Source organism: Urocitellus parryii, chromosome 1, assembly GCF_045843805.1.
Source record: "Urocitellus parryii isolate mUroPar1 chromosome 1, mUroPar1.hap1, whole genome shotgun sequence".
Classification (NCBI taxonomy): domain Eukaryota; kingdom Metazoa; phylum Chordata; class Mammalia; order Rodentia; family Sciuridae; genus Urocitellus; species Urocitellus parryii.
Window position 1 is genome coordinate 121,739,713 of NC_135531.1, and position 72,089 is coordinate 121,811,801.

At 38.6% G+C, this 72,089-nt stretch overlaps 2 protein-coding genes, 1 non-coding gene and 1 pseudogene across 4 annotated transcripts in view; 3 read left to right on the forward strand and 1 right to left on the reverse strand.

Annotated features, from left to right (window-relative positions):
* Positions 1-4,598: 4,598 nt before the first annotated feature.
* On the forward strand, positions 4,599-5,358 carry Ticam2 (TIR domain containing adaptor molecule 2). The gene has a single exon (XM_026415475.2). It carries the CDS (start codon positions 4,651-4,653, stop codon positions 5,356-5,358), a length of 708 nt encoding a protein of 235 aa, XP_026271260.2. The 5' UTR covers positions 4,599-4,650.
* Positions 5,359-8,510: 3,152 nt separating this feature from the next.
* LOC113201659 (small nucleolar RNA SNORA67) lies at positions 8,511-8,620 on the forward strand. The gene has a single exon (XR_003303180.1). It is a non-coding gene; the product is annotated as a small nucleolar RNA SNORA67 (small nucleolar RNA).
* Positions 8,621-13,744: 5,124 nt separating this feature from the next.
* Positions 13,745-16,956, reverse strand: LOC113201650 (small ribosomal subunit protein uS5 pseudogene; annotated as a pseudogene).
* A 33,725-nt stretch (positions 16,957-50,681) lies between these two features.
* The window catches only part of Fem1c (fem-1 homolog C), a 24,867-nt gene continuing 3,459 nt past the window's right edge, over positions 50,682-72,089 (forward strand). Inside the window, exons 1-3 of one of the 2 annotated variants that reach the window (XM_026415482.2) lie at positions 50,682-50,997; positions 51,870-52,596; positions 71,901-72,089. The exon at positions 71,901-72,089 is cut by the window's right edge and continues 3,459 nt beyond it. In XM_026415482.2, coding sequence (XP_026271267.1) covers positions 52,053-52,596; positions 71,901-72,089 — 733 coding nt within the window. In that variant the 5' untranslated portion in view covers positions 50,682-50,997; positions 51,870-52,052. Of the gene's footprint in view, positions 50,998-51,066; positions 51,198-51,869; positions 52,597-71,900 lie in introns of those variants that run through there. The other variant, XM_026415483.1, reaches the window with a different exon arrangement.

Consider the following 72,089-nt stretch of genomic DNA (forward strand, 5'->3'; position numbering starts at 1 on the left):
CCACACCTTTTCATGTAGTATATGAATGCACATGTATATGTATACTTTAGGTACTTTTATGTTGTATAACAAACATATTTCTTAGTTTAGTATTTGTCTTTCCCACCAAACTTTAACACTATAAGAGCAAGATATTTTTTATGTTCACTGAACTTCAATTTCTAGAACTTTGTAGATGATGAGTGAGTATTTGTTGAGTGTTCAGACAGTGTCTTCTCAGTATTACCTATCAAGCTACATGCTGTTCTCTCAGTCCTAAGAAAAATGGTATACCTCTTTAGAACTTTGCTTGCATTTTCCAACCTCAGCATATTTCAAATTATAAAACCCCATTCAACAGAGCTGATACAATGGAACTAAGTCTCCATGAGAGAGCCGGTCAGAATTTTTGAATTCAGGAGAACCACAGTAGAACATGACTCTATAATTAAAGTAGACTCTTAAAAATAAAGGACAAAATGTTTTTCAAAAAGATCATACAAAGATTAGATACCTGAGATTGGAGGTAGAGCTTAGCATGTGAGGCTTCTAATTCAATCCCCAGCACCAAAAAAAAGAAGAGGGAAATAAGTGGAGTGATAAATCTGCCTCCTAAACAGATCTAAAGAAATGCTATCTTACAGATAAGTTTGCATTCTCTGGATTTTGATTCAAATGGAGTTATAAAATACGGATCTGAAATTCATCCATGTCATTGTATATTTCAATAGTTCATTCCTTTTTATTGCTAAGTAGTATTCCATGATAAGGATATACCACATTTTTTTCTTCATTCACTTCTTTAAGAACATTTTTCTTGTCTTCTTTACTTTCTGTAAACTGGCAATTGTAGCTAAAGAAATGATTAGAGTCAGGTTCAACTTTTTTGGCATATCAGATTTCATCAGGAGGCACATAATGTATCAACAACACTAAAACTGATCATTTAAGTAAAGGTGGGGATCCTTGTGTCTTTTGATCTTTTTGTTACATTCATTGAATTCTTTGTTTCAGGTGCACTGGTTTTCTTTATATTGGTTATTTTTATCCCCATAGCTATATCTGTGTTCAGACTTCTTTATTTTCATGGTCTTTTTTCTTTTCATACTTTGTTATTTTTCTCAGTCCTTTTTGCCATGTTTAACTGATTTGGCTTTGAGTTGTGTTTATTTCATTCTTTTCTGTTTCTATTTTTTCCTAATAGTATTGGGGTCCTTGATGTGTCTAGTCTTTCTTTTCATCTCATTCTGTCACCTCATCTCTGATACCTTTGTTTCATTGATTACATGTTCTCTTTAGTGTCTCCTAGAGCAATGTCACTCAAAATATTTGTTCTTGACAACATAAGAAGTATGCACTAGAATGAAAACCATGTTTCTTCCTTCACTGAGAGTATCTTGCTATGAAAAAAGCACAGGCTGAACTAAGTGGTTTGCTTACTGATATAGTTGACTTAAATCTAGGCACAGTCTCCTTTTCTTGTTATAGACTGATAACAATCCAAAGCCTAGCAGCTTGTCCATGGACAACATTTTGAGTAACACTGTCATAGAACAAAAATATTTGTTTGGTTACTTTTTCTTTAGCTTCTTTGTTATGTATTTAATAACAAAGCTGCTAACATTTAGAGATCACTTACTATGTGCCATGTGCCATTTTAAGCCGTTTTGCTCTTCATAAAAACCCTAAATTTAGGTAGTGTAATTATCATAATTTTACATATGATGAGATCAAAGCACAAAGATATAGAGTAGCTTGTACAATAAGATACATAGTTGTTTCATAGCAGGGCTGGGATTTACACACAGGCTGTCAGATTCTGGGCTGCATTGCTTTAATAGAAAAGGAATTTTGAATTTGTCTTCTATATGTTATTTAATTGCCTGCAATCTTTTTGCATGCTTGCCATAGCACATTTGCTGTCTTGTTCTTTCACTCCTGTTATCCCTATTTTGTTTTTGTTTTGGTACCAGGGATTGAACCCAGGGGTGCTTAATCACTGAGCATATCCCCAGCCTCTTTTATCTTTTATTTTGAGACAGGGTCTGGCTAAGTTGCTCAGGGTCTCGCTAAGTGGCTGAGGCTGGCCTTGAACTTGCAATCCTCCTGCCTCAGTTTCCCAGGTCACTGGAATTACAGGCACACACCACTGCGCCAGGCAAGCCCTCTTTTTTTTTAATTTGTTTTATTTTATTATTTTTTTTTTATTCGCTACACATGACATTACAATGATCTTGGTAATTCATACATTTAATTCATTGGGGTATAATTTCTCATTTTTCTAATTGTACAGATTGCAGAATCACACTGGTCATAGAGTCACCTGTATACATACAGCAATCATAATGTCTATTCTATTCTGCTGCCCTTTTTATTAATGAAGTTGCTGGCTCAGAGCTGGGACAGTCTGGTCCTCTCCTTTCTCCCAGCCCTAGGAACCACAGTGATGAGTCCTACCATCTCCCCACCTCAGTCATAGGAGTCACGGTGCTGGTGGCAAACATGGATCTCTAGCAAAGAGCTTTACACTTCTCTTCCTGATGGCTGTCTCCTTATTCCCTCTCTCCAAATTAGAAGGTTACAGCATTTTTCAGAAGTTGTCACTTTCTTCTCTGGTCTGACTAGGCAGCTGAGAGTGCTTTCAAGTTGGCACAACACATTATAAATCTCTGAAGTCTTTTTTTTTCTTTTTATGCTGACTAGAATTTAAGAAAAATAAGACAAATTCATGATTCTCATTGTTTAATTTATTTCAAATCATTTTGTGATCTGGCTTGCATACAAGTTTATATTAGAAGTGTTACATATTTCTTGATGAAGAGCACCGCTTTGCACTGGCTAGTGATAGGCAAAGTCATTTTAATTGGCACTACACTAGTAAATAGATGCCTCAATTGGTTTAACAAATGTGTTCATATGCGGAGGAAGCTTCTTTTGCAGGTTTGCATGGTAGAACCTTTTTCATAATGCAGTAACAGAAGTCACCAGTAAATCCTAACCAATGGAGAGAGCCCAAATTAATTTGGTTTTATTATTTGAGATGTATGGCTGTCATATTTTAGAGTTATTATGTCTTAGAATACCTCTTTGTAACTGGAACTGTATACCAAAGAACCACATCCTAAAGTACAGATGTAGTGATTGACAGGCAGTGGCCAGCAATTTTCATTCCTTTATTAGACAGAGGCAGCAGCAAACACTTTTACTCTTTATATACATTAAAATGAAATGCTGTATGTTTTTTTTCTTAAATGTTTTCTTAACATAACAGTTTCACTACTTCTGTTGAATAGTTTCTTCTCAATCTGAATGATTTTAGGTATATGTAGTTGTGTTACTTAAGTCATTCTGAATATAATTATACTTCCTTTTTGAACTCTGGACTTTGCCCATAGATAGCTAATAAAAATGTTCTGGAATATAGCCTGTGGCTCATATTATAAAATATGAAACCTGTACTCATTCTAAACTTTCTATCTTTTGATAGAAGAACTGCTTATGGGGAGCAGGAATCACTAGTAACCTTGCCAATTTTCTGTAGAGTTATTTAAACAACACTTCACATTGGGGTATTTTTCTTTCACAACTAATCTAATTTTTCCACTCAGAATTTAGAATTTTTGATTATAAAGTAATGAATTTAGACTACATTGGTCTTTTTTTTTTTAAAAGAGAGAGTGAAAGAGGAGAGAGAGAGAGAGAGAGAGAATTTTTAATATTTATTTTTTAGTTCTCGGCGGACACAACATCTTTGTTGGCATGTGGTGCTGAGGATCGAACCCAGGCCGCACGCATACCAGGCGAGTACGCTACCGCTTGAGCCACATCCCCAGCCCCTACAAATGTCTTTGTTGATTCACTAAAGAAAATTACAAGTCTTGGTTTCTAGATTTTGTTTCCACATTGAGATGTTAACTGTAGGTGAATAAATAAATTTTCTTCAGTATTTCTAGGATTAGATGGAAAAATATGTTCCTTACTTTTCACACCTCCGAATTATAATTTCTCTACCAGCTTTGCTACCACAATAAGGCCTGACTCCAGACATTAAAAAAAAAAAAAGTGAAAAGTGGACACTGTTTCATATTTTCTCTTTGGGCTGAATCACTAAAGTTGCTGATATCCATCTTTAAGATATTTGCATCTTATTTGGTATTTGTGCTTATTTTTAGACAAAAATAAATTCTTATTTAATACTTGAATATTCTGGTTTTTAAAATATTTTCCTGCTTCTAGTCTATATAATAGTTTGTTGGAGAAATTGAATTTAGACCCCATATTGGTAGGACTAGTATGTTAGCTTTTCATTAAAATACCAAAGAATTTTACTTTAACCTAGAAGTTAATATAATGCTAATATAATGTCATTTAAATTTTGCAAATGTTTCTTGCTATATTAAATTGAACCCTCTGTTTAGCTCACCATGGATTCCCTCTGGGAAGCCTTGTAAAGTTGTTAGAAGACTAGTAGTTTAATTTTCCAATTACCTGTTTGTCATTTCTTTCTGACTATTGTAGCCTTTTTGAGATTTGGGGGTTGAACTAAAGTTTTCATTTTTAATCTTGTAATTAAATTCACAATAATCTTCTGCTTTGTTGTTTCTTCTTTTAGATTGCAAAGAAATGCTGAGAAATAAATAAAACTTTCCTCTTCTACCTTGGACATTTATCATGGGTATCGGGAAGTCTAAAGTAGGGATCTGCCCTTTTTCTCTCTCTTGGGGTAAAAGCCACAGTGTGGATACAAGTCAAGATCATTGTGAGTCAGACCCCAAGAAATTGGAAGTTATCTCCTTGGGCGATGTTGTGGAGCAGAACAATACCACAGAGGAGCAAATAGATGGGCAGGAAGGAGCTGAGGCAAGGGAAGAAATTCCTGAAGAAGAAGCAGAAGAAGAGGTGTTCCTTAAATTTGTGATACTGCATGCAGAAGATGACACAGATGAAGCCCTCCGGGTCCAGAGTCTGCTACAAAATGACTTTGGTATCAAGCCTGGAATCATCTTTGCTGAGATGCCATGTGGCCGACCACATTTACAGAATTTAGATGATGCTGTCAATGGGTCTGCGTGGACAATTCTATTATTGACTGAGAACTTTTTAAGAGATACCTGGTGTAATTTTCAGTTCTATACATCCCTAATGAATTCGGTGAACAGGCAGCACAAATACAACTCTGTCATACCTATGCGGCCCCTGAATAGTCCCCTTCCCCGGGAAAGGACTCCCTTTGCTCTGCAAACCATCAACGCTTTAGAGGAAGAAAGTCGTGGCTTTTCTACACAAGTAGAAAGAATTTTTCAGGAGTCTGTATATAAGACACAACAAACTATATGGAGAGAGACAAGGAATTTGGCACAAAGACAATTTATTGCCTGAGATGAAACACAGAACACATGGCGGGCTCCTGTTTTGTTGCAAGCCAAATGATTAATCTTCTCTTGAGAAAGCAATTTCTGAGAAATGTTTTAATAAAAGAGCCTGCTCTTACAGAAACCTGTGGAGCACAAGAAACATACATTTCTGCTGGATAATCTGTAGAATTGTGGTACTCTTTGATGTTTCAGTGAACTCAAGAACCTTCCTCTCATGGTTTTCCTTGTTCACAGATATGACAAAAGATATTCTCATTTCATATTCCTTGAATCGAGCCTTGAACAAAAGCACATATGACAGATATTTTCAAAATGTGACACCACTTCAGTCTCTGAATTTTGTTCTCAAAAGACACATAAAAGAAAATGACCACCCTCCTTTTGAGGCACTTGTGAATGTTTCAAGAAGGCATTCCAGGAACAGAGACCCAGAAATACGGGTTGCCAGAATAGAACATTTAGAATGTTGAGTGCTGATGAATGTGAAATCAGAAATAGATGTGAGAATGGGAGGGTTTTTAAAAAGAATACAGTCAAACGTGTTTTCCTTTCTGCTGGAATTTGCATATTTGGAGGCAATTCCCACCACTGATTAACAGTCCTTTTGACAGTGTGGTCTTTAGAGACTCCATGGAATGGTGGTAGGACTCCATAGTGTGGCAGTTAGGGACTCTGTGAAGACGTGCCTGCCCCAGACTCTCCATGTTAGTCACCATCTGTAACCAGGGTTTTATTTTCAGAGCTTCTGAAAAGCATATGATTGTGTGTGATTAGCAAGATATTCTCATTTAAAATCAATAACCGCTCTTATAATAGTCTTTTAGAAGTTTTCTTCACCTACAGTGTTCTACTCTGTGACCTGACTGTGTGTGTGTGTGTGTGTGTGTATGTGTGTGTGTGTGTGTGTTGCTGATTATTTTTAAAGGCTTGAGGGAGAAGTAGAAATGTGTTTTGTCACTTCTGCTTGTAGTACCTCATGCTCATACAAGCCAAAGAGACCCCAAACAGACCTATCCCTTTCCCTCACAGCCCTTCTGCCCATCTGAGATTGTGGGAGTGCCACCAAGTACAGATGGGGGATGAAATGAGAAAAGCATTCATGGCGGGCAGGAGACATGATTCTGGCCCAATCTCTGCCACTAAGGATGGATGTGACAGGGAACAAGTTACTTACTCTCCTTTAGCCGTGAAATCAAAGTTGGATTGGTGGCCTCTAAAGGCTTTTATCCCCTCCTCAGTTGTGAAAAACTAGGCCGCAAAAAAAGGGAATAAGCAGAGCTTGTGTTGTAGCTCAGTAGTTGAGTGCTTGCCTCACATGTGTGAGGCACTGGGTTCGATCCTCAGCACCACATACATACATACATACATACATACATACATACATAAAGCAAAGATATTTAAAAGGAAAAAAAAGGAAACAAAGCACAGAGAATTTCACAAGGTATTATATCATAGTTGCAGAAGGCTTTGTATATGCCTACAATAAAGGGTCTGTTTATATTTTTAGCATTTTAATGCTATCCATTAAACTTTCATAGTCACATATTTCTCAAGTGTTTTTTTTTTTTTTTTGCTGAGGGCCATTGCCAAGTAGGAATGACACATTGAAATTTCCTTGCCAGCGTACCCCATGCTGCTTAGAGGACATTCAATGGGACATTGCATGTATGCTTTAGTAAGGTGACCTTGCTCAAAGACCAGGGCGGATCCGGGTTTAGAGCTGATCAGGTTTGATCAGGTTTGAGGAAGTTTCCCGCTCCTTGAGTTTAAGGCGTTCCCGGTTTAAGACAATAGGGGTTTTAGGGAAGTTGGAGGTTGAAGATTATTGCTGCTGGGATTAGGGTGTTCCTGCTGCTTGTTCCCGTTGAGTTCTCATGAGATTAAAATGGGATTTGGAAAAAGCCTCGTGGAGTAGGTGAATTGTGCGGGAGATTTTAGATTGCCCCTGAACCTGTGTGGAGGCGGTGTGAGTTCGGGAATAAAGAATTGCTGTTTGAATCTACAAGGCTGTGTGGTGCCTCCTGATCTTGTGCCCAGCCAAGACTGCGGCATTTTTTAAAATACTTCTTTTAGAATATTTATTTTTTAGTTAGAAGTGGATACAATATCTTTTATTTTTGTGTGGTGCTGAGGATTGAACCCAGTGCCTTATGCATGCTGGGCGAACACTCTATCTCTGATACACAACCCCAGCCCTGGAAATACATTTTATAGGGCCCCTTGAGCAAAGGCATTCTTTGTCTAATTTTTCTTTCACCTTATTCCCAGTTTTCTGTATCCCCTGCTAGTACTGGGCTTACTCACATCTTCTTGCAGTTCACCTCTTCCTAGCCACAGTCCAAACTGTGAGTAAATCAGAACTCCTGTTCTATTAGTGCATATTAAAGGACGAGATTATTTTCATTGTGTGGTGACATGTTCTCAGCCTTAATGTCTCTTTTTGTTACAGTAGCTTACTACTCACTTTTCTTTTTCAGTTTTTTAATAAGTATTAACTTTTTTTTTGCAATAATGCTTCCTGTATCTCAAATTTCACATCATAATAAAACATTAACCACCCACCCTTTATGCCTGCTGAACTGGAATTGATTCTGGATAGTATTTTTTAAATAAATGTTTTTATCCTTTATCCTTGACTGAACTTGATTATTTCTAGCTCCAATAAAGACTGTGGAAAAGTGTTTTGAAGAGAAGCATCAATCTTTACTCCTCCAGAGAGCACCAGGCACAATGTCTCAGCCAATTTGGAGTTCAGTATTTTGTTAGAGTGAAGCAAAATGTTAATGCTAAATAACTGTATGTGCTGAAATTAAATTGAGCTGGACATAGTGATATGCACCTGTAATCTCAGCGCTCAGGAGGAACACAAGTTTGAGGCCAGCTTCAGCAACTTAGTGAGTTCCTGTCTCAAAATAAATAAAGAGTTGAGGATGCAGCTCAGTGGTAGAGCACTCTAGGTTCAATCCCCAGCACTTAAGAAAAAAAAAATGTAGCTACTGAGAAGACTGAAGCAAGAATATCATGAGTTTGAGGCCAGCCTTAGCAATTTATCTAGACTTTCTCAAAATAAAAAAGGCTGGGGATATAAGTGGAAGAACACTACTAGCTTCAATACCCTATGAAAGAAGGAGGAAAAGAGAGAAAAAATTAACAATTATAAAAAGAGAATATCAAGTAGCAACTTGGAAGAAGAGCTGGCATGCCTAAGGTCTTTGGGAAATAGAGGATATTTGATTTCTTTTGCCTTCCTTTGCCTACATGCATATTTAATTCCCTCTGGATAGATCATATCCTTAATTCACAGCTGAATTTGCCATCTTTTGACATAGAAAAATTAAAAAATAAAAAGAGAATATCAAAATAGCTAAACCAAGGCTAAAAAGAGGTAAAGGCGTGTGCTTCTTCATGTTTGTGTATCCATGTGTACATGCATAGATATAAATAAACACACATGCAGAAATTCTAGGGAGCTTTCATTTTGAGCACTCTGTAACTGTGGCCCATCCTGGAGCTTCACCAGAATATTCTTAGTGCTGCTTAATTGTACACTTAAAAAATGATTAAAATGGTAAATTAATCCATGAAACACAACTAAAGGCATCTGCATCTGACCATCCTTCCCCTGGACTGCCTTCAAAGCTGACACTGCTAGGCTCTGTTTTCCTGCTTCTCTAGTTTATGCCACCAGCTTCCTCCACACCACACCCACATTAAAGCTCACACACCTATTGCCCATCATGGGGCATCTAATGGTAATTGTAAGTTGTGTTTATGTATTAGTTTGGAAAACCCAATGCCACATGGCCTAAACCATAGATATAGTTACCAAACTTAACAAGATTTTGACAATTAACACATTAAGTTTTAGTTGGGGGGCTGGGGATGTGGCTCAAGCGGTAGCGCGCTCGCCTGGCATGCGTGTGGCCCGGGTTCGATCCTCAGCACTACATTCAAACAAAGACGTTGTGTCCGCCGAAAACTAAAAAATAAATATTAAAAAAATAATTCTCTCTGACTCTCTCTTTAAAAAAAAAAGTTTTAGTTGGGGTAAATAGTATTTGAAAATATCATTAAGTAATAACTCAGAGCATGAAAAGTACTTGATTAAAACTTCCAACAGGTTAACTTGTGAAAAATAAAAATAAAGACTGTGGGTCTCCCTCCTTTGCCAGTGTGTTGGCTCTCACAACTGTTTATTCCCACATCTGTCCTCCTTCACAACTCCCTTCCCATCTGGCATGAGCAAGAATGGTTCTGGGGAAATTTCTTCTTTATTAAGTATAGTACTCTCCTCGTTCTCTTCAAACAAAATGGGTTGTGAGTCATTTTACTCTGAGGTGAATAAATAGGAATGCTTTTAAAATTAGCAAATAACAGGAACCTGCACTTAAGCAGTTTCATAATCTAATTAGGAATGTTCCTTCCAGCTATTTGTTCAAAACTACAGGTTTAAAACAAATAAATCTCTGTAAACTAGCTGTTCCTGAGGGATTTTTATTGGGTATATTGTACAGGACACATGACCAGATTTACAGATTTCTATATGTTTATTTATACTTATAAATAACACTATCACATTAAAATGCTCTAAAATTAGATTGTGGGAGGGTTGTACAACTCTGCAAATACACTGAAATCACTGAGTTGTCCATTTACAGGACAAATTTTATGGTATGTAAACTGTATCTCAGCAATGAAACTAAAAATATATATACAGAAGCAACAACAACAACAAACACTAGAGTGATTTGGAAACACAATTTGGCAATGGCTAGCAATGTTATAGAGAGGCATATCCTACGAACCTAGCATTCTACCTTAGAGAAACTCTCACAGAAACCCAAAGAAGCACATATAAGGAGAAAGCTTATGGTAATATTCTTTGTAATAGTGAAAAACTGGAAACAACCTAGGTGACCTTCAGTAGGAGAATGCAGAAATACATGATGGTAGGTTCATATAATGGAACACTATAGAATATTCTAAATAATCAGCAAAACTACATGTATGAACCTGGGTAAATCTTGAAAACATAACTAGTGTAGGGGAGTATATTATAAAATGATATAGACAACCTGATACCATTTTTAAAGTTTTAAAATATGATAATATTTTAAATGAATATATACATCGGTGATGATAAACATTATTTTCCATGATTTCCTGTATGTTTGAAATAGTTCATAATTATTTTTTAAAATTAGCACACACTTGCAGTTAAGTGCCATACATGTGCCTTACACATGCAGTGATTTGAGGAATAAAAAAAGATAAATAAATTAGAGAAATATGCTGGTAATAATATGTCTCTTTTTAAAAATCACCTACTATGTCAGATGCTTCACTTACATTATCTTCAAAATTACCCATATTCCTGTGTGGTTAGTCTTATTATACCCAATATATGTCCCAGGAACGAGCTGGAGAAGTTATGTCCCTTAAATCACAGGCAAGAGGATGACAGAGTAATGGAAACAGCCAGTGGTCTGACCACAAAGCCTGATGGGTTTTATGCTCTATCATTCAGCATCCTAATGTCTGCTTTTCCTGAGGATCTTAAAAGTTGTCAGGAGCATGGAGAAAACCAGAGCAATTTCAAAGTGAGAACCAGATAAAGCATGGTGAGGCTGCCCTAACTTTAGTCTTCTTTGTCTAGTCCAGGTAAGTCAAGAGCTAGTGTCCTAATTCCACTGTGCTGATGTCTAGCTAACTCTTCTAGTTTTCAGGTTCTCCTTCAGAAGACTCTGAATGTGGCAGGAGCTTTCTAACATTTTCCAGCTATCTTATTACTTCTGAGTTTTAAGAACTAAGTCTCCATCAATTCTACAATGCCTTCCTTCTTTTGTTGTGCTTTCTTCTTGTCAGCTTTTGAACAAGCTTCTCTATCACCAACTGCATGGCTTTTGCAAATAGGAGTATCATAAACATAAATCTCTCCCAGTGCATCCTCTCCACATCTAGGGGGAAAGAGGATGGCAGTGTCATTTGGCTCTGAACAAGAAGCCCACTAGGCTTGGCATGGTCATTTAAAGGATTCCTGTTTTGTTTTATTTATTTATTTTTCTTCTCTCACACTAGATGATACATATGTTAAACAAAACACTTCTTTGATTTAAAGGGATGGATAAAAATGAGGGGAACAGGATAAGGAGAACTAGTGTTTATTTCAGAAAAACTAGTGTTGTATATAGTTCCTGTTGTATGTGCTCTTTTGTATTTTCAAAAGAAAAAAATTTGGTCAGCAAAGCAGGAAACATTGACTAAAGGAAACGGAGATTATATGCTGTGATCTGTGAGCTTCAGAATTGGATAAATGTACCAAAATTTATTTTTCATGCTCACATCATACTCTATGTAAAACTATGACACAGGATGCCATGTGGTTCATGAGAGCACAGTGGAATAGCCAAGTTTTCTGGAGTCAATCTTAGTTCTGCCATTTTATATGTTGGGTAACTTTGAACAAATTAAATAACTTTTCCATGCCACAGGTGCCTCATTTGCAAAATGGAAATCATAGTAATGACTACTCCTTCGTTGTGGAGAGTTCAATTAATAAAGGTAAAACATTTGAGGCAGAAGGAGTAAGGTATTCTTGGAAGTTGCTTTCTACCTGATCTTGCTAAGCAATTAGATGCAGATCTTGACAGTTGCCCTCTTTTCCCCTTTCAGGCCATATGGGTTACTTTCCTCTGAGAAGTTTGCCTATAGCCAAAGAGCCATCCATCTGCCACTTAAACAAGAGTAAATGTATTGCTTTCAAATTTAAAAAAGGAGAAAAGTAAAGATATGTGTGTAGACCAGCTTCACCTGGGTCTCATCTATCTGCCTCCTCCTACTTATAGCTAGGTGACTGATGCAATCAGACCTCTAGTCACTGGAGCAAGATAAGAGAGGATATTAGGGGCTGGTGTGCTAAGGGGAGATGACATAAGATCTGTAATTACTGCCGCAGCTGCTCTGTCAGAACAGAGCAGTTTGGATGTGAGGTGTCCCCCAAAAGCTCATGTGAGACAATGAAGCAACGGTCACAGATGAAATGATTAGATTATGAGAGCTTTGACCTTATCAGTGGATTGATCCATTTGATGGATTAATACTTTGCAGTGCTACGCTACTGGATGGTAATTGTGGGTCGGTAGGGTGTAGCTAGAGTAAGTAGGTCACTAGAGGCATGCCTTTGGGGTTTATATTTTGTTCCTGGAACCTCACATGTTCTCTCTGTCTCCTGGCTGCCAGAAGCTGAGCAGCTTCCCTCCACCACACCATTCTGCCATGATGTTTTGCCTCACCTTGAGCCCAGACCATTAACTGAACCCGTGAAATCATGAGCCAAAATACTTTTTCCTCCTCTGAGTTGTTCTTGTCAGATATTTCAGTCACAGAGACAAAAAGCTGACTAATACATGCTCCAATACTTTGTTCCACTGAGTTTTACATTTGCTAAAGAATGAGGAGGCTGGGAGTTGGCCTCATTGCTAACAAGCCAGGGGAGGGAGGGGTGGGCTGCTCAAGGCCTAATTTCAGCTGCCATGGAAATTCTGGCACTGGTTAGTGTTCTGCTACGTGATTGGCATGGAGAGTAGATAATCCAGACTACCCAACAATTGGGTATTTAGAGGAACAATAGGTCCTGGTTATTAACCTTTTGCTGAGTTATTTCTTTTATTCTTTGGACTGCCCCATTATGACTCAACCTATTTTTTGTGGTTATAGGAACCTACTCAACTTAAAACATTTAATTTTGTTCCATTTAATTTTTAAAACAGACAATAAAATCAAATGCTTCAAAATTCAAAGGATACAATGAAGTGATCTGATCTCCATTCTCAAAGCCAATTAATATTACCAGTTCCTTGTGAGTTCTTCGGAAGATACTTTCTGCATATACAATCAGCCCTTTGTATTCATGGGTTCTGTATCTGTGGATTCCCAAATACAGGTTGAAAAAAATATTTTTTTTAAACCAAGCCTGTATTGAATGTGTACAGACTATTCTTATTATTATTCTTTAACACAGTATAACAACTAATTACATTGAATTCACATTAAATTAGGCACTATAAGTAATCTAGAGATGAATTAATATTTGAGTAAATGCTTAGAAAAGGCCTTGCTGTATTAATAAGCACGTTCATATGAAATTTTTACAGATACTCCATAAAATTGCATCAATTTTTATTTCTACTAGCTTGAGTCCCTGTTTTTCCAAATCCTTCTGAATGCATATTGCCAAATGTTCTAATCTTTGCTAATCTGCTGTTAGGCAAAAAATAATATCTCAAAAAATTATATACCATTAAGTTTTTGTTTTTTTAAAAAAATGGGTTTCATTCCATTTACTTATTTATATATTTATTTAGTCCCTATTTTATAGGCACACTTGGAGTCTACACAGAGACTGTGGTGTGGGTTTTCACAAGATGGTCAGTGAATTCCTGATAAGGAGACTTGGTGAACATAGTCTCTTTCTCTAGGTCGGGGGTCAAATAAGCTGTAAGTCTTGGAGATGGCATCAGAGGTGGCCTTGGTGAAATTGCCCAAGGTGGCAGTGCAGCCCCTAGCAGAGTGTAGCAGTCATCAATACCAGCCATCAGCAACAGCTTCTTGGGCATAGGGGCTGAGACAATGCCAGTACCTCTGGGGGCAGGGATGAGCCGTACCAGCACAGAACCACAGGGTCCTGTCATCTTGCGAGGGACAGTGTGGGGCTTGTCAATCTTATTCCCCCATAGTGACTCCGTACAGGAACAATGGAGAGAGCTTGGCCAGGATGATGGTCTCTCCAATAGCAGTGGCTACCTCCTTGGAGCCCTTTACTCCCAGTCCAACATGACCATTGTAGACCCCAATAGCTACAAATGCCTCGAATCTAGTCTGCTTCTGTACAGGCATGATCTTCCAAACTTCATCCTTGAGTGATGCTCCCAGGAGAAAGTCAATGATCTCAGACTCCTTAATGGGCAAAGTCCTCCAGACACTTGATCTTCACGTCCTTGACCAGCAGCCCAACTTGGTGACTGGGATCCACTCCTTGTCTTCTGCCTGGCCTCCATGAGCCCCGTGGCCATGCCCTGGCCCCTACAGTTGCCTGCAGGAAGCCTCCAATGGAAGTCTGACAAGGACCTTCTGCTGCACAAGTGTCATTGTTGTCACTAGTCATTTGGTGTTTTCCCAGAGAAGAAACCCATTAAAATTCTGATTGGAATTTTTTGTGTGTGTGGCACTAGGGATTGAACCTAGGGGAGCTCTATCACAGAGCTACAAACCTACTAAGAGAGACAAGTTCTCACTTAGTTTCCCAGGCTGCCCTTGACCATGCAATCCTCCTGCCTCAGCCTCACAAGTCTCTGGGATTGTGCCACCTTAACTGGCTATTAATTAGAATTTTTTTTTTTTAAGTGAGTTTCAGCAACTTATCCTGTGTTTTAGAGCCTTTGGAATTCCTTTTCTGTGAAGCATCTAATTCTGTGTGATGAGAATGATGAGCAGGTGAAGATGCCGGCACGTCTGCCCTGTGTTTACTTCCACTGAAATATCAATTCCACAAAGAGCAGCATCTGCTTCCGGGAGGGTGTTTATATGCTCTCAGGGTGAGTACCATAATTGTCTGTTACTAAACCTGTGTTGGGGAGTTGTTTACTACCTTAGAGGCAAGGACAGTGGAGAATTGGAATCAACTTTAAGAAATGGACATTTTTCTTAATTTGAGCTTTATTTGAATTGTTTCTATGACGTATTTTCCCTCTTCTTCCAAAGGGTATTTCCACTGTAGTTTTTAAATGTTATTCCTGAATTTTCTAAGCACCATGATTGGTAGTACACACGGATATTTCTTGAGACTTGGACAATAAACGACTTTTGGCTAAAATTTGTTGACACCTTACTATAAATTTTAATCAGTGAAAATACATTAAGGTTTAAAATGAAAGAAAAATATTTATATAACACTAGCCCTTTATTTAGAGGATGGGGAAATAAAATATTTTTTATTTGAAAATACTTGGTTTTTATTCAATACTTGGTTAAGCTTGTCATTAGACTATCTATTGATATTGGTAACCAAATATTTTTCTGGAAAGTGTTAATTTTTTATGGCTTTCTAATGTTTCTAATATATAAGGCTATTCCTACTCTCACCTATATTTTAATTCAAAAATTGTTTTTATCAGGCACATACTATGCACCATACGCTTCTCAAGAGATCTAAACTACAAAGATAAATACTACAGGGTCCCTGCCCTTAAGGAGTGTTTGGATAAGTGAAAAACACAAGCCAAATAAGTTTGGCCATAGACAAAGAAAACTCCAAACGCCAAATATTGTGAGAAACAGAGGAAGAACAGGTGGCTCCTAACACCACAGGGGTTAAGGCTTTGTTATGCCAGATTCGTGGGACCCCAATAGACCTCCAGGAGCCAAATCCGATGCAATCACACAAGAGTCTTTATTAAGAGTCTTTATTGCAAGCTCGAGCCTGGACTCACAACCATTCCCGAAGCAGGGGTCCCAGGGAGTGAGTCCCAGTCCTTTGTTCAATGAGATTTTATGGGTTTTGGGACGATACTCTATGCATCACAACATCACACAGCAAATCATTGGATTGCAAATCAGCTAGAATAATGTCAGGTTTCAGAGAAGCCTATGTAATGAATGCAGGTTCATTCATTACATAAAACCTCGGGGAAAATCAAACAACTGTTAACATTGATTAGCACATTCACTGGCGGGAACAAGTTGGGCAGGGTGATTCGTTAGTACAATAGGGGGACTCCTTTGAACAGATGGGTTTAGGCCCCGAGGGGTGTATGTGCTAAACTAAATGGTTTCCCAACCTGTTATCAACCACCATAAACTACCTGGGGGTCATCTGGCATTCCAGGTATTTTCCCTGTCTCATGATGATTGGAGGTTGCTAGGGGGGTTGCTATGGGCCCTCACCAAGCCTAACTGAGTCAGGGACACCTGGTGCCTCAGACCTCTCCTGTTATTTACAGACAAACAACTCAGCAGGGTGGGTATGTGCTTAGGAGTGCTCTGTGGGTTTTTCCAAGGACAAGGGTCACACCCCCTTCCTTAGGACAGGCCTTGAGGTAGAAGCTGCTGTTATTTATTTATTTTTTAAAATGGAGTCATCAGTTTCTCAGTTTCTGCTGCTGCTGATGATGGCAGTGGTCTCACTACAGCAGGCACTGTGCTCAGCACTTTGTATGTACATTAGCTGCTTAATATTTACAAAACCCAACGAGATCAATGGTATAGTTTTCTTTTTACAAATCAGAGTCACCAATAAAAACAGGCCGAGATGAGATATAAACCTAAGTCTATTTGGCTTGGACTCTGAGCCCTTCTAAAGAGTTTGGGCTTTGTAATTCCACAGGACTAGATTTTAACTCCAGCACCACACATTCTAGGTAAATTACTTAACCTCTATAAGCTTCAGTTTTTCTCCTCTGTAAATGAGGAATGATGCCAATGCCGTCTGCTTCCTCACCGAATAGTTACCCTCCTTCCCTCCTCCTTCCTTGACAATACAGCCCACCTCCAATAATTGCCTGAAAGTTCCACTCCTCAAGCCCTCAGTCGCCTTGCAGCAACACATGGCCTAGTCCTGGTCAATGGAACACAAGGGGGAAGTCAGAAAGAGGAACATTTCCTCCATAATAAAAAGAGTTGCTAGGAACCTGCATTCATTACCTAGGCTTGTCTGAAACCTGACATTATTCTAGCTAATTTGCAATCCAAAAGGAGGTTGTGATGGTTACAATGAGGATAGCTGCAGAAAGAACAGGCCTTGTTGACATTCCTAAGCCAAGGTCATCATGGAAATAGGAGACAGTAAATTTTCTTCATTATTTAAACCACTTTTAATTGGGCATTCAGTTACTCATAGATACACCAAGTTTACTGGGTTTTAAATGAGCTAATTGGGCATAAAGCCCCTAATCCAACACTTGTCTCAGGAAAGCAGGGGGCTGAAACTCCAAATCTCGGTTCTTGTGTTCTGATGATAGAAAATTTAAAGTCAGACACCAGAAGTCATGCAAGAGAATTTTATTAGAAGTGAAAGTGAAGTGAAAATGAAGTGAAAGAAAAGTGAGGCTTAAGCAAAAAGCACTCTCAAGGGAGAGAGTGGGCCAAGACAGGGCTGTCCCCAGATTTTGTTACTGTTTGATGTTTACCAGGAGAACTGGGGACCACCTTCTGTACTCTTTGCCAATCAGGTGTTCAACTTCTCCTTCACATTGGGTGGTGGAATTTTTGACCTTAGTTGGTGTAAGCGGAAATAACCAACATGGTTTCAGCACCATTATGAAAACACAAATAACCCGGACAGAAGCAGACCTCAAATGGATCAGCAAGTTTCCTTTATTCCACTGCAGAGTCAATCAGTCAGGCACTGGAGGGCCTCATTTTCTAGGTGTAGGAATGGCCCACAGTTACAGAGGGGCTCTGAGTTTTGTAGTTTATAATGAGGGTGGTTTAATTATTGGAGACTGAAGGAGGATGTGTTGGTTTGGGCATTCAGGAAAGAACTTGTAAAATGCCCAGAACCCATGGTCGCTGGGAAAAGCTCAGAACTGTTTATCTTCTTCCCCTGGGGCCCACTGTTAGCCAGAGCTTCACTGTTTGCTTTTCTCCTTCTAGGCCATTGTCAGTGGGAAAGGTCCAGGGCCCAGCATTTCAGTATCCACCTCCTCCCTCAGGACCCATTGTGGTTGGGATGGAATGAATGTTTGCTTTTGGTAGAGATGCTGGGGATAAACCCAGGAAGGAATGACAGTTTGCTTTTGTCGATCTGGGCCCACTGTTACTGGGAAAGGATTTACTGGGAGAGATTTAATGTTTGGCTAATTTCCCTCCCTCCTCCAGAGCCACACCATATTTCTGTTTTTCCCAGGGGCTGTCTTGTAGGAATATTATTTTCCATAACCCTTCAGTTGGTCCTCTCCCGAACTGTCATGGTGGCCATCCTATTTAGGGGGGCTTCATCTCCCATGTTAATGTGGGCACAGAGGTTACCTTAATGCACCTGCGTACTAAAGGAATCTTCCTTCCAAGACAATTGGAGACACTTGTAGCCATAATTCATAGCTTTGCATCTACATCAATGGATCCTGTCAACAGTTAGTCCCATTAGTTCTTTTCTCTTGATATATGTCCCAATTAGCTCTTTTTGCTTCTGCTTATTTTCTACAAATTAACTACCACCCCTTGCTTTCTCATCTACTTTGGAAGGAGTTTAAAGAAGGACCCTAAAGTAATTTAAAGAACACTTGTGACCTTGCCTGCAGTTCACTGCTCATTGTTAGCTACTACCTAACACCCTGGCAAGCAGTGCTCAGTAACAGAGGTTTTTATAATCTTGGGTACGTTATCTAAGCATGGCTTTTATTTTGTAGTTTTTGATCATTAGCAAGATGTGGAGGGTTTCTTTCTTTTTAATAATCATTTCCAAATCTACCATATCTAAGCATATAAATATAGTCGTGCACCACATAATGAAATTCTGGTCAACAATGAATAGCACATGTCATGGTGATCCCATTAGATTGTGATGGAGCTGAAAAATTGCTATTGCTGAGTGACCCTGTAGCTTTCACAACATTGTAGCACAACACATTTCTCAGGTGTTTGCAGTGATGCTGGTGTAAATAAATCTACAGTGCTGCCAGTCACATAAAAGCATAGCACATGCAATTATATATAGTACCTGATTGTTGATAATAAGTTACTATGTTACAAGTTTTCTAATACTGTACTGTATTTTATATCATTATTTTAGAGTGTGTTCCTTCTACTGATAAAAGAACTTGTTAATTGTAAAACAGTCTGCTGTGCTATGCAAATAGCAGCCTCATACATCTCATGTTTACTATGTCTCTTGATTGCATTAAAAAGCAATCTACTGCCTAGGTTTGTGCAAGCACACTCTATGGTGTCCACACAATGACATAGTCACCTAATGACATATTTCTTGCCATATCCCCTTCATTATTCGATGCATGACTATAATATATAAACCAAGTAGTTGATGCTGGTTGGCTTCTCAAGAAATTAAACATGCAGCAAGGTAACAGATGAGTTAGCACAGAGCATTAAACTATTAGATGAGCTTCTGGGTCAATAATTAATTTGCTTTTCAGATCCATTCAAGTTATTATTCAAGGTCTATAACTTGTATTAAAGGATTGCAGGCATGCACATTAAATGATTTTCATTTGTTTTAAAAGTTAAAGTAACATACAAAGGACTGGCAATAACATACTTATAGTGGATCGAGGTGGGCTTTTCATTCATAGCAGGAAACATGAGACCAAGAGGCATCTCTGTGAAAGTGTGTTAGAAGAACTTGTATAGGATTCAGGCTTTTGTTGGGTAATTTAGGGAAGGGTCTAAGTTGGTGAAAGGTTGTTCTATATTGGATGTTGTATGAAAGTAAGGGCAATTTCTATGATTGAATCTCTCAAAAAATCTTATCTACAGTGAGGAGAGATTAGAAAAAGAATGAAGTTGTAATTGTCCAATAAATATCAGACAATCGTTTTAGCCAAGAGACCCCTCTCTTGCTTGATATTTTGCATGTGACATGCTGACTTTATTTTTCTGTACAAAGACAAAGTTATGAAGGGCCTTTTTTTTTGTCAAAGTCTTCAAGTAACCTCGTGTGAGGTTGATAATCTCTGAGATGATTTATATCTAATGGGAGAGTAGCATAGCTAGCATATGGTGAGTTTCTGAATGCCAGGGTCTGTTGTCTTTGTTTTCTTCTCAATGCAAAGTGGAGCAATGTAAGATGCACACCTGCTTTTCTATATGTAATGCTGCACTTCAAAATTTACACTGAGAATCAATAAGGTAATGATATATTATTATAAAGGTAGCAAACCCTGTTGTTTCTATTAATAGTCTACATTGGGGATGTTCTGAATTCTTGATTTAAGTAGACTGGTTTAATGAAGTCAGAGACTCCTCCAACAATAGCAGAAGAATATTTCCTGAAAAGGGTGGAGCCTCAGACTAACCATTCCTCCATCCTGGTACAAAACATACAAAGGGAATTTCTGTTGTATGATTTAGTCATTCCACAATCATCTTTTGGCAATAAGATTTGAGCAATCATCCTTAGTTTAAAAGAAAACCCATTGTTTACTTTTTAAAAACTCTTTGTCCTAAGTTTCTCTTAGTTTCTTTTCTTACAAAGTCAAGATTTTTAAAGATCATGATAATAAGTTGGGGATTAATATTCAAGGATATTAAAAATCATAGATGAACTTCAGTTATGTTTGGGTTTTAGAAATATTTGGAAGGGTGGGTACCAGGGATTGAACTCAGGGGCCCATGACCACTAAGCCACATCCCAGCCCTATTTTATATTTCTTTTAGAGACAAGGTCTCACTGAGTTGCTAAGCACTTCACCTTTGCTGAGGCTGGCTTTGAACTCCGATCCTCCTGCCTCAGCCTCCTGAGCTCCTGGGATTACAGGAGTGTGCCAGGGCACGCGGATTCAGTTCTAGAAATATTTCAATGCCATGAAAGTTAGAGTTAGAGTCTAGAATATAAGTTGAAAAATAAGCCATATAGAAAAAAGTCAAAGAGACATTTAATAAAAGTATTTTAGTAAATGACATTTCTAAAAAAAAAATATTTAAGATAGTATATTTTGTGTAAACGCAAAATGACAGGTGCAGACCTCAACAGATTCAGGGAAGTGGATTCAGTGGATTTGAGCCCTGTAGGGACATATTTATTTTCTGGATGCAAAAATGGCCGTTGGTTACAGAGGGGATTTTGTTTTTTTAGGGTGCAATTAGGATGGTTTCATCATTGGAACTTTTGGGTATGCTGTTTGGATAATCAGGGGCTTATTATGTAGGTTAAAACTTTTAAGTCAGGAGGGCAGCTATAAAAGGTTGAAAGTTATTGTTACTTGGAGAGTTAGGAGTCCAGATTGTGAGTGTGGGTATTTCCTTTCTGGAATTTACTGTCTCCCAGAGTTTCGATATTTGCCTCCTTCCTCCAGGGCCCATTGTTCAGTATGTACTGTGTGTCCTTTTAGAACTAAGAGGTTTAATAACTAAACAAAATAGGTACAAAAACTCTTTGTATCTCTCGCAATGTAAGGGGGGGGTCTGGCGGAGCGTCGGAGGGAGAGACCACACAAGAGACTTACTCCATGCAATTGGCAAAAGGGGATTTATTGGGGATCCATTCCAGCGCGCTGGGACTCTGTGCCCACTCAAGAAGGGAGCGCAGCTCAGAGCCCAGAGCAAAGATCAAGCAGAGCTTAAGTACACTTTTTGGAGAGGGCGGTGGGCTTTGCATACATCAGAACAAATCATCATGAGGCGCGGGGAAATTGAACAACAACTCTGAGACATGATTGGCACAATCATTGGCAGGAACAGGTGGGGCGGGGGTGATTCGTCATTCCTAAGCGGGGTACACATTCAAACTGATTGGTCCGGGCCCTGTGAGGAACTGCACAGGGCCCTAGTCTAAATGGCCAGTAGGGCGTTGTTTTAACTATCTCAGGAATTCCAAGTTCTGGGTGTAACAGAGGAACTTAATAATACCTAATCTTTTACATTCAAGCTTTCCAGCTTAGAAACTTTACCCTTTCAGCATAACACCCCTAATATATGTAATTCTAAGTAAGAATTTTATTATTTCATTTTTGTTGCAAAAATCATTCTCTTTTACAAAAAAGCGATTTAAACACATATAATTGTTTTGTCTTTCCTGAGGGAACTCTTGAGCATGTCAGTTTAGGGCTCTCTCACTGTTGTTTTTCTTCTTTTGTGCCTGTCTATCCTAATAAGTTATTAGGATATTAGGTTTTCCCCTTCTCTTCTGGATCACATTCCACTTGCCCTTGTTTAACCAGTAAGAATTTAAAATCTATCTTAATTAATAATCTTGAATTAATATGCATACATGCAGCTCAGTAGTAATCTGCTTTGTCATACGCCCAGGATGAAAATCAAGAAGAGTAGCATTTTGAAGCTGTTGACCTGACGTGTCCTGTTGGGAAAGCTCCTATGTGGCATAGAGGAAGTTGGGCCTCTGCTGTCGATGTGGCTCTGTGGATCTCAAGATACTCATCAGTGGGAGATAAACGTAAAAACATTATTGCTAGCTGGGCAGGGTGGCACACACCTGTAATCCCAGCTACTCAGTGAAAGGAGTGTGAGGAACTGGGAAACTGGGGAACTGGGCGAGCAAGAACTAAAACATGGAGACCAGGCAGAGATGGCAAATAAAGGCACATCTCTCCATAAATGGAGAGAGGCAAAATAGGCTTGAGGTTCCGGACTTTGATGGGGCAGCCTCAGGGATTAGAGCCAGGTCCTCCCGTGGCAGTTAAGGGTGGGGTTGGTATGAAGGAGTGGTGAGCCCTTCTCAGAAAGGCCCTTGGGCAGGAAAGAAAAATTTTTTTCTGAAAATGGCAGCTGTCACTTAAGATAGCCATCCAGATGCTAAGCAAGGACCTTACACTCAGGAGGCTGAGGCAAGAGGAGAGCAAGTTTGAAGCCTGCCTTAGCAAATGAGAGAGGCCCTAAGCAACTCAACAAGACCCTGTCTCTAAATAAAATATAAAAAGGGCAGAGGATGTGGCCCAGTGGTTTAGCACTCCTAGGTTTAATCCCTGGGAAGAGAAAGAAGGAAAAGGAGAAGGAGGAGGAGGAGTTTTAAACTCTAGATCTCAGGTGAGGCTTAGGAATTTGCATTTCCAAAGAAAGGTTGGGTATTTTATGAAAATCAAAGGTAAATCAGTAGAATAAAGGAGAGGGACCAGGGGGAGAGAAGAGGGGAAGGCAAGGAAAAGTACTAAGGAGTGATATTGACCAAATAATATTGTTATATTGTGTGCATGTACTAATAAGTAAAATCAAACCCCACCATTATATACAATTATAATGTACCAAGGGAAAAATCTATTTGGGGGCATAAAATAGATCATGATTTCTGGTTACAAAAAAAAAATCTCATTTTTAAGTTGCCAGTTGCTGCTCATACAGCTGATACAGAACCAAACCATTACTCTACGGGAAAAGGAATTACTTTTATCTCTGCCTGTTGGACCCTCATTCAGGTGGGTTACATGGGTCTTTTTTTAGGGCCAATCTTTGAACATGCTGACATTGGTTTTTCAAGACCTAGTTTCAAGCCCCCTCCTGTTGCTATGCTAAATCTATTTTCTGCATTTCTTGGTTTGGAACCCTAATCTTGAAGTCCCAAGATTCTTTATTATTATTATTATTATTACATATTGATTGAACAAATTAATGGGTTTAATTATTTATTAAATTTCAATACATGCATATAGTCTACCCTCCTGGATCCCAGTATTCTGAGAAGTAAAGGGTAAGGGACTTGAGCACAGGGCCTGCAAAACTAGTTTTCAAAACCGGTTTGCTGGTTCCTGAGTTTTGCAAGGCCTCTGCTCATGTTCCTGGTTCTTTGTTTCTGGATTCTTGACATGTATCTTGGCTTTACCCACAGCTTTTTCCCTGCACCCATATAATTTGTTAGGTCTTTGTCTTCCTGTACCAACCATCTGCCCTGTTCTGTTATCCCCTAAATTCCTCCTGAAACTTACTGGTACTGCTGGTTACCTTGATGAGGCACTATTCCCCAAATGCTGAAGTATAACACCAGAGAAGCACGCTGAGGCAAGTGTAGGGCGGAAAGTAAGAGGCTTTATTTAAAGGATAGCAGAACAGACATTTCCCCGCAGGAAGGGGGAGACCTGAAAGGCAGAATGTGAGGGATGAGGAAGTACCATCCCTTTTATATCTAAAGTTTTCTTTGTCCCTCTATATTCCTCTCCTTTATCTTGTTTATTTCCCTTTATCCTGCAGGTGATGGGTAATGCAGATGGGAAGGTCAAAAGGTGGGAAACAGGTGTGCCTATGGGTGGGGGGCAGATGATGGAGCAGGAAGGAAGCCCAGAGAGAATTAATTGGCAATTCCCTATTTGCTGGGAGTTGCTTCATTAACAGTTCTTTAGGATGGGCAGTATAGTCCTGGCTTTGGGGACATTAACACTTCAATTTCCCAGGTGCAGTTTCTGATTTCCCCCAACTCGGATGGACTCCATTTTCACTAACAGACTGGACTCCATTTTCTCTGTTAGACCCACTATCAGACCCAATTTACCTAGTTACCCTAACTACCTATCTTTAAGTCTGGTTGCATTACCACCTATAGAACTCTAATTTAGTTTGGTTCTATTGTCATGATTAATATAATAAATTTGAGTTTCCCTTGGGGGGTTCCAGGGTCATAGAAATGTTTATTTGATTGAGTTTTAAAGCAGGGGTATATGAATTTTTAGTAATAACTAATAGAATAATGAGCAATTGAATGTTTGAATAATATTTGGCTTCACTTGTGCAATGACACATTACACTGAACATAGTCAATAAATATTTAGAAGTGATATTGGTTTTCTCTTGCTGTGTAATAAATTATTACAAACGTAGTGGCTTAACATGATACCCATTTATTATCTCACAATTCTTTCTGTCAGAGTACAGCACAGCAGAGCTAAAGTCTCTGCCTTAAGTCTCATAGGGCTGAAATCAAAGTGTCAGCTGGCTGCAATCTCTCCGCAGGCTCAACTAAGGAAGAATCTGCTTCCAATCTCCTCCAGGTTGTTAGAAGAATTCAGGTCCTTGTGACAGTAAATTTATAACCTCCTCAGTTTATACCCAAAGGACTTAAAATCAGCATACTGTAGTGACACACTCACATCAATGTTCATAGCAGCTCAATTCACGATAGTTAAACTGTTGAACCAAACTAGGGGCCCTTCAACAGATGAATGGATAAAAAAAAAATTGTGGTACATATACAGCCTTAAAGAGTGAAATTATGGCATTTGCTGGTAATGTTAGGTTGGTTTGAGGTGATTATGCATCCTGTGCGCATGAAAGAACTACCAATCAGGAGCCGACAGAACTGCCTGTCAATCAGCGGGGTCTCCTGGCCAATCCTGGATCTCAGCCAGCTCACCTGACCAACCCCAGTAGGACAAGGGACTCTAAAAACCCCCCTTTCCTGTCCCAAGCCCTCCCTTCCTATCCTAAGCCCAATAAAAATTCCAATCTGGTCCAGCCCAGCTGGCTTCTCAGACCCACCCTGTTGTTCTAAGGGTCTCGCCCAGAAGTGAAATCTCAATAAAGCCTCGTTGAGCAGCCTTTTAAATCTGCCTCCTTTTGGTCGTTGCTGCCTGACCTTACAGGTAAATGGATGAAACTGGAGAATATGCTAAGTGAAATAAGCAAATCCCAAAGAACCAAAGGCCAAATGTTTTCTCTGATATGATGATGTTAATTCACAATAAGAGTGTGTGTGTGTGTGTGGGGGGGAGAATAGAGGTACTTTGGATTAGACTGAGGAGAATGAAGGGAGGGGAGGGGTATGGGGGTAAGAATGATAGAATTAATTGAACATTATTACCCTGTGTGCATATATGATTATGATACTGGTGGTTACCAATGACGAGTTCTGCTTCCTTATATGTTGAAGTATAATATTAGAGAATCACGCTGAGGCAAGCATATAAACAGGGTTTATTTAAGTAGGGGTAACATAGACTTCTCCCAGAGGGAGAAGAGGGGCATAGCTAGTATTCTGGTATCCCAAGAAGTGAGGGCCTTCTGCCTTTTTATATGTCCTAGGCTTTCTTTGTTCTCCTGCTTTCTTCCCTTTATCTCTCTCCTTCCTGTGAATGCTACTAGTGACTAGGCCTAGGAGATGCTCCGTGGGATGGCCAAAAGGTAGGAAATAGCAGGGCTGGAGAGACAGGGAGGAGTTATCTGAGTAGGAAGGGGGCCCGGGGTGAATTATTAGCAGTTCCCCATCTGCTCAGGAGTTGCTTCATTAACAATTCTTTAGGATGGGCAGTAGAGGCCAGGCTTTGGGGACCTTAACATTTCAATCTCAGTTTCCAACCTTTGGACCCAAACCGGTTTGGTCTGTTTTCTTCAAGGCCCTATTTATCTATCTATGCTGACTACCTGTTTTTAATTCTAGCTCAATTTCATGACCTGTGTAACTCTACATCTGTACAACCAGAAGGATAAGAAGTTATACTCCATTTATGTATGATGTGTCAAAATGCATTCTACTGACATATATATCTATTAGACCAAAAAGAAAAGAAGAAGGTAGAAGTTATCAGTCCACAGCAGTTTGGACATCCAGCTGGTTCAACTTCATTAGGTTTCAGAGAGATAGAGAATACAATAATTATCCCTGATTCTCTGCTTCACCCTTTAGACTATAATCTTTTCCCTCACAGGTTCCTGGTTCTGCCTATGGGTGAGCGCCATTGGGGATTCGTTCTTAGAATTCCACCTACTGCAGTTATGGTTTGACTTTTTGTATAGCCCACATTTAAGAAATCTTGAGGAGCACATGGTAGAGTGACAAGCAAAATATAACTCAAATATTTATAAAACTAATGAAATGGACCCCAATTTGTAAGCACAATATTAAATGCCATATACAACATTGTTTAGGTCCCTTGATCATTTCCCCTGCACTGATCCTAGAAGTAAGAAGCATGCATTGTAAAGGGTGATCTGATAATGAGCAAAGAATTAAAAAAAAAATAAAAAAGGACCACCTGAGGCTTGAGACCTAGAATGTAATTATGCATCAATTCTCATTCAGAGGGAATCTTCAAGGTCTCTGAGTAGAGAGAGTAAAGAGGTTAATATTGTTGGAACAGCAAACTACAGATAACATTGGCAACAGAGTAAAAAATAGACTAGCAGATAGAAGGGAGAAAATAAAGATGGAAGGAATTCTAGAGATAATGTGAACATTTTGTTCTTCACATATGAAAAGAATAGTCCTAACCTACTTGTCAGCACAGTGTTTTCTGAGGCATTTTTCAAGTGGCAATAATGGGTTTGTGCTAGTATAGCCATAATTTCTTGTCTCTCCTATGAACAAGGGCAAAGATTATAGTGGGTGATTGCTACAATTACTACAGTGCATAGGGTTATATGAAAATTCAGTCGGTGGTGGCAGCATCACACAAATTTAGCCAATACAGATAGAACAAGAACTCTGGATTCTGGCTCTATAAGATAAGTTAATGGATACCACTTTTGAGTGCCTTCTGTGTTTAAGACAACATGCTGTGTTTTATAAATGTTATCTTGTTTTGTTCTCCTGGCAATCCTTTGTGCAGTAAAACCAGATTTAAAAGACTGGTAGTTAATGTAGCTAGATAAATGGGGGTCTGATGGAGAAAATGAAGTCTGATTTAGTCTGGGAAATCAGAACCTGCTGCTGGGAGATTGAAATGTTAATGTCCCCAAAGCCCTGTCTATGCTGCCCATCCTAAAGAATAGTTAAAAAGCAACTCGTGAGCAGACAAGGAACTATTACTTAATTCTTCCTGGGCCCCACTTCCCGCTGGAATCACACCTCCCTGGCCCCTCCAATCTACCTGTTTTCCACCTTTTGGCCTTCCCATCTGCATCCCCCAATAATACATATGCAGGATAAGGGGGAGATGAACAAGATAAAGGAGAGGAATGTAAAAGGACAAAGAAAACTTTAGGTGTAGGTGTATAAAAGGGATGGGACTTCCTCACCCACAGATTCTGCCTTTTGGGTCCCCTTCTTCTACCCGTGAGGATTCTGTTCTACTATCCTTTAAATAAAGCTTCTCTTTACTCTGTTTGCCTCGGTGTGATTCAGCATTCGGGAGGAAGTGGGACTCATCAAGGTAACCGGTAACCAGGGGTATCAGCAGTAGGTGTTATGCTCGAATTCGGGACCCCCCAAAAGACCACCAGAGACCAAGATCGATGTAAACAGCAAAGAGGTGTTTATTGTGAGCTAGCTCAGTCCTCCGCGTGCACACACAGCAACTGGTGACGCTGAGAGGACCCGAGCCCAGGGTTTGCAGCAGTTTTATACAATCTTTGGAGAAGGCAGGGACCCCCACATACATCATAGTATCTCTTAGTAAATCATCACACACCGTGGGAAAATCAAATAACAACTCTAAAACATGATTAGCACATTCACTGGCTATGGATCCCCACCTAGCCTGACTGAGTCAGGGACACCTGGTGCAGCAGATCTCTCCTGTTATTTGTAGAGGAGGGTGGGAATGTGCCTAGGAGTGCTCTGTGGGTCTTTCCAAGGACAAAGGTGATGTCCCTTCTTTGGACAGGCTTTGCTCTGAGGTAGAGGCTGGTTTTTCATAGGAACTCTGGGTCCCACTTTAAAGTGGAAGAATTGGGTTCCCAAGAAAGAAAATATCAATTTTTCCAAGCCGTGAGTAGGAGGTGGTTGCATTTATAGCATTCTGTATACTTTCTCATGGCTTACCCATTTGATCTAGACTGCCTGTTGGCACTTTTTGCCCACATCAGAATGGGAGGTCAATAGAAGAGAGACTCTAACTTCTTCTGAACCTAGTATGGTCAGTATACCTGTATCAAACTGAATTGTCTGCCTCTAATGCATAAGTTATTAACATCTGTCCTGATGTGCTAATTATGTAATGTTGCTATTCATAAAATTATAAAAATGTGTCAGGGACATGATTAGGCCCAGAGATAAGGACAGCTCAGGGTTTTACTGTAGGAAGGCCTTCTTGAAATGACCTATGTCTGTTCTTCAGAAGAATTCATGAAATTTTTTGTTCATGCAAATTCTCAGTAAGAGAATTGCCAAGTAGGTATGACGCATCAAAATCTCCTTGCCAGCGTACCCCATGCTGCTTAGAGGACATTCGATGGGACATTGCATGTATGCTTTAGTAAGATGACCCTGCTCAAGGTGATCGAGGGTGGATCCAGGTTTGAGGAAGTATCCCGGTCCTTGGGTTTAGGGTGTTCCCGGTTTAAGGTGTTCCCGGTTTAAGGCGTTTCCGGTTTAAGACAATAGGGGTTTTAGGGAAGTTGGAGGTTGAAGATTATTGCTGCTGGGATTAGGGTGTTCCTGCTGCTTGTTCCCATTGAGTACTCCTGAGATTCAAATGGGATTTGGAAAAAGCCTCGTGGAGTAGGTGATTTGGGGGCGGCGGCATATTGGAGATTGGGACCAGAACGTGTTTGTTGGAGGCCGGTGTGAGTTCGGGAATAAAGAATTGCTATTTGAATCTACAAAGTGTGAGTGCCTCCTGATTCTGTGCCAAGTCCAGACTTTGGCAGATAGATAGATATTTCAAAAAAAAAAAAGTCTTTCTTTAAATTCCTCTCCCCTCCACCCAAGAATGCATAGAATTGAAAGGAAAGCAAGGAACCAGGGGACCAGTGCAAGGCACATCTCTCCATAGACGTCAACTTTCTCAGAAACACCCTTGGGCAGGAAAGCGAAACTTTTTCTTAACATAGCAGCTGTTGCTTAAGATGGCCATCCAGATGCTAAGCAAGGAAGTTACAAGTATAACAATAGAAATTTTTTTGTTGTTGTTTTTTGTTTTTTGTTTTTGTTTTTATTGTTGATCGTTCAAAACATTACATAGTTCTTAATACATCATATTTCACAGTTTGATTCAAGTGCGTTATGAACTCCCAATGTTACCCCATATACAGATTGCTGTATCACATCAGTTACCCTTCCATTGATTAACATATTGCCTTTCTAGTGTCTGATGTATTCTGTTGTCTGTCCTATTCTCTACTATCCCCCCTCCCCTCCCCTCCCCTCCCTTCCCCTCCCCTTTTCTCTCTCTACCCCTTCTACTGTAAATCATTTCTTCCACTTATATTATCTTCTCTTACCCCTCCTTTCCTCTTGTATGTAATTTTGTATAACCCTGAGGATCGCCTTCCATTTCCATGTGATTTCCCTTCTCCCTTTCCCTCCCACCTCTCATCCCTGTTTAATGTTAATCTTCTTCTCAAGCTCTTTGTCCCTACCCTGTCCTTGGTTACTCCCCTTATATCAAAGGAGTCATTTGGCATTTGTTTTTTAAAGATTGACTAGCTTCACTTAGCATAATCTGCTCTAATGCCATCCATTTCCCTCCAAATTCTATGATTTTGTCGTTTCTTAATGCAGAGTAATACTCCATTGTGTATAAATGCCACATTTTTTTTATCCATTCATCTATTGAAGGGCATCTAGGTTGGTTCCACAATTTTGCTATGGTGAATTGTGCTGCTATGAACATCGATGTAGCAGTGTCCCTGTAGCATGCTCTTATTAGGTCTTTAGGGAATAGACCGAGAAGGGGAATAGCTGGGTCAAATGGTGGTTCCATTCCCAGCTTTCCAAGAAATCTCCACACTGCTTTCCAAATTGGCTGCACCAATTTGCTGTCCCACCAACGATGAACAAGTGTGCCCTTTTCCCCGCATCCTCTCCAGCACTTGTTGTTGTTTGACTTCCTAATGGCTGCCAATCTTACTGGAGTGAGATGGTATCTTAGGGTTGTTTTGATTTGCATTTCTCTGTCTGCTAGCGATGGTGAGCATTTTTTCATGTACTTATTGATTGATTATATGTCCTCCTCTGAGAAGTGTCTGTTCAGGTCCTTGGCCCATTTGTTGATTGGGTTATTTGTTATCTTATTGTCTAATTTTTTGAGTTCTTTGTATACTCTGGATATTAGGGCTCTATCTGAAGTGTGTGGAGTAAAGATTCGTTCCCAGGATGTAGGCTCCCTGTTTATCCCTCTTATTGTTTCTTTTGCTGAGAAAAAACTTTTTAGTTTGAGTAAGTCCCATTTGTTGATTCTAGTTGTTAACTCTTGCGCTATGGGTGTCCTATTGAGGAATTTGGAGCCCGACCCCACAGTATGTAGATCATAACCAACTTTTTCTTCTATCAGACGCCGTGTCTCTGAATTAATATCAAGCCCCTTGATCCATTTTGAGTTAACTTTTGTGCATGGCGAGGGATAGGGATTCAGATTCATTTTGATGCAAATGGATTTCCAGTTTTCCTAGCACCATTTGTTGAAGATGCTATCCTTCCTCCATTGTATGCTTTTAGCCCCTTTATCAAATATAAGATAGTTGTAGTTTTGTGGATTGGTTACTGTGTCCTCTATTCTGTACCATTGGTCCACCCGCCTGTTTTGGTACCAGTACCATGCTGTTTTTGTTACTATTGCTCTGTAGTATAGTTTGAAGTCTGGTATCGCTATACCGCCTGATTCACGCTTCCTGCTTAGCATTGTTTTTGCTATTCTGGGTCTTTTATTATTCCATATGAATTTCATGATTGTGTTATCTATTTCTACAAGAAATGCTGTTGGGATTTTGATTGGCATTGCATTGAACTTATAGAGAACTTTTGGTAATATCGCCATTTTGATGATGTTAGTTCTACCTATCCACGAACAGGGTATATTTTTCCATCTTCTAAGGTCGTCTTCTATATCTCTTTTTAGGGTTCTGTCATTTTCATTGTATAAGTCTTTCACTTCTTTGGTTAGGTTGATTCCCAAGTATTTTATTTTTTGGGGGGATATTGTGAATGGAGTAGTTGTCCTCATTTCCGTTTCAGAGGATTTGTCGCTGATATACAGGAATGCATTTGATTTATGCGTGTTGATCTTATATCCTGCCACTTTGCTGAATTCATTTATTAGCTCTAATAGTTTCTTTGTAGACCCTTTTGGGTCTGCTAGGTATAGAATCATATCATCTGCAAATAGTGATAATTTAAGTTCTTCTTTTCCTATTTTTATGCCTTTAATTTCTTTCGTCTGTCTAATTGCTCTGGCCAGTGTTTCGAGGACTATGTTGAACAGAAGTGGTGAGAGAGGGCATCCCTGTCTTGTATCAGATCTTAGAGGGAATGCCTCAATTTTTCTCCATTCAGAATGATGCTGGCCTGTGGCTTATCATAGATTGCTTTTACAATGTTGAGGTATGATCCAGTTATCCCTAATTTTTCTAGAGTTTTGAACATAAAGGGATGCTGTACTTTGTCGAATGCTTTTTCTGCATCTATCGAGATGATCATATGGTTCTTATTTTTAAGTCTATTGATGTGGTGAATAACATTTATTGATTTCCGTATATTGAACCAGCCTTGCATCCCAGGGTTGAATCCTACTTGATCATGGTGTATAATTTTTTTGATATGTATTTGAATCCGATTTGCCAGAATTTTATTGAGGATTTTTGCATCTAGGTTCATTAGAGATATTGGTCTATAGTTTTCTTTCTTTGAAGTGTCTTTGTCTGGTTTAGGCATCAGGGTGATGTTGGCCTCGTAGAATGTATTTGGAAGTTCTCCCTCTTTTTCTATTTCCTGAAATAGCTTGAAAAGTATTGGTATTAGTTCCTCTTTAAAGAAGAGTTTGCTTGATGAACAAAGCTGCACCATTATTTGGGGCATATATATTTATGATTGTTATGTCTTGTTGGTGTATGGTTCCCTTGAGCAGTATGAAGTGTCCTTCTTTATCCCTTTTGATTAACTTTGGCTTGAAATCTATTTTATTAGATATGAGTATGGACACTCCTGCTTGTTTCCGCAGTCCATATGAGTGGTATGATTTTTCCCAACCTTTCACCTTCAGTCTATGAATATCTTTTCCTATCAGATGCGTCTCCTGTAGGCAGCATATTGTTGGGTCTTGTTTTGTGATCCATTCTACTAGCCTGTGTCTCTTAATTGGTGAGTTTAAGCCATTAACATTTAGGGTTATTATTGAGATATGGTTTGTTCTTCCAGCCATATTTGTTTATTAATGTTACTAAACCTGATTTGTTTTCCTCTTTGATTACTTTCCCCCCTTTACTGTCCTACCTCCCACTGTTGGTTTTCAATGTTATTTTCCATTTCCTCTTCCTGTAATGTTTTGCCAAGGATTTTTTGAAGAGATGGTTTTCTAGCTGTGAATTCTTTTAACTTTTGTTTATCGTGGAAGGTTTTAATTTCATCTTCTATCCTGAAGCTTAATTTCGCCGGATACACGATTCTTGGTTGGAACCCATTTTCTTTCAGTGTTTGAAATATGTTTTTCCAGGATCTTCTAGCTTTCAGAGTCTGTGTTGAGAGATCAGCTGTTATCCTGATTGGTTTACCCCTAAATGTAATCTGCTTCCTTTCTCTTGTAGCTTTTAAAATTCTCTCCTTATTCTGTATGTTGGACATCTTCATTATAATGTGTCTAGGTGTGGATCTCTTATGGTTTTGCACATTCGGCGTCCTGTAGGCTTCTAGGATTTGGGATTCTGTCTCATTCTTCAAGTCTGGGAAGTTTTCTCGTATTATTTCACTGAATAGATTGTTTATTCCTTTGGTATGGAGCTCTGTGCCTTCCTGTATCCCAATGATATTTTCCCATAATTCTTGGATGTTCTGCTCATGGTTTCTTAGCAGACTTGCTGAGCTGTCTATTTTCTTTTCCAGTTGAAATACTTTGTCTTCATTGTCTGATGTTCTCTCTTCTAAGTGATCTACTCTGCTGGTAGTATTCTCAATTGAGTTTTTAAGTTGGTTTATTGTTTCCTGCATTTCTAGGATTTCTATTTGTTTGTTTTTTATTACCTCTATCTCCCTGTGAAATTGATCTTTTACTTCCTTGATTTGTTTATGTAGTTCCTTGTCAATGTGGTCTTTCATTGTCTGATTTTGCTGTCTCATGTCTTCCTTGAGACTCCAGATCATCTGAAGCATGTATATCCTGAACTCTTTATCTGACATTCCATCTGTTGCAGCTATTACCTCTTCTAAAGTTGAGTTGACCTGCATTGCTTGTGGTCCTTTCTTTCCTTGTCTTTTCATACTGTTCGAGTTTCTTTCTGCTTGGTGAAACTGTTGTGTTTTTGAAATTTACCCCCTATTTATTTATATTGCTCTTGTATAGTTGGGAAGTCTCCCTTGCAGGGCGGGTAGTGGCTGTGCTCCTCCTCTAATTAGGGTGGTCTGTCTACCACGCTGGTCAGTCGCAGGTCTACCCCCCTGCGGGCGCGGGTGGCAGCTTTGCTCTGCCCCCACTCCAATTTTGGTGACGTAACTACCATGCCCTGGTTCGTTGGTCCTGATCCGGATGTGGGCGGCGGCTCTGCTCGGTCCCCACTCCAATTGGTGTGGCGTGTCTACCACCCTGGCAGGCCTCTAGGCCGGTGGGTCGCAGTTCTGCACAGCCCCCACTCCCAATGGGGGTACCTGACTACCTCTCCAGTGGGTCGCTGAGCCCCCTCCGGACCCGGGCGGCGGCCCTGCTCCACCCCCACTCCAACCAGTGTGACGCGACTGCCTCGGTGCTATGTGTCCACCACGCTGGCAGGCTACCGGTCCTGTCTTGCCAGTGGGTCGCGGGTCTGCCTACCCTGTATGCTCAGACGGCAGGTCTGCACAGCCCCTGCTCCAAATGAGGTTACTTGGCTACCGCGCCGTGGGGTCGCTAGTCCTATTCTAGGCATGGGCGGCTACTCTCTTAGGCCCCGGCTGCAGTTAGGGTGTCGTGATACCACGCCGGCGGGTCACATGGCCTGCTCTGGGCGCAGGCGGCAGCTGCACTCTGCCCCCCTGGCCCCCACAGCACCCAGCAGGACCCTGACCGAGAAGCAGTCACCGCCAGTTCCCCAGCCCTGGGCCGAAGCAGCTTCGGTAGCCAGAACCCCACCTCTCCGATCCTGATGCACTCTCCGCTGGGAGCTGGCTCCAACGAGCGACCCCCACGGGTTCCCCAGCCCCAGGCCAAAACTGTTCCGGGAGTCAGAACCCAGTCTCCCCAAGCTCAGCGCACACTCCACTTGGAGCTGGCCTCCACAGGCAGTCTCTGCAGTTTCCCCAGGCCTGGGCCAATTTAGCCCCGGGAAGCAGAATCCAGCCGCTCAGTGTCCGGTGCATGCCTTGCCAGGAAGGAGCCCCTAGGAGTTTTCTCCACGGGTTCCCCAGTCCCGAGCCTGAGCAAAAAAACTGTCTGCCAGATGCAGGCAAATACCAGCCTGAAATCAACTGTTCCGTAGCTGACTGAGCTGAGATCAGTAGAAAACGGGGGTGATTACATCATCTCTCTGAGATGGCGGCTGCTAACCTCATCCGTGGTCCGACCGGTGTCTGGAACCGAGGTGGACCGCTTCTCTCCTCTGTCTCAAAGCTGGAACTCAGCACTAAGCGCTGCCAATGTACCACTGGTGGGTGCCCCCCGAATCCGTATCACTGCACCCCCACTCCGGCACCACGCCGCTTCCCAGCGCGCGCCACCGACTCCAGCCGCTGGGTGATCACCTATCAGGCTATGCGACCCTCCGTGGGGAGGAATCGAGCTCCCGCAGCCAAACCTCGCAAGATGGAAATCCGTCCACTAGATTCTGATGCACCTCAGTTTCACTGGAAATTCCCAACCAGATAGCCTTCAGCCATTTCACTTTGTCTTTCTCCAGCTCAGTGACTCGGCACACTAGGGTGATGCACTCCCTTCGCCGCCATCTTTTTCTCTCTCAACAATCAAAATTTGACAAATAGTTATTGCATGTTTCCTATGTTTCTGCAACCATTGCTTAGCACTAGAAATGGATCCATGTCACTCACAGAACTGCAGATAGTAAACAAGGCATGACACACTGAGGAGCACAGGAACTGTGAGAATAAACTAGGGGGTCCAAATAAGTATCCATGGGTAGAGCAAATAGGAGGGACATTTTCACGGAATCCTGAAGGCAATGTGGTTAACTAGGCATTAGCCAGGAAAGGATTATGGGTGAAATGAGGCAGAATGCAACACCAAGATGGCAGATGAGGAGACAGGGAGGAAAGAATGATAAGAAACAAAGATGTAGAGCAGATAGAGGCCAGATCCTCCAGGGCCTTGAAATCCATATTGACATTTGTAACTTTTTCCTAGGAACAGTGAGAAGCCATTCAATTTAGAGGGGTAGCATGACACATGGACCTTTTTCTTTGTGTAACTTGAGTGGAAAACTGGTTAAAGGAGGCAAGAACCCTGGAGAAGAATCAGTTAGGAAGGAAACTAGTGCCTCAGTCTTGAACAGTCTTTGAACTATCCCCCCACCCCCAACACACACACACTACTGTAATTAAAAGCTTGGTCCCTGTTCCCAATGCCAATCAATGCCTACTTAGTAATGAGGACATGGTTTTGAGAAAAAGGAAAAAAAAAAAGATTTGCTTTGCTAGCAAAGAAGAAACACAGAGGACTCCTGTCCCAAACGCTATGACTCTCCTGATCAGTAGGGACAGGAGGATTTTAAAGGAACAACAAGGGTTACAGTCCAGGTATGCTCTGGTAGGGGATCCCAAGCCCCCCTAATGGTGTATTAGGATTCACTTGTTAATTTGGGAGATACTCTTGGCTGGCACCTCCTTTCTGGAGTGGTTGTATTCAAGGGCAATTAACTGGGGGAAGAAAAGATAACACTGTGGCCCTAATCTTCTTAGGGAGGATGAGAGGGGAAAAGAGAGAAAGAAAAAAACAATTTTTTTTTTTCCTAAATAATAAGCCTTAAAGTAAAGAGGGCTACATTCAGAAGGTGAAGGGACCACTGTTGCACCACCACTATCACATTCCCAACCAATTTATTTTTCTGTCATATGAAATACACTTTGCATCCATCAAAAGTCTGGAAATATCATGAGAACAGAGTGCCTTGGACTTCTTGGTCTGGCCCTGTCCTACCTCTTACCTCTCTCATTGGCCATATTCCATACATGTTTACTTTCTTTTATTTCTATAAGTGCACTCAGTTATTTGCTCCATGCACGACAGGTCGTTCCTTAGTAAATGGTGTTTACTTCCACCAGCACCACTCGGCCTCCCTCCCTCATTTTCCTGGTAACTGCTCCTCTAACTTTCTCATGAAATGTCATTTCCTCAGAGCAGCCTACCCTGATCCCAACTGAAAGGCCTCTTGTTATACACCCTAGAGAGAGTCCTGTGTTTTTCCTTCCCAATGCTTATCTCGTTTCATATAGTACTGTTTTGTGAACTGTTTTCCAGGAATATTTTGATAGCAATGAGTGAAACCCAACTCAAGTTCACATAAGAAAAAAAAAATAAAAACAAAACAAAACAAAAAAGCGTGGGGGAACAATGCATTGACTTACCTAACAGAGAATGGAACAAGGTTGACACCTCGCTGCCGCAGTCCGGCTGCAGCAAAATAGCCGGGGGGTGACGAATAACTTGTGTACGTTGATACAGCAGGAATAAGAGCCATTTATTGTAGGGCAACAGAGCTATTTATACATTTTGCACAGCTTATCTTAATTAGCATAAACTAGATACATCAATCAACCAATAAGGAATCTCCACACTTAATGGCTCGCTTTTGTTACTTCTCAAACCACTCCCTCTGACATTTTGCCAGGCACCATCCAGACTTGTTTACGAACTCTAACATTTCTCTGGCAAAATACCAGGTGTTATTTTTGACTTATTTACAGACCTTAACACCTCGCTTAACTCCATGGAGCATCATTGAACAATTCTGGAGATAAGCAACATGGTGGAACCAGCTGAGGAATGGTTAGTTCCTGACATGGCAGGATCCAGAGGTTCAAACCAGGGCATCATCCCTTCTCTCCTTCATTTATGTTGACTTCTGTTTGTAGCAGGCTTGCTCCATGTGGTGGAACCCAGCAGCTTCAGGGTCATATTCACCCTGCTTTAAATTCAGTGGGAAAACTTTCTTTTTATCACCAGGTACCCAGAAAATCTCCAAATTGTTTTCAAAAATAAAAATGGGACCAGGTATGGTGGCACACATCTGTAATCCCAATTACTTGGGAAGTTGATGCAGGAGGATTATAAATTTGAGACTAGCCTCAGCAACTGAAGGACATTGGTCTCAAGATAAAAAATACAAAGGACTAGGGATGCGCTGGGAATGTAGCTCAGTTGGGAGAGTGCTTGCCTTGCATGCACAAAGCCCTGGATTCAATCCCCAGCACCACACACACACACACACACACACACACACATACACACACACACACAAAAAAAAAGACTAGGGATACAGCTCAGTGGTAGATAGAGTACCCCTAGGTTCAATCCCCAGTACCATAATAAATAAATGGGAAATATTTCTCTGTTAGGTAAAAGAAATCCATAGATAAATAATCTTTAGCTTGTATGTTGTTCCTCAGTTCCAGGGTCCCAAGCTTCTTTAGTTCATGAATTTTACTTTATGTTCTGATATGGCAGCTTCAGTTTCAACCATCAGTCTATATTTCAGTCAGATGTGGAAAGAGGAAAAAGATAATTTCTCCCTTTAAGGGCCTTTCTCTGAAACTGAACACAAGATTTGGCTTGTATACCAATGGCTAAAACTTAATTACATGGCCATACCTAACTGCAGACTAAGGTGTGCACACCTAAAATTATTAGTGGTGTTGCTAAGGAAGAAAATAAATGAATATTGGATGACAACTAACATCTCGGTCATGCAGGCTTATTTCATAACTGGTAGATAACTAGCGGACTCATGAAGAAGTGTATCTCCCAAAAGAAAATGGAATCCTATTATTTAGAGAAGAGGGAATCCTACTGAGACTTCTGGTTTAACTTCTATGTATCAGATTTCAAAAAATGGAAAACAAAACTCAAATTTTCTTAAAACTTGGGACTGGGTTGTGGCTCAGTGGTAGAGTACTCATTAGCACATGTGAGACACTGTGTTTGATCCTCAGCACCACATAAAAATTCATTCAACAGTGAAAGTTCATTCCCCTCCATGTAAGCAGAGACTAAATCTCTAAGGTCTAATACTGTATTTGGTATACAAGAAAATGACCAATAAAGATCCACTGAATGGGTATGAAATCACAGAAAAATCAAATACCTCTAGCACCTAGTTCCTGCCCCTCACTAATGCTACCTTTAGACCTTTTTTTAAATTTTTATTTATTTATTTGTTCACTTATTTATTTATTTTGTGGTGCTGGGGATCAAACCCAGGGCCTTGTACATGCAAGGCAAGCACTCTACCAACTGAGCTGTATCCGCAGCCTACCTTGTAAGGTCTTCTGGGAAAAGTCAAGTGGGCATAAAAATGTTTCAAATTGATCCTAATCACAGACTAAGACCAATATCTGGGTCTCATGCTGGCATGGACATCCTCATGGATGCCTGCCCTGAGTAGGACTCAGAGTATTTGTTTGTTTGTTTGTTTGTTTTTATTTTTTGGGTAAAGTATTAACTTAAGCCAGAAACAGAAAAATGAAAGTGGTAAGTGCAAACCATAATCATAACCATAATGAGTCATTTATAGATTTTTCAGTGAAACATGATCACATATCAAATCTAAAGAGCAAATAAATCTACACTGGCAGTGAATCTAAGGAGTAAGCATCTACAAATTAGGAATGGGAGAAGAAGAAAGATGGGAAACAAATTAAGGGAACAACTCAGGATCATGAGCAAGATCAAGGTGGAGAGACTTTCTCATTGGTGTATTCCCAGTGATGGGAATGTGGACTTGCTAGCTACAAGCTTTGGGGCAAGTCCCAAAGAGTCAAGACCCCTCCAAGGAACTCAGTCCCAGGATCCAGGGACCTTGGGGACAGGAAAAATTATTTGCTCTCCAAACACTTGGAGAGCAAATACCCATCACCAAGGAAATACACTGTACTGAGGAGACTATGCAGCACATAATTCTGGAGTCAGATTGTCTGGATGCAAATTGCACCCACCACTTACTAGCTCAAGTCACTCAACCTCTCTATCCTTCTGTTCCCCATCCATGTAAAAGTACTTATAATGTTAAAATCTTTTTGCAAGCCAGGTATGGTGGCACACTCTTATAATCCTAGCAACTCAGGAGGCTGAAGCAGAAGGATCATAAGTTTGAAGCTAGCCTCAGAAATTTAGCAAGGTCCTAAGCAACTTAGTGAGACCTTGTCTCAAAATTAAAAATAAACAGGTTGCACAGTCCTTGTGTACAGAATCACCAAAAAAGCTGACTAATCTCCCCACCACCACCATGAAATGGGACAGCAGAAAACTTACAATATATTTGATGACCATTTTCCTCTACAAACAAAATTTTAAAATACATATTGAGGACATAGGGATGTAGCTCAGTGTTGGAGTGCTTACATACATGAGGCCCTGGGTTCAATCTTCAGCACTGCAAAATAAATATTTCTCAGAATATCTGCAAATGAAAAATAAGATACAGGACCTAGAAAACAATCAGTTCTCAAAAATGAATCATCATCATCACTGTAAGCATCTTGTTGGTGGTGGAAACAGGGTTGGCTCTGGAGACTGGATCAACCTAAAGAAGTAAAAAGTACTTTTCACCATTTTGCTTTCCCAGGACATAGTTGAAGGTGAACAGATTGTAAAGACAGCAATAAAGATCATCTGGGGAGATTGTAGCTCTCCACCTAATATTCTCATTAGAAAGTAAGAATTACAAAATCTTTCATCAAAACAAACCTTGTGACTTCTTCTCAAACTCCATCAAGCCTTGTAACTATTCCAAGAACAATAAAAATGCCACCAAAGTAAAAAACAACTTAGGAACAAAAGACATTTTAAGCAATGTCACACTTCCATTGATTTCTCTATCCCTGTAGAGAAGTTTTCTGAAAATTGGGTCTTTCTCCCTTCCCTAACCACAGAACCAGGGCACTGCTCAAAAGATTTTACTTTCCCAATATCATTCTTCCTCTTTTTCTCCTTCTTTCTCTTTTATTTATTTATTTATTTAACTTCTTTTTTCAGGGTTTTAGCAACTTTGGTTTTCCCCAGGAACACTGGGTGGGTATTTCACATTCTTGTCATTTATGGACCCAGGATAGTAATTTTAGCAAAACAAACACACCCTGGATATTATTATTTTGATGTCAACATGTAGCAGGAAGGGCTCTTCTATCAGGAAAAATACAGGATTCTAATGCCAGAATGCACTGAATCCACTAGATTAGTTTGGGTATATGTTTTGTTCTTTTTAAAAATATTTTTAGCTGTAGATGGACACAATACTTTTATTTTACTTATTGTTATGTGGTGCTTAGGATCAAATCCAGTGCCTCACACATGTGAGGCAAGTGCTCTTACCACTGAGCCCTTGTATGTTTTGTTCTTGTTGTTTTCGCTTTGTTTTTATTTTTGAGAGCAAGGTAGAACTCAGGTAAATTACTGTATGCACTTATCAGAAGGCGGACCTTGAGAACTATAAATGAATGGTCCTTTGGGGCCCCTTGGCTGTAGATACTTAGCCAGACAGACTTCAGCATCATGTCCAGCCTGCTCTTAGTAAAGCCATAAATTGATTTTTATTTGGAGCCCTCAAGGTTAGCAGAAACTAGGCCTGGCCCTGCCCCATTTGCTCAGGTTTGAGTTCTGCTTGATGAAAATTTTATTGCTATAGCATCAGGTTCAAATGATTCAACATGACTTCCTAAGATGCTCCATGATCTGCTTCCTTCAAAATTCTCTTATTGCTCATTGCACCTTTGTAATTCTCCAGCCCGGTGGAACTTCTTTCAGTTCTTCAGCAGCCAGTCCCTCCCTTTCTTCTGAGCATTTCTCTCTGTCTGGAACCTTCTCCATATGGCCTCTTTGTCTATGAAAACATTGCCTCTGAAAAGCCTTCTTCCCCATCCCATGACCAGTCCAGGTGTTGCATGTCTAGAGCTGCAGAAGGGCATGTACAACACTGTCTTGCTCATGCACACTGTCTCCAGGCTCATTACTGGGCAGCACAGGCAGTCAGCAATAAATGTCTCCTGAAAGAATAAGTGATAGGCTGAATGAATCGAAGAATGGATGGATGAAAGATGACTGTCCTCCACCAATGACCAATCAGAAGGTTACTTTCAAGAGGGACTTGCAAGGTGAAGGGTGTTTCTGGTGTCCTTGGACTTCGAACCTCAGACTGAGGAATTGATTGTCTAAAGGACATAGGAAAACAATTATTATTTAAAATAAATAAGCTGGTGAATAGCACACATCTTTAATCCCAGCTACTTGAGGAGACTGAGGCTAGCCTCAGCAACTGAGGGACATCCTGTCTCAAAATAAAAAATAAAAAGGGTTGGGGATGCAGCTCAGTGGTATAGCAACCTGGATTCAATTCTCAGTATTGTAAAAATAAGATAAAATAAATCAACATAATAAAATATTAATTTAGTTAAAATGAAATAAATAATGACTAACTCATTAGCTTCCCTGAGCCCAAATGGGATGGATGCATAGCAGAACGAAGTTTCAAGGACACATCTGCCAGCCTGTTCCTGTGGATTTGATCTATACTTCTTAAGGGGAGAATTTTGATCTACCACTAATGTAAGTCTTCAGATGTTCCCTAGGGTGCTCCCCTAGAGTACTGAACTCACAGAACTGGCACTAAGGGGCTGTTCCCCTTCTGGTTAGAAAGCATAATCTAAGATTTGGTTATAAATATGGTGGGCTACTCTGGACCTATGTGGCAGGAAGAGAGGCAAAGACTTGGTATAAGGCCTACTTTCTAACCTAGTGGCAAAGAATAGTGCCACTGGAAGAGCCAGAAAGGAGTCACTCTCATCAAAAGGCACAGCAGAATCTAGGTGGGTGGAAAACACCTGTAATCCCACCTACTTGGGAGCCAAAGCCAGGAGGATCATGAGTTTGAAGCCAGCATGGGCAACTTAGTGAGACCTTGCCTCACAAATAAATAAGTAACACAAAAAATAGAAAATAAACAAGAGGCATAGCCTCAGTCACAGTCAGGAAACAACTAGCCAGGGGGTTTCCAATCAGAAGTACTGGAGTTGAAGTTATGTTCATGGCTAGCTCCAACAAGAATCAAGAGGAAGGTTCTTACAATCAGGGTTGAGTTCAGCATTGAAATAAGGATGAGACATGTTGGACTGCCAATTGGTGGTAGGATAAAGAAATCAGAAGCAGGAGGGATTGGGGTCAGGGAAAGTGACCATGCTGAGGCACTGGGAATTTTTCACAGGGTCAGCATAAAACACTGGGCCTGTGTAGGAAAGACCTAAAGATGAGTGAGAGGCACAGATTCAGCTGGGAGTAACCAGGTACTCAGAAAACCAGAGGGTTTGGAAGTGAGTTGGAGCCGATCCTGGTGTAAAATCATCTTACTAAATTCTACACTATAACAATGGATTCCACTAGTGGTATGGATAAGGATTCTAGATTTGTGAGCTCCTTGGGGGTGCTGAAGAAGCTCTCCTTAGCAGAAAATGAATCATCAATAATGACTCAAATTGAGTGTCCAAGGAGGTGCCTGGGAGCTCCTGTGTAGGGAGGGACGGTATTTGGTGAATGTGGTGGGGAGCCAGATTTGAATGAGAGTCTGGAACTAGGGTAGGATGTGAGCACACCAAAGAAGTGAGACTGTGGAAGCAAAATTCATTTTGCAGGCTCTGAAAGAAAGAAGCATTAGAAGGTGTTTAGAGTCTGGCCAACAGGGGCTTTGCGATTGCATCTGAGGCTTTCTCCTCAGGACAGAGAGTGGTCCTGGGAGTGCCCAAACCCAGGCAGGGAAGGCAATAGGGATTCCCTCCATTCTGTGCAGAGACTAGATAAGGCAACTGGGTTAGAAGCCATCTGATTAATTCTCCTCCAATACAGTGTGGCTCCAATGATGTCTGCTGGGTTTCATATGTCTTCAAGTGATAACAGTCTGACTCCATCTGCCATCAGTTTGGGTTGTGAGAGAGAACTCAAGACCAGAGTTCCTCATTGAGGGTGTGGCTCATCAGGCTGTGAGCCAGGCTGATAAACTCACTAATAACAGAGTCTTACCATGTTGGTAGGGAAGTCCATCAGCCATAAAGTCATATATTGATAGCCTGGGCTGATGAGCTCTGTAGTAGTCCTGGATTTTATGCCCAACATATACTAGCGAGCAGGTCCTAACTTAATGAGAAGGAAGGATGGCTGGGACCCACAGCAACCAGACAAGTGATAGGGATTTACACCTGTGACAGTAACTTCTCTTTAGAAAGTGGAGTACAGGGACCAATAAGGCTATGGGTCTCAAACTTGGAAGGCATAAGACTCATCTCTGGGATTTCTTAAAAATGTAGAATCTTGTACTTCCCATCAGAACTAGTGAATATGAAATTCTACAGGTTGGTCCTAGGAATGTTCCTTTTAAACAATTTCTTGAGCTCTGTGGACCATATTCTAAGAAACAATAATGTAGAGGCGCATTCTGCTGCAGCAAGTGGAGATGGATTTTTCATTTTATAAGGACTGGGTAAAATATACCTTGGTTAGGTGCATGCATGGTGGCCTAGATGTGATCATAAGGAATTTGGGAGAGAGGTGGTCATTCAGACTATACAATAATTGATAAAAATGAAATAAGATAGATAAATGTTGCAGGTGAATGATTTCTGAATTCCTAAGGCAACCTGGGAATGAAGCCAAAGAATTACTGGTGAGATTGGAGCTATTCCTGCTTGACTGGATGGACACTCATGCGGGCATGAGCAGCCAATTGGGATCACAGCAGAGGTTAGGGCAGGAGGAAGTACTGAGACTGAAGCTGCAGCCAAAGTCATCAACACCCAGGGATCAATTCCAGCTGCTCTTGGTGCACTGAACAGAGCCTTCTGCTGACAGTGGCCTCATATCTGGGGTGACTCTGGCCTCCTTCATATGTCTTTCTCTTAGAATTTCTTAGAACAGATCTTCTGCTCCCATGTTATCAACTATATCCTCATCTTTCCAAGAAACTTGGGTGTCTATAAGAGAAAGCTTAGAAAATCTTCGGGTGGGCTGGGTTGGAATGGGGAGGGGGAAGCTTCTAATGTGTAGAAGCCAATTCTTAAGACTCTTTCCAGGGCTGGGGATGTGGCTCAAGCAGTAGCGCGCTTGCCTGGCATGCGTGCGACCCGGGTTCGAACCTCAGCACCACATACCAACAAAGATGTTGTGTCTGCCGAGAATTAAAAAATAAATATTAAAAATTCTCTCTCCTCTCTCACTCTCTCTTAAAAAAAAAAACACAAAACTCTTTCCATTCTTTTTTATCTATTACTCCTAGAGTCAGGGCCCTGACAACTTCAGGAAATGAGATAACAAGGAAAAGAAACAGACACTTTTACAATGATACATGATTTCTAGCTTGTGCTGGGTATGATGGAGAAAGCCTGTATTCCCAGCAATTGCCAAGGCTGAGGCAGGAGGATTACAAATTTGAGGCAAATCTCAGCAATTTAGTGAGGCCCTAAACAATTTAATGAGACCTTGTCTCAAAAGATAAAAAGGGCTAGGGATGTGGCTCAGTGATTAAACATCCCTGGGTCCAATCCCCTCTACCAACAAAAAGGAAAAAAAAAAGATTTATAGCTTGTAATGATATGATGAATAAAATAATAGCACCATACCAAAAAGGGAGACTGTGCCGAGAGAAAATAATTAGAATTTGCTAACCAATTTACTGCCTCTTTATCTTATATCATTCAGGGAAGTAGAGAGTAGACCAAAATACCCAAGGGGACCCTAGATGTGTCCCTGCTAAACAAACACTGCCCTGAATATTTCTAAATTTTAAGATTCATTTGGGTTCACAAGTTTCCTACTAAAAATGCTTGTACCCCAGAAAACTATTCTGGCTTTATGAAGATAACCTTAATCAGACAGCACTCCTTAAACCTCTGAGAGAGCAGTGGCAATGAGATAATGTGAAGGATGCTTATGCTGCAGAGATAAGAAGTGGTGTATTAGGATGCACTTGATGCAAGGGAGTGGGGATTTCTGTACATTCAAAAGGTAGCTTAGGGTACCACTCTGTAGCTCACAAAGAAGGAAAAGAATGAAGGGGCCACCCCATGGCTTCTTTCAACACCCTGCTTTCTCAATAGTGCTTCCTCTTTTCCTATTGCCTCTTGGCTGGGCTACTCTCACAAATCCTTTAAGATTCATTTTAACCATCACCTCCTTCTCAGAGTTAGCAGCTCTGTACTTTGGGCTCTCACTGTTGTTTGGATACATAGTTTGCTCTATTCTGTTTATAGCTGCAAATCTCCCACAGACTATCAGTTTCTCAAAAGGAGGAAAGTAGTTCATGCTCTTCTAACTTGAACCGTTGTTCAGTTAGTTACTCAAAACTAGAAGTATTTTTTAAAAAATTAATTCTGGCTTTTCTTCAAACTAGACCAAGTTAATAAAGTTTACCAAAACCATGCGAACCGACTATTTCACTGATGATTCTGGGTTAAACATAGACTGGCAGGAATTAAACAACTGAAAATTCTCAGAAGGAATAATGTAGATGAAATATTCTACTAATTACAGGAAATTACATTAAAAAAATCAAAGGGTGAACAGGCAATTTTTGGAAACTTTGTCATACCATTTTATACATGTGAAACTAGCCAGAATTTTAAAACACACATTAAACTGCGTAAGGTTTTGGTAAAGCTGACACTCTTTTGTTCGTGATAAGCCAGACTGGTCTAACTCTCCAGGAAGCAGTATGAAAAAAAAATATTACACACACACACACACACACACACACATACGTACAAATATAGATTTTTATATATATGTAATATATATGAACATTTTGTTCATGATCAAAAAGTACATGTGGGGCTGGAGATGTGGCTCAGTGGTAGCGCGCTCGCCTGGCATGCGTGCGGCCCGGGTTCGATCCTCAGCACCACATACCAACAAAGATGTTGTGTCCGCCGAGAACTAAAAAATAAATATTAAAAAAAATTCTCTCTCTCTCTCTCTCTCTCTCTCTCTCTCTCTCTCTCTCTCTCCTCTCTCACTCTCTCTTTAAAAAAAAAATGAAAAAAAAAAAAAAGTACATGTGTAATTCAGTTCTTGGAAACTTATCCCAAGGCTAAGTGTGAGAAGAAGAAAAACATTTAGATACTTGAATATGTTTATTTTAGTAATAAGATTGTCCACTCTTTGCTGATCCAATTCCTCCTCCCAATTACCTTCTCAGGGATGGGGTAGTGTCTCCTCTGGATGTAGAGTCATGGTATAGGGAAGAGGTGGATATTTAGAAACCCAGTGAAAGGACTTTCAGAATAAAAGTAAAAGAAAATTTAGTTAAGTTTCTCTGTAAGTAAAAAAATAATAATAATAAAATTTTAAAAAATGTGAAGAACAAACATTGCCACAATCTTTGGAAAAGGAAACAACTTCCAAAGATGGTTGATAAATAAATCAGAGGTCTTCAAATATTTCTGTCCACACATACAACAGCTACCTTCTTGCATATTCTCTACTGACATCTAAATAAATTTAATTCTAAGTTTAAGTAGTTGCAAATGGTGCTATTTCCCACATATTGTAAAAATTAAAAATTTAAAAGCAAAACAATTGTACTTATAAATGAGTCTAAATCATAGTAATTATGCTTTTCATCAACCATTTAAAAATATATGAGCAAACTTATAGGATAGTTTACAGAATTTATTTTTCTCTTTATGCCCATAATTCTTTTTCATCTTTCCATCCCTTAGGAGTAAATCCTAATTAATGTATCTTTATTTTTAATTTTTTTTTATCACTCACAGTATTGTATCTCTGCAGTGAAAACACGTTTAAAATTTTTAAATTTTCTATGATGTAAGAATATAAGTACTTAAATATTTTCTTCTAGACTGAGGCATCATTACACTTATTATAATAATCAAGTATCCAGAATAATACAAAATATATTACAAATTTTTATAATTAAAAAAAATTTTTTAGCTGTAGATGGACACAATACTTTTATTTTTATTTTTTTTATTTTTATGTGGTGCCGGAGATCAAACCCAGTGCTTCACACACATGCTAGGCAAGCGCTGTACCACTGAGCCTCTGACCCTGGCCCCATAAATTTTATAATTATTAAATATGATTTTTTTACAATTAGTGCAGGCATTTATGGTTAAATACTACTTCTTACTAGAATGAAACAGTTCAGCATCAATGCTCTCTTAATTTTTCATGTTTATAAATTCTGAGAAAGTGTTTTCACATTAATAAATAAGTCTAGGACTGGGGTTGTAGCTCAGTGGCTGAGCGCTTGCCTAGCATGTGTGAGGCAATGGATTCGATCCTCAGCACCACATAAAACTAATAAAATAAAAGTATTTGTTCATCTATAACTTAAAAGAAAAAAAAAGAAAAAAGTCTATAAGGATTTCTGTTTGTATATCAATGTCACTCAATTCTTTGAACTCTTCCACTTTACACTTAGTGATCATTAGGTCATACTCTGTTGAAAGCAGTTATTTCAAAGCATCTGACTTGCAAGAGAATTTGTAACCCTATTCGAAGTATATAATTTCTCAATACAGCTCAGTATTTTAAATCCATAAAGAACTGGCAAAGATTCCCTGAAGTCTTCACATCACAGAGTGGCACATCATTTTGAGACTCTTTATGAGTGAAAGCTTTTCTTTTTGTAAATCGAGAAAGACACAGCTGTTGTGAAAGAGTTGGGAAATGAATCAACAAATTACCTTCGACTTACCAGCAATGGATTTTAGAAAAGAATATTAGGAGTTTAAGTTGGAGATTAGAAAATATATTCATCTATCCCTTGAAAATCCAATGGAGGATACAATTTATATTGAAGACCAACAATATAAATTTTTACATCATCTTACAGAATTAGATGAAAGAGAGACGTCCACTCAGGTTAGGCTTCCATTGGGACACCACACCTGGGAGCTATTGAAAGAAAAGTGAGAAAGCAAGAGATGGACGAGGGAGAAATGAAGGAAGAAGAACAGGCAGAGATCCACAGAAGTTTGTCAAAGCTGACAGATAAAGGCCATCTCTCTATAGAGAGGAGAGAGGGCCCTGAGATGTTCAGGTGTTCAGCTTTTGCAGGGTAGGGGTTTGCAGTTGTGGTTGTGGTATTATGGGATAGGCTCAGGGGTGCTTGCCTCAGAGCTAGGCAGGTGGGGAATAGCATGGGATTGGCTTAGGCTGATGGCACCATGCGGCTTTTGGAGCCAAAGAGTCCTGTCCTTCCAGGATTGGCTTAGGGTTATGATACCATGGGGTAGGTCACTAATGGGGATGAGGGGAGTTCAGGAAAGAGGAAGTACAGGAAAGTGAAACTTACCTCATAAGGTGGTGGTTAACATTTAAGATGGCTGCTCCAATGTTAAATCAATACCCTACAGCTATACCCTAGGAATATAGAACTGTCACCTGTATGATGGGGATAAAACAGCTAGTCCTCTTGGTGGTTTAATTTCATTAGGTGGTTGATCTCATCCTTTATACTATATTCTTTCATGTTTTCTTCTTAGTGGTAGTAACCTCAACTTCAGTTTGGACAATTTGATGCTGAGTGTATATAATGGCTAATATTTCCTAAGGGAAATATTGTGCTTCACTAAAAACTCACTACTGTGGTAAGATCATTAAAACATGAGAAATGTTTAGTGTGCCAAGGTTAAAAAGCAAAATACATATCTGTATGAAAATCATGATTCAACTATGTAAAACTACATAAATTCCTAGATAATACTATAATATACAAAAATGGAGTTGTGATTTTTAAAGTAAAATGTGTTTAGTGTTGCATGGCTTCTAACATAAAGATGATCATATTGATGATGCTGAAGGTCTGTCTACTCTAATATTCTTTTTCCCAGTGGTACTACGGAACGTTGTGAATTTAAATCCCACCAAATAGTGTTCAAGAAATTGAAGGTCCGTTTTCAAAAATGGTTTTCTCATGATACATTGTGGGTTGTTATTCCCCTAACACATTTCAATTCTTCTTCATCCTTGTTTAATACCGTACATTCGAGGTCTTAACGTCACGAATTCCAGTTTATTTCCTGCTGTATTAAGTAGTAATTTCTTTCATCAGTGTACACTTTTTACCTTTCATTTCATAGTTTTATTATTTAGAATTTAAGGACTAGACCTTGTTGAATTGATACTGCTCTTAGGTTTTACGATTCCTTATAGTCTTTATATTTTTCAGAGACCATATTTTAAAAAAAAATCAGTCATGTTTGGTAGCTTTCAAAGCTAATCTCATTTTCTGAAATTTGTCTTGAGTGTTTTGACGTGTAATTATGAGCTGCGTTTATTCAGGGACCACCAAAAGAAAGCAGAGAAGAGACGACCCTGAGAGTGCTCAGATGAGTAGGAAAGTATAACTGGATGCTACTTCTCCCAGCGCCCTGAGACCACGCCCAGCATCCCCAAAGCCAGCGTAGGGAAAAGCAGAGAGGTGGAGTAAGAAATGGGAGCACGCGATATTTCCACTGTTTCTCCGTCTACCTCGGGCCGCTGCGGCGCGGCCCCGCCCCCTCACGGCGTCCCGCCCCCGGCACGCAGACACGTTCTTCGCAGAGCTCAAGGTCCCTCCCCCTCCCACGGCGCCCCGCCCCAGCCACGGCGCCCCGCCCCGCCCCTAGGCGGTTGCTCGCGGCGGCCGCCGCCCTCCCCCGGCCCAATGGCGCGGCTGCCGCGTCAGTGATGTGAAGCTTTGCTCTGGCTTGTCCGGCCCCCGGCCCGCAGCCCATTACACCATCCGCCGCGGCAGCCGCTGCAGCCGCTACAGCCCTAGCAGGCTGGGAGGGCGGGAGGCAGCTCGGCGGGGCGGGGCGAGCAGCGCGGCCGGATTCATTCCTCTGGGGCGCGGGGCATGGAGGAACTGTGCGGCCGCAGGCGGAGCAGGGCGGCCCGGGCGGCGGCGGGGACAACGGTTTCCATTTGAAGGGGGCGGCCCGAGCCCGAGCGGCCAGTGGCAGCTGGAAGGACTAGCCCCCGGGCAGGTAGTGGCGGCGGCGGCGGCGGCGGCCTGCCAGGGCCCGGGCCGCGGCCTCAGCGCCCGCTGGGAGGCCTGGGCGGGAAGGAGGGCGGCCCCGGGAGCGGCAGGCAGGCGGCAGGCTGGAGGCCACGGGGTAGTCAGACCCCGGGAGGGTGTCGTGATCGATCGCGTAGTTTAGGGAAGAGTTCTCGGTGTCTGGAAAAGGTACTGCGCGGGTTATCTAGGGGCGATTGTGGTTTGGGGAACTCGCAGATCTTTGAAGGGGGGGGGCTACGCAAAATGAGGCGGGCGAACTTAATGGCTAAAACGCAGCCGGATTTCCTGAGACCGTCGAGTTTTAAAGGAAAGAAAACCTTGGAGTGAGGGCTTTGGTGTTAGCTGCCCAACGACTGGTGTGCCCGACCTTTTTGTTCCTTTTCGAAACCCATCCCAACCACAATGAGGCCTTCCAGCCTGGTGCCCTTGGCCCCCTCTCTGCAGATGCAAGCAAAAGAAACATTTCTGAACCTGTCTGTCTCCTTGTCTCGGTTGTACTTTCCTTGGGTGTGTGCAAAGCAAAACTAGAACAAAGCTTGGCTGGTGAGAACTAGAGACGAAAACCAGTTGCCTGTAGTATTTAAATTTTCCGCACACAGAAGAGAGAGGGCCTCCCACCAAAACATTTGGGTCTCCTGTGAACCCTTTTGTATTTTCCTTTCCCACGTGTGTGTGTGTGTATATGTCTGTATGGGGAGGGGGGCGGACTAGCCTCTAACGTACGGCTCACACCCCCACCCTCCGTTTCTTCCCACACTGGTTAGAAATTAAGAAAATCTAGTGTTTTTCCCTTTACCTATGGAAAATTCAAAACTGCTACTTTTTTTTTTCTTTCTCTAGTTTGGTGCTCTGGTTATCAGATGTTGGAAGGCAATAGGACAAAACATACTCTCCGTGGGTTTATATCCGTTCTGGGGTGCAGTGACTAACATTGAACTTTGGTTCCTGTAACTCTTGCCTGCAAGAGAGCTAAGCCGGAGCTTTGCTTTGAAGGATAAAGCACAGCCTCTCAACTGGACATAAATGGATCTAAAGACGGCGGTGTTTAATGCAGCGCGGGATGGCAAACTCCGGCTTCTCACCAAGTTGTTGGCAAGCAAATCTAAAGAGGAGGTTTCCTCCTTGATCTCTGAAAAAACAAATGGGGCCACACCACTCTTGATGGCTGCCAGGTATGGGCATCTCGACATGGTGGAATTTCTCCTAGAGCAGTGCAGTGCCTCCATAGAAGTCGGGGGTTCTGTCAACTTTGATGGCGAAACCATTGAGGGGGCTCCCCCTTTATGGGCGGCTTCTGCAGCAGGGCATCTGAAGGTGGTCCAGTCTTTGTTAAATCATGGAGCATCTGTCAACAACACGACTCTAACCAATTCAACTCCTCTTCGAGCTGCATGTTTTGATGGCCACTTGGAAATAGTGAAGTACCTTGTAGAACACAAAGCTGATTTGGAAGTGTCAAACCGGCATGGGCATACCTGCTTGATGATTTCATGTTACAAAGGACATAAAGAGATTGCTCAGTATTTACTTGAAAAGGGGGCAGATGTTAATAGAAAAAGTGTTAAAGGTGAGTTTAACTTTATTTTTAATTTTTTAATGTGTCTAACACTTATTTTAAGGAAGTTTGATATAAAATTATAAGCATTGGTGTTGAGTTAGCCAACACAGACCTTTTTTGATTAGGTAACTCTTCTAGTATTACCTTGTTCAGTGTTTCTCTAATATTAGATAATATATTGAACAAGTGTGAAAAAAGACCTGTCACTATGTTAAGCAGTATATTCTTTGATTTGGAGTAAATTCCAATTCCAAAGAATTTTTTCCCCACAGTTACAGAGCATGTTAATGGTAATTGATCTAAGCCTTTAGGTCTATAATTTAATCTGTTTGGAACTGTAGTTAAAGGTAATAGCATTTTCTCAAGCTTTTTATTTTTTATTTTTAAGAACAACCTTGGCGTAGAAACTACTATAGTTAGTGAGTCATCATTTTGTTTGTTCTAGGTAGGCATTTCATTTGTTACTCTTGTCAGGGAAGGCTAGGCCACACTGACCTGAAAGGATTAATATCAGTGGAAAAGGCTAATATCTATTCCCTGATTCCACATTTATTTGTGGTCAATAGGAAATCCTTTTATGTAGAACATATGTTAAATATAGCAAAAGAAAACAGATTTTTAAAAACTGCTTCAGTACTGAGGGAGCAAAACAAGACTGTTAAATGTGAATTTGTTGACTAGCAACAATGTAAAGACCTTTGTTCAGAGAAGAGCTGAACATTAAACAATTGTGTTTAATTTTCATCTATTTTAATAAGCCACAAGGAGTAAGTGATAATTTAGAATTCTTTAAACCCTTAAAAGCAACTATTTTACATAGAATAATTTTGATTCTTGAAAACTGTATTTTCCTTAAATAATTCTTTTCAACAACAGAGTAATTCACTAGGTAATTTTGAAAAGCTCGTAGAATTTAAAAGTAGCATAAATACATGTTAAATATTTCAAATAATACAAAGTGGATTACAGTGTTTACAGTGAAAAAATAAGTGTTATTACTCCTGATTTCTAGATCTCCAACACACAGGAAACCACTATTTGCTTTGTCCTTCTAGAAAGTCTATGCATCTATAAGTATACTGGTCTGTACATCCCTTTCCTCTCTTTTCTACTCACTGTTGATGCATACGATTCTGTCTTTATTTTCTAAAACCACAATTTATCTTGGCTGTTATTCATCTCCAACACACATAGCTACCTTAATCTTCTTTCACAGGTATACAGTATTTAATTGTATGAATGTACATAATTTATCTAGTCTCTATTAATAGACATTTAGGTCACATCCCATACTGGGGTAATATAAACAATGCTGCTGTGAACATTCTTGAACAAAAATGTGTCTTCACACACTTGTGTGAGAGTAGCTGTAGTATAAATGCCTGTATTTGGAATTGCTGAATCAAAGTGATGTATTTATAATTGTGATAGTGTTGGGTTGCCTTTCAGAGAGGTTAATTTTGGGGCACTACATTAGTAAATAAGCATATTTATTGAAGATAATATGATCTTTTTTTTGGTTTGTTTTAAAGGTTAATTGTAAAAATATACAAAATCATGATTTTCAGAAATTCTTTTTCAGATCAAGTGTGAAAATCTGGCAAACTCCCAGCACTCAGTTAATCCAAAGATGTTTTTGAATTTTGTGTGCATATATATGTGTACAGTTTTATATGCTGTTCTATAAACTGTTTTTTAGCTTAATAAGTGTTATCTTTAATGTCATTAATTATAGCTCTAATTTAAATGGAGTTTTATGTTGCTTCTGTTTTTCAGTATGACAAAGTTTCTGTAAACATTCTTTCTTATAAGTGTTTTTATTTCTGATTATCTTTAGAGGTAGGTTGTTGGGTCAAAAGACAATGACTTTTTAAAAACATGTCATCCTTTTAAAGAACATCATGCTTGTTTCAGGAACAAAGTATTCTTTAACCATGTTAATATTTGGAATGCTTTGAAATTTGGAGAAGTGAAAGGGTTAAAAGGTATACCTGCTTGTTAGATTTTTTTTTTCTTTTGGCTATTTTTAAATCAGCTTAATGATGTTCAGATTATTGGTAAACTCATATATTTAAGTCAAATCAGGGGTGTTTTAAACTCTTAATGTCATTGGAGAGGTGAGACTGGTATTATTTCCCTCATTTTCCAAGCTGCTTTATATATTTCTAGAGCCATAATGTATGAGAGAACTAGAATATAAATAACTCATTTTTGTCAGCATTTCCTTCTAGTAAACTGAACAATATTTTATTACCTCTAAGCTATTTCAGAAGAATGTTCCCTTTTATCACCATCCTAATCTTATAGCTTTGTATGTGAGGTTGTGAATGCTCCATTTTTGTTAGTCTGCTAATTCTGTCATTTTTTTTCCCCAGAATCAATATCTTAATATGTACTCCTTTAAAAAAAATACACATGAGAAGATAATTGCATACCAGAAGTTGTTTCAGATAGCCTTAGTTTTATGTATATACATATTATAGAGATTTTTATCACTTTTGTGCATCACCTTTAACTTTTTTTCATGGTGCCATTTAATTTCAAGAATGATTATTTATGAATATTGGGGGCAGGTTCAAGGAATATGTACCCTCCTTTACTCAGATCCTGAAGCTTTGATTCTTTGATAATTATTCTCTCATTGACTTTGGGGTTTTTTGTTTGTTTTAGTTGGTGAATGGTAATCAAAAAAGCAGGACCCACTTGAAACTGAGGCAGGAACACAGGAGAAGGATATGAGATAGCAGCAAAATAGTTCCGCCCAAAAAGTGGAAAATACTGATATAACTAGGGATAAAATGGGCTCTCTTTTTTGTGGTGTGTGTATGGTACTGTAGATCCAACCTAGGGCCTTCTGCCTGCTAAGCAAAGGTTCTTCCACTGGGCTCCATCCCCAGCCCAATTTCTTAGGACACTTTACATGTCATCCATGGAAATATTCTGAAAAAAGAAAATGCCAATACAAAATGCATGTGACTTCTGCATTCCATTACTTTTTAACAGGTAGTTGACATTTGAATATACTATTTAACCTCTTTCCATTACTTTTTAACAGGCTATTAGCATTTTGAACATGTTCTAACTTAAGGTGGAATTCATTCATTAATTGAGAGCATTTTTTGAGTCCCTCAGTGTGCCAGATTTTTAAATGAAGGATATACAAAGATGAGTAAGACAAGATGTCCGGTCCTTGATTTTCTGCTCTTGAGGTTTGATTGGACAGACAGGTTCATAACTGCTTATGCTTACTTAAATGACAATATGTTAAGTGCAGTAGTAGTGCTTTCTTTCTTTTTTAAATTTTTTTTGTAGCTATAGATGGACAGAATGCCTTTATTTTATTTGTTTATTTTTATGTGGTACTAAGGATTGAACCCAGTGCCTTACACATACGAGGCAAGTGCTCTGCCACTGAGCTACAGCCCCAGCCCTCTGTAGTGCTTTTTTTTTTTTTTTTTTTTTTTTAGTTATAGTCGGCGGATCCTGAAGATTTGATTCTTTGAAATTATGTCACTTATTTATTTTTATGTGGTGCTGAGGATTGAACACAGGGTCTCACATGTTCAAGGTGGGTGCTCTACCGCTGAGCCACAACCCCAGCCTGAGTAGTGCTGTCTTCTGTTAGATATTTGGAAATATTTTATCCTCAACAAATTATTACCTAAGGGAATAATGGGTTCCTTTTTCCCCAAAAGCACTATAGGAGAAAATCTTTGAGATATTCAGAAATAACTCTGTAATTTAACACTTATAACAATTGATTTTTTGAGGCAGGAGTTGATTACTACTCAAAACTAAAGACTCCAAATCAGAAGTAATTATATAAGCACTTGTCAGAGCTTTCACAGAGTTTTTTCCAGCACTTCAGGGTTATAGTTGATTTGTTTTCTTTGGTTTTTTCATTGCTTGTTTTGGGTTTTTCTGTTTTTGTTTTTGTTTGGATTCAATAGGACTTTGCAGATCTGAAGTGAAATTACTTAAAACCCTCCAGTTGAACAGTTGAAAGTGCTAGTAACATCACGGTCTAGGTTGGAATTAGGAGATTAAGCCTAGAAAACACTGTGCTTATTCATGGGTTAATCATATTAGATACTGAAGGTAATTAAGTAAATTGAAAATAAATATGGCAAGGCATTATGTTGAATATTTTGGAGGATGTCCAAAGTATCATAATTGTTAACTATTAAAGGAATGGTAAAAACAAGCTATGTTGTAGGATTTTGGAGGAAGAGTGTACTGACTGGGAGTGCATTATCAAAGTAGAAAATGAGCCTTAAAAGGATTGTTGGGGTTCAAATCTGCAGAGAGGTTGTGGTACTTTTCTAAGCTTAGGAAATGGCAAAAGGAAAGGCACATTGAGAAATACACTTGGAGGGACCAGGAATTGGAAAGGTGGCACATTTGGATGAATGAATTCTAGGTAAAGGAGTTAATTTTATTTGTCATGCATGGTAAACCAGCAAGTTTTTCAGCAGAAAAATAACAGATTTAACTGCATTCTACTACACTATAAATCATCTAACTGCAATTCTACTAAATTGTAATTTTTTTTGAGGCCAGAGACCTGGCATTTCTGTCACATGCATTAGGAAGAGTATCTGGTCCATAATGGATCTTTGGTAAGTGGGATTGTTGAATGAGTTGGGTTTCATTGAGGAAAGATTGTTAGCTCCTTGATAGCAGTGTATTTTGTGGTCATTTCTGTGTATAGATAAATAGAGTTGATGAAGACTTGAAATAACAAAGTAAGGTAGTAATTGTCAAAAATGAGTAGCATGGGCTGAGGTTGTGGCTCAGCGGTAAAGCACTTGCCTAGCACTTGGGAGCCCTGGGTTCAATCCTTAGCACCACATAAAAATAAATAAAATAAAGGTATTGTGTCCAACTACATATTTAAAAAAATGAGTGATATAGGTAGAACTTTGAAGGGATAAGAAAAATCTGTGTAGGTATGGGATAGGTGTAGTTAGCATTAAGAAAGATTTGAGAAAGAGCCAATTTGGGCATTTTTTTTCCTTATGGAATTTGATAACATAAATAATTGGAGAGAATCACATGTATAATGTTGAACCATGTTTGTATCTACCATCTTACTTCAACAATTATCTACACCTGCCATAATTTAAAAAAGTGTTTCACCCCTTTTGTTTTCTGAAGTAGTTCAAAGCAAATCTAGAAACATTGTATTACTTCTCTCCCATAGTATAGTCATTTTAGGGTATGGATGCATTTTATTCAAGGAAATATTTTTTAAAATTCTGTTTTTCCCTCACTATAAATGCAAATAAATTTTAAGGGAATTTCCCCTGTAAATTAAAAACTGTTGGTATAAAGATATAGACTAAGATAATGATTGTTGTAGACTTATTTTAGTGTAGTTTAATACTATCTGAGTGTTGAAAGCTGAGGTTCTCTGTTTCTTAACTTTGAGAACTCTTCTCAACTTTTGTTTATCTCAGAACACCTTCTTGAGAGGAAAGTAAAAGGGAGTAGGCAGGGATTTAAAATTTCTCTATACTCTTTGACATCTTTGGTTTTATTTTGATTTAATAATGTTTATATAATTTTACAATTGAATTCATTAAAGTTCCATGTTATTTCTTTTCTCTCTTGGATCTCCTGGCACATTTGTCTGAATCCTTCAGGAGACTTAACATCTTAGTTGGGTAGGCTAAATTGAGTTCACTGGGGAAATATTCATGAAACCTCTGTCCAGGGAAATTGGATTTTTAATGTGAATCCTCACACAATTGAACTGAGGTTGGTGAGAATGAGCAACAATGTTAATTTAAGAGAGTTTTGCTTATTGAGGTTCAGGTGTATATCGCCCCCTCACTGGGTTCATGTTTATCAGATTTATGTTGGTTAATTAAATTTGTTTGCTTAAAATAAAATTCAAGGAAGTCTGGTGTTCTAGTGATTTATGATCTTGAGGTAACAGAAATAATATATGTGTTGGAAGATCCATGTGGAAAGGTAGGGAGGTGTCCAGATAAAGAAGTTCACCATGAATGGTAATCTCACCAAAACATTTGTCTTTCTCTCTTTTTCCCCTCCTTTTGGGAAGAATTGTGATTGAGTAGGGAGTTTGTGAACTACACTGGCTAGGAAAGGGGAATCTGAATTGTAATGTTTTCAGTCTTTAGATGAGATTTTTACAGATATTAATTATTGAGCCCTCATCCCTTATCTCTACCTAACCTTGAAAATTCTACTTTACATCAAGATCTATTTAAAAATGGATGGGCTGTGTTTGACCCTCAACACTGTAAAACTAAAAAATAAAAATAATAAATAGCTTTATTAAGGTATAGTCCTCATGCCATTTACCCATTTAAACAATTCAGTGGCTTTTTAGTATGTTGAAAGAATTGTAACTCCATCACCTTAAATCAACTTTTCATTCTCGTCCTGCATCTTACCTTTGTGGATGCAAATATTTTTTAGCATTTAACTTTGCTGTGAGTTCAAGAACCTGTGTTATAAAATTTATGTACATTTCTAGTTTAGTGCATTATACAAAGAACTAATGAAGGACTGGAAATATAGCTCAGTTGGTAGAGTGTTTGCCTCCCATGCACAAGGCCCTGGGTTCAGTCCCCAGCACCAAAAAAACAAAACAAAAAAATAATTAATGAAGAGAGCGCATAGGACTCTTGGCAGTTTGTTTCTCTTTTTGCTGTACTGGGGATTGAACCCAGGGTTACTCTAGCACTGAGCTACATCCCCATCCCTTTTAAAAAAAAAATCTTTTTTAAAAAATTGTGAGACAGGGTCAGGGTCTTCCTAAATTGCTGAACCTGGCTCGCTCGCTCTCTCTTTTTTTTCTTCTTTTTTATACACTTTGTCCTTGAGTATCTCCCATGATAGAATATAGATGTGAAAGGGAAATAGTAGAGAAACGTTCTAGTACTGCTTTGATATCCTAAATTGTTTGTTTCTTTATATTCTTCTCACTTCTCTCAGTGCACACAAATTATAGTTATGCAGGTATGTAATACTTGGATCAGTATTATCCTGTATTTTGAACTGTATCCCAACTTCCATCTTGATTAGTGGGTCTCTTTTAGACCCAGCTCAGCCCAGTCTAGCTTCAAAGATGAGGAAAAGTGGGTTGGTGTGAAGCAGGTTGAAGAGGAGAGATAATAATGTTTCCAAACAAATCTGTTACACTATAAATTACTTCAATTGTTGTTTGTTAATTAAAACCTAGACTTTTATCAAAACTGCAAGTATTTTTAATTTTAATTGAGTTTTTAAAAAACTTTACCGAATGTGCTGGAGATGTACCTCAGTGGTAGAGTGCTTGCCTAGCATGTGCTGGGCTGTGTTTGATCCTCACCACTGTAAAACTAAAAACTAAAAATAATAAATAACTTTATTAAGGTATCGTTTACATGCCATTCACCCATTTAAACAATTCAGTGGCTTTTTAGTATATTGAAAGAGTTGTGCCTCTATCACCTTAAATCAACTTTCATCTTCCCTAAAATATCCATGCTCATTAACCACTCGCAACCTGCCCCCCCATCCCCGAACCGTACTAGTCTTAAGTGACCAGTAATCTTTCTGTGTAATTTTGCCTATATTGTATATGTGGATTCAAAATATGTAGTCTTTTGTGATTTTTTTTTTTTTTTTTGGTACTAGGGATTGAACCCAGGGGCACTTATCCATTGAGCCACATCCTCTTAGCCCTATTTTATATATATATATATATATATATATATATATATATATATATATATATTTAGAGACAGGGTCTCACTGAGTTGCTTAGAACTTCACTAAGTTACAGAGGCTGGCTTTGAACTTGTGATCCTACTACCTCAGCCTCCTGGAACCCCTGGGGTTACTGGCATGAGCCATTGTGCCCAGTTTAAATCATTTTTATCCATTCAGCAGTTGAAGGACATTTGATTGTTTCTACTTTTTAGCTTTTATGAGTAATGCTATTATGGACATTTATGAATAAATTCTATAGATGGGTATTTTCATTTCTTTTGGGCACATATATAGGAGTTGGACTGTTGTGTCATGTGGTAACCCTAACCTGTTGAGGAACTGAACTCCAAACCATTTTCTTTCTTTTTTTTTTTTTTTGTTCAAATGTTGCATTTTATTATATGCCAAAGATAATTTAAATGATTTATTATGGTATTGTTGAGAGTGACTCCACAATTAAGATTCTTGTGAAAACAAAATTAGGATACAAAATATAACACATTAATAATGCTATAAGAATATCCAACAAAGTGTAAACCTAATTACAAAAAGATATATTTTTTTATTAGTTACACATGACAGTACAATGATCTTGACTATTCATATATTTGAATAAATGGGGTATAATTTCTCATTTTTCTGATTGTACAGGTTGCAGAATCACATTGGTCATACAGTCACCTATATACATACAATAATAATAATGTCTATTGATTCCTTGGAAAGCTGGGAATGGAACCACCATTTGACTCAGCTGTTCCCCTTCGGACTATACCCAAAAGACCTAAAAAGAGCATACTACAAGGACACAGCCACATCAATGTTTATCATAGCACAATTCACAATAGCTAGACTGTGGAACCAACCTAGATGCCCCTTCAATAGATGAATGGATAAAAAAAAATGTGGCATTTATACACAATGGACTATTACTCAGCACTAAACAAGATCATGGCATCTGCAGGGAAATGGATGGCATTAGAGCAGATTATGCTAAGTGAAGTTAGCCAATCCCTAAAAAACAAATGCCGAATGTCTTCTCTGACATAAGGGGGGTGACTCAAAATGGGATAGGGAGGAAGAGCATGAGAAGAAGATTACCACTAAATAGGGAAGAGAGGTTCGAGAGAAAAGGAGGGAGAAGGGGATTTGCACGGAAGATGGAAGGAGACCCTCATCATTATACAGAATACATGTATGATGTGAGGGAAAAAAAAAAAGAGAAGTGTGTTCAAATCATTTTCAAAGCAGCTTGTTGAATGAATGAATTGGATTCCTGTAGGCAATGTAGGAGGGTTTCAAGTTTTCTATACCTTCTCCAGCACTTGCTATTTCCCTTTTATTAAATATAGCCATCCTAGGAAATACGAAGTGGTATTTCACTGTGATTTTGGTTCCTATTTTTCCCATGGATAATGATGTTTAGCATCTTTTCATGTACTTAATTCATATGCATATTTGGCATTTGTGTATCTTCTTTAGAGAAGTATCTTTATATTTTTTGTATGCTTTTAAAATTTTCTATTATCTAGTTTCAAAAGTTGTTTGTATATTTGGAATACAAATTCTTTATCAGATATATGATTTGCAAATATTTTTCTCCAATTCTGTGGATTATTTTTCACATTTGATGGTATTTCTTATAGCAATTTGGATTTTTATTTTACAGACTGATTTTTTAAAAAATTTCACTGTGGGCCACTTATTTAACTTAAACAAGAAAATTGTTAAAAATGGACTGTAGAGTTTACCTGTACCATTTACTATATATGAACTTTCCATGAATGAAACTGTGTAAGTTAGTTGTAAAATACATTCTGTTCTTGCTTTGGCATCTATTTAAATTTCGAGTAAGCAGAATAATGGGATTTCATTTCTGTATGGTATAAAACAGGGCTGCAACCTAGCCTTCCATTTAAACTTATACACTTGATGTAGCTTTTGGATATGTAAGCCATATGACAAATATATCTGTAGCAAACAAGAAAATAAGATTCCTTCTCTAATTCTTTGCTTCTCAAGGATGAGCACCGTAGATATCACTTGGAACCACTTCAGATCAACTAGTTACAATCTACATTTTACTATGAGTTTCTGGTGATTTTGTATATTCAAGTTTGAAAAGTACAGCTTTAAGCTTGACTTGTCCTAAAAACAACACACATACATAAAATTTTAACTTTTAAGGATTCTACAAAGAGCAAAATTTGTTGGATTGTTATTGATAGAAAAGCAATTTAAATTATAATAGGCATTTTGCATTCATTAAATATTTTGCAGTTCTTATGAGAACATTTCTGTTTTATTGAAAAATTGCTTAATTCTGTCTATTAATTTGGGAGGTAACTTAGAAACTTGATCCTGGTGAGTTGTAGTAATTTTACTCAAATTGAGATATTTATATATGTTAAATTGAAGTTCTTGTACAATTTAGGTGGTATAACAATTGCGTGCCTTTATCGTTCAGTCAAACCAAAACATTTAATGATGACTAATGAGACTCTTAAATGAGACTCTTAAACTTCATTCTGTTTCTTATCCAAACTACTGGTTCGTTTTTGGCTTATCTACTTTGAGAAAAACATTGACCCCATTTTAGGAAACTTCTCACAGTTAAGCATGAATTCTCTCTTAAGTGCCTGCTATCATGACAGCTGTCTTTAACATTAACATCACTGAAGATTCATATTTCAGATACTTTTTGAGTAATATTAAATGCTTTCATGCATGAGCATTTCTGATAGTTTTCTGTGCTTGATATCCACCCCCAAACATTCCAACAAATGTGGCTATTTTTCTAGATTTTATTAGTACTGTTTCTATGTTCTTTTGTAGTTGAAAATTAATGTATTTACATCATATTATTTTAGCTTTCCACAGAAATGCTTTAATTGAATTGATACTTCCTGTTGTGATATTAGCTTGATTTTAAAGGAATGCCCATTTAACAAACATGTCCTTTGAGAAATCATTAAAACTTCCACTATAAAATCAGTGCCTTAAATTTTTTTTTTTCCCCTCAAATGAACCTTTTCTGGAACAGGTGTTGAGAATAGTATAATATTGTGGGGTTTTTTTCACTCTCTTTTTTGCCTTAGTTGAAGGTAAATTTATTAAATACTAATATCCTTGATTTCATCTGGGATGCCTAGTAATATTTGTATTTGAACTCTATTCAATTATTTATTGTCTTTGAGAACACAAAAGGAAGACATAATAAGGTACTAATGCAACTCTTTTGGAAGAACAGTCATCGTATAATGTGAATGTTTTTATAGGGGCTTGAAAACTTGGGAAATGTCCAAGTTGAATCTCTAGTAAATGGCATATGTTGCTATGAACCTAAAGTTCAAGTCAGTGATGTTACCTAGCAAAAATTAAACATGACTTCAACAGTCTTTGATGTGTAACAACTCAAATCAGTCATAAGAACATAGTAACTCAATTTTTAAATTTGTATGTTACCACAATAATTTTTCACAAGAAATTGTAATCAGTACTTAGAGTATATCTAATATTCTTGAGTGAAACAACTGATAGAGCAAAACAGACAACTGGCTATCATAAAGTATTAACACATAGAAAGACTTAATTCCAGAAACTGAAACATGTCATTAAAGAAAATAAAGTTTGTTAATAGACATGAGACATTTTCTTTACCTAGCAGTAGAAGTAATATAAATTTAAACATTAATTTCAGTGCTAGAATGAATGCTATAAAAATGGTACTTTAAAAAAGCTTATTCCCAAATCTTGGGGTATAACTTGGTAGCAGAACATTTGAAGTGCAAGACCTTAGGTTCAATCCCCAACCCCACAAAATAAGTATTTAAATAAAGTTTAATCCTTTGACAGTGAATTGAAGATGTATATTTATCCATTACACATTTGAGTTCCTACTTTAAACTAGGCATTTATTTATTTAATTGATTGATTGATTGATTGATTTTTGTATTGTGATCTTACTGTGTTGCTGAAGCTGGTCTCAAACTTGACATCTCAAGTGATCTTCCTGTCTCAGCCTCCTAAGTAGCCTGTACTTCAGCATATGTTGTTTGGCATTTGTTTATTGAAGTATTACTTACATATAGTAAAATTCACCCTTTTTAGTATATTGTTCTGTAAGTTTCAGCAAACTGCTACAATAAAGATAACAAAAATTTTATTCTCACCCCTTTTGCGTTTAACTCCTTCACTAGTCTCTGGCCATCATTGGCCTGTTATCTGTCCTTATTTTTTTTAGGCACTAATTTTTTTTAGCTGTTGAACGAACATTTATTTTATTCATTTATTTATATGTTGTGCTGAGAATTGAACCCATTTGTTGAGAGCCACAGCTGAAGGGGCCCCAGCAAACTTCCAGCTGCCAGCAAACTTTCAGACTGCCAGCTGATAATTGGCTCACAGAGGCCCCAGCAATATCTAGCTGATTGGCTCCTCTGCGGTGATGCTCATTGGGGGACTTCTTTGGCTCCGCCCATGCGACCCAGCCAATTGGCCTCAAGAGCAGGAGGATTGTGGGAGGTGGTGAGGCTTGTGGGAAGCTGTGGTGGCAGTTGGGCTCTGAGGGTTTTTCCTGAGGAACTGTTTTGTTTTGTGGTTCTAAAAATAAAGTTCATTTCTTTTGACAAGTGGCTCTGCCACTGAGCCACAACCCAGCCCCCTAGGCACTAATTTTTTCTTTTTTATAGTAGGCTTTCTGCTATCAAATTCTATTTTTTTAATATTGATTTTTTTTAGTTTTAGGTTGACACAATATCTTTATATTTATGTGGTGCTGGGGATCGAACCCAGTGCCTCACACAAGGCGCACACTCTACCACTGAGCCACAACCCCAATCCCTAGGCACTAATTTTATTTTTTATTATTTTTTTGCAAGCTGTTAAATTAACTATTTTATTTAATGTAACTGATAAAGTTAATAGACAAATATATCTTAAGGTAACAAAATGTTATAACTGATGTTTACCATCTACATTTTAAAGGATATTTTAGTATAGCCAAAGAATTTACAAGTAGATTTTACCTATTTTTGAAATGTAAAATGCACAATTATAATATTCATACTACATATTTTACAATTTTAAAGTTTTAGCGAAAACATTTGAGTCTCTGCAAGTAAAAGCAAGAGTTCTTCTATACCTGAAACAAATAAAATGTATTACTAATAAAGTGCCAACAGATTAGATAATGCAGTTTCAACTATTTTGTTTAGGGATAGGAGGACAAAAGTACATAAATTGATTACAGAACTAGTCATTTTCATTATATTAGTATAGAACTAGCAATTTCCATTATGATTCATAATAAGCAAAAGAGTGCTTATAGTAGATATTAACCACAATAAAGAATTTTTCTCAAGAAAGATCACAACTAATTTGACAAGCTACTCAGATATTGCTGAATAGAGTTTAGTGTCCAGGGTTTTTAAAAAGTGCATTCTTAAACTAAGATAAAAATAATTCTACCAATAGCAGGAAATAGTTTTAGGGACTTCAAATAAATCAGATAATCTCTTTTATTTTTTTAATTGGTAAAATAGGTTTCCATCTGTTGAAAAGAGAAGGATCTAGTGTTGAATGACAAGGTTTGGCAAAAGTATTTTCTCGCAGGTGAAAGCTTGGTATGCATTGCTTTAAGATGCATCTTTCCCATAAAGAAAAAATGTTTATTAGATGAATACAGCACTTTTCAGGCACTTGATCTCACTTGGTAGTTAAGTTGGTGTTCAGATGTTTATTTATTAGGAAAAGATTAAATTATAAAGTGACTTTAAGACATGTTCCCACAGAACATCTGTGTTCTGTAAGCTAAATTCAAATGTTCCCTACTAAAATCAAATAATGATTAGGCACTAATTTTAGTAGTGAAAATTTTAAGCAATGCAAGTGTCCATCGACAAGGAACTATTTATATAAGTTTGGCACATTCCCTTAGTTTTTCACTATTAACCTTTAAGAAAAATTATGTAGTATCTTTGTAGTTTATAGAACCTATCCAGATCATGTAGTAACATTAATATAACAAAATGCCCAAGATGTTGGTGAGAAGCAGGAAGCAGTTTTGTGTGTACTGATTATAACTTTGTCAACAAACAATATACTGTAGATAAAGTATGTTTCAAAAAATTGGAAGAAAGGATTTTAAAATTTTTACCATAAAGAAATGATGAATATTTGAAAAGATAGGTTTTAGTTCAATTTAAACATTACACAAAGTATAAATGTATGGAAACATCTTGTTGCCCCATTAAGATGTATTTTTTTTTTTTTAAACCTGGGGTGCTTAACTACTGAGCCACATCCCCAGCCCTGTTTATGTTTTTAAACTTTGAGACAGGGTCTTGCTAAGTTCTTTAGGGTATTGCTGAGTTGCTGAGGTTGGCCTCAAACTATCTATCCTCCTGCCTTAGCCTCCAAGTTGCTGGGATTACAGGTGTGTGCCACCACATCTGGCAGTATATACAATTTTAATGTTTTCATGTATTGAAAATCACTTTGGCTGGAGAGTATAACTCAGAGGTAGAACACTTGTCCAACATATACAAAGCCCTGGGTTCAATCCTTGGCACTGAAAAATAAGTAAATAAAATTAATTTACTGGATACAGTGGCTCATACCTTGTAATCCCAGCTGCCTGGAAAGCTGAGGTAAGAGGATCAAAAGTTTGAGGTCAGTTTAGGTTAACAGCAAGACCCTGTCTTGAAAAGTAAGGGCTGGGGATATAGCTCAGTGGTAGAGTGCTCCTGGGTTCAATTCCCGGTATAATCATAACAATAACAATAATAATAATGTAATTAAAAAGTATGACTTGGAGAGATGATACAAAAGTTACATTGGCTTTAAAATTATGCTTTTTTAAAAATTATGCTGTTTTTTAAAAAAATTATTGAATCTTTGTATTTTGAATTTTATCATTATAAAATATTTCCTTTATGTCTAATCATGTATTTTGCTTTAATGTCTACTTTGATAATTTAGTACTAAAGAGCTTTCTATGGTTAGTTTTTACATAGAGTATTTTTAAATATAAGTTATATTTTTGTGGTTAGTTTATATATAGGATATATTTTTGCCACCTTTTCACTTGTAGCATTTCTTTATCCCTTTATTTAAGATGCATCTTACATGTCTTGAGTTTTTGGAGTTTGTGTTTTTGGACATTTGTCTTAATGGAACCATTTAGTTAACTTGCATTTAATATAATTACTAATACAGCTGAATTTAAATCTGGCTACCTTTTTTATTTTCATTTGTGCCAACCTGTTTTGCATTCTTTGTCATCATTGTCATCATCACCTTCTCTTTCAGATTATTTGTATTTCATTTTTTTCTTCTGTATTAAAGACAATGTAGTAGTTATATCCACACTTTGGAACTATTATTTTAGTGATTGCTTAGTGATTACTACTTTGACTTATTGAAGACTAACAGAGATTTCTAATTTTACTCCTTTTCAACAGTGCAGAGATCTTAGAACATTTTAACTGCAGTTATCTTGCTTACTTTTATGTTATTGCTATCAAAGTATTTACTTATATGTATTGCAAGCTCTACAAGATACTGATACTTTTTTTTTTTTTTTAAAGAGACAATCACATTTTTGGATTGTTTTGTTTCCTTTTTTTTTTTTTAAAGAGAGAGAGAGAGAGAGGAGAGAGAGAGAGAATTTTTTAATATTTATTTTTTAGTTCTCAGTGGACACAACATCTTTGTTGGTATGTGGTGCTGAGGATTGAACCCGGGCCGCACGCATGCCAGGCAAGCGCGCTACCGCTTGAGCCACATCCCCAGCCCGATACTGATACTTTTAAAGTCAGTATTTTAAGATTTATCCACAAATTTACTCATTTTGTGGATACTTATTTCCACATCTCTAGCTTCCAAGTGGCTCATCTTCCTTCTGTCTAAAGAGTACTCCCATGATATTTAGGTCTGCTAGTAATAAATATTTTAGTTTCGGGTTTTTCTTTCTAATCTAAAATAGTGTTTTATTTCACATTTATTCATGATGTGGGTATAGAAGTCTAAGTTAGCAGTTTACTTTTCTTTAGTGGCTTTAAGTACGGGTTCCATGTCTCCTGGCTTCTGTTGTACCTGGTGAGAACTTTGCTGTCAAATTGTTCTTTTGCAGGCAATTTCCACCCTTTGTCTAGTTTTAAGATTTTCTTTCTTCTTAGTTTTCAGCACTTCTGCTGTGCTTTGTTTCAGTGTAGTTTTCTTTTTATTTATCCTTTTTGGTGTTTGTAAAACTTATTAAATTTATAGTATAACCTTTCATCAGCTTCAGAAATGTCTCTAACTTTATCTCCTTAAACATTGTTTTTGGCTTATTTCCTTTCTCTCAAATTCTGGTTTTATGTATGTTAATGCTTCTGGCATTGTTCCCTGTCTCTTAGAGTCTCCTGCTTTTCCATCCTTGCTTTATTTCTGTATATTTCACTGGGCCTATATTTTAGTGTACTAATTCTCTATTCAGCTGTGTGTTACCTACTTTAAAAGCCACCTACTGAGTTTTTCACTTTTAGAATGTTCATTTGGTTATTTTCTGTAATTTCCAGTTTTCTGTTGAATTCTCAATTTTTTAAAAATCTCTTAATATGATAAGCATAATTGCTTTTAAATTTGTGTTTATAACTACATTAATTGAATGTCATGATAGACTTAGCTCTCAGGTCTTTATTTCTCTTTAGTTTTTGTGTTCTGGTTGTTTTTTTATGTCCGTTATTTTTGATTGGGTGTACCATTGGTTACATATCATCAACATAAAAAATTGAGCTCTAGGGGCTGGGGATATAGCTCAGTTGGTAGAGTGCTTGCCTTGCATGCACAAGGCCCTGGCTTCAATCCTGAGCACCACCAAAAAAAGAAAAAGAAAAGAAAAAAATTGAGTCCTAGCACTATAATATCTTCCTTTAAATAGTATTTACATTTGCTTATAGCTTTTGATTACATATACTACTCATCCTGTATTGTTATTAAATTCTTTTGAGTTCCTATGATGGCTTGCCTATTTGTAATTTACCTTAACTCCCTAAGGTACCAGCCTTTGGTACCTTGATACTTTTGAGATAACCCAAAGTATGAGGAATTTTTAGAATTCCTTTTTTGGTAGACTATAGACTGAAGTTTTTGCCTCTAGACCTTGCAAGGCTATTGAAAGTTCTGCTCAATTTTCAGATGTCTCTGCCAGAATTGGTAGAGGCCGTTATGGAAAGCTATCCTAAAGCCCTCTAGTTTTCTCACTTCTGGATTTTGCCCCCTTGTTGTCTCATAAATGCTATGGAAAAAAAAATTGTACTAGAGATTGAACCCAGGGATGCTTAACCACTGAGCCACAATACCATCCCCTTTAATTTTTTATTTTGAGACAGTTGAGGCTGGCCTTGAATTTGACATCCTCCTGCCTCAGCCTCCCAAACTGGTGGATTACCGGCATGTGCCACCATACTCAGCTCAAGCAAATTTTTAAAAACACATTTTTCATCCTTCCTAGTTCTTATAAATAACACTTGTTAACCAGTTGCACTGCAAGAGCTCCTTCATCTTTCCTAGTTATTAATGGGTGTGTGGTTATGTTATCCCTGACATTACTAGGTGCCAAAGTACCTCCTCACCCCTGCCTTCTATATGAAATAGTTTTCAAAATATTAGACTGTATTATTATTCCAAAAATATAGGCTGTATTATTTCAAGAAATGTAGAAATTTAGTTAATTTAAAAACTGCCTTTTGCTGCATTATTATTTTGATTTTATATTATTCTGAATAGAGAAGAATGCAGTCTAGAGATTTCTTTTTATTTCTTATTGCCTATGTCTTGGGGGGGGAATGGGAATAGTTGTAATTCTCAATTCAAAATAGTTTACATAAAACAAAATAGTTTTTAAAATATATTTGGTCTAATAAATGTGTTTAATAGAAATTATTTTAAACAAATGAACATCAGTAGTCAGAAGTTCTAGGCACTCTCAGTGCTTGGTCACCTTACACATTATTAAAACATTTTTTCAGCTGGTCCCAAAAGCCACCCCTATGTTTAGGGTGATTTACCATACAATTGTACTCATGGCTAAGATTTATTACAATGATGTAATAAGGATACAGAACTTGATCATCAGGGGAAAAGATGCAACTGAGGTCTAGAAAAATATGTGTGCAGCCTTTTTTTAATGCTTTCTCCCTTCTATGAAGAGGCACACAGACCATATTCCTCCCTAGCAGTGAAAATACACTGCCCAGGGAAATTTCATGACATTTAGTTCTATGGCTTTTACTGGGAGACTGCGTATGTAGGTAGGTACCCTTTGCCTAACACCTAAAATTTTAGACTATAGAAAGAAACCAGGTGTTTGACATGCATTGTGGGTGCAGGGGGCACAGGGAGCTACCTTATCCTTTGGGGGTGGGGATTATATCAATGCAGAGAACTGTTAAAAATTCCCAAATGCCAGCCAAGGGTCAACCTTGCAAGTAGGTCTTTCTGAGGATGGCAGTCTCAGCATGCTGTTAATTAACTCTTTTTCTATAGACATGCCCCAGATGACTCACTGTTGAAATGTTCTACAAACATTGTATGTAAATATCAAAGATCTACATGATAATTTCTCTTGATAATTAGTAAAATACTTATCTTTAAACTTATATAGCTAGGGGCCTGTGGTTGTAGTTCAGTGGTAGAGAACTTGCCTAGATGTGTGAGGCACTGGGTTCCATCCTCAGAACCACATAAAAATGAATAAAATATATTGTGTCCATCTACAACTAAAAAAAATCACATAGCTAAAATACCTGATATTTATGTCCTAATATACTTCATACAGGCTTTTTCTAATGTTCCAGTGCCTGTTGTCAGTTTTAATTCATGTGTGGGAAGAACAGGACAGTGTTAGAACATTTAGTACAGCTGAAAAGAATGTTTAAAAAATTAAATTACAATGGGAAATATTTCATTACGAAAGGACACTTCAGATGTCTCCTTTTAAAGTTCATATTGAACTACCCACGTATTTTTCAGATTTCAGTGGATTTGTTTTTCTTATGGGAGGTTTTTAGGGAAAGTACTTTGTAATCATAAGTTTTGGCTAAAATAGCTGAAGCTTACTTGACAATTTCTGACCTCCATTAGAATCAAACGCAAACATCTTAGATATTAAAATACTAGTTTTCTCCTTAAGAAATGGGGAAGCTGATCCAGAAAGTTAAGTGACTGTCAGCAAAACTGAATAGCTAGTTAATTTTATTTCATCTGTTTTTAGTCATAGAATATTCACTTAAAACATTAATGAAAAATACCAAGAGGCGTTATATTAATTCTTTTATCTGGTGACTTTAGATATCTTTCCTTACCTAATTTGGTCATGTTATTTATTCAGGAAGTTTAACAAATATTTTATTCAGCTCCTGCTGTGTATCATATATTAATTTTAGGTACTGAGCAAAATTGCTTTTTTCTTTGTAATTAAAATATCACCTAGTTAAGGGTGGCTTGGAGTTGTCTGCTTTTCTTTAGATTCTAAAGTACATATTTGTATTACTTTATATTCTTTTCTCTCAAATTATATTACTTTTTATTTTCCTCTCTTTAAGGTAATACTGCATTGCATGATTGTGCAGAATCTGGAAGTTTGGACATCATGAAGATGCTTCTTATGTATTGTGCAAAGATGGAAAAAGATGGTTATGGAATGACTCCCCTTCTCTCAGCAAGTGTGACTGGTCACACAAATATTGTGGATTTTCTGACACACCATGCACAGACCAGCAAGACAGAACGTA

Excerpts from the sequence above, each read along its gene's own strand:
- Ticam2 (XM_026415475.2), top strand. The coding sequence starts at position 4,651 with ATGGGTATCGGGAAGTCTAAAGTAGGGATCTGCCCTTTTTCTCTCTCT.